Raw genomic sequence first — 71,349 nt, forward strand, 5'->3', positions numbered from 1 at the left:
AGTGATTCTGGAGCCCAAGAAAAGAAAATCTGTCACTGCTTCCACTTTCCCTCCTTGTATTTGCTGTGAAGTGATGGGACCAGATGCCATGATCTTAATATTTTGAATGTTGAGTTTCAAGCTAGCTTTTTTACTCTCCTCTTTCACCCTTATCAAGAGGCTCTTTAGTTCCTCTTCACTTTCTGCCATTAGAATGGTATCATCTGCATATCTGAGGCTGTCAACACTTCTCCCCCAATCTTGATTCCAGCTTGTGATTCATCCAACCCACCATTTCGCATGATGCACTCTGCATAGAAGTTAAATAAGCAGGGTGACAATACACAGCCTTGTTGTGCTCCTTTCCCAATTTACAACCAGTCAGTTCTTTCATGTCCAGTTCTAACTGTTGCTTCTTGATCCACATAGTTTTCTCAGGAGACAGGTAAGGTGGTCCGGTAGTCTCATCTCTTGAAGAATTTTCCACAGTTTACTGTGATCAACACAGTCAAAGTCTTTAGCATAGTCAGTGAAGCAGAAGTAGATGTTTTCCTGAAATTCTCTTGCTTTCTCCATGATCCAGTGAATGTTGGTAATTTGATCTCTGGTTCGTCTGCCCTTTCTAAATCTAGCTTGTACATCTGGAAGTTCTTGATTCAGGTACTGCTGAAGCCTGGCTTGAAGGAATTTGAGCATAACCTGGCTAGCAAGTGAAGTGAACACAATTATATGATAGTTTGAACATTCTTTGGCATTGTCCTTCTTTGGGATTGGAATGCAAACAGATCTTTTCCGGTCCTGTGACTACTGCTGAGTTTTCCAAATTTGCTGACATACTGAGTGCAGCACTTTAACAGCATCATCTTTTTAGGATTTTAAATAGCTCAGCTGGAATTCCATCACCTCCACTAGCTTCATTCGTAGTAATGCTTCCTAAGGCCCACTTGACGTCACACTCCAGGATGTCTGGCTCTAGGTGAGTGAGCACATCATCATGATTATCTGGGCCATTAAGACATTTTTTATATAGTTCTGTGTATTCTTGCCACTTTTTCTCAATCTCTTCTGCTTCTGTTAGGTCCCTATTGTTTCTGTCCTTTATCATGCCCAACCTTGCATGAAATATTCCCTTGATATCTCCAGTTTTATTGAACAGATCTTTAGTCTTTCCCATTCTATTGTTTTCCTCTATTTCTTTACCTTCTTGAATGGGTAAGGAAGGTGTGGTATATATACACAATGGAATATTACTCATCCATGAAAAGGAATATATTTGAGTCAGTTCTAATGAGGTGGATGAACCTAGAACCTATTATACAGAGTGAAGTGAGTCAGAAAGAGAAAGATTCTAACACATATATACGGAATCCAGGAAAATGGTACTGAAGAATGTATATACAGGGCAACAATGGAGAAACAGACATGGAGAATAGACTTATGGACATGGGAAGAGGGGAGGAGAGGGTGAGATGTATGGAAAGAGTAACATGGAAACTTATATTACCATATGTAAAATAGATAGCCAACAGGAATTTGCTGTATGGCTCAGGAAACTCAAACAGGGGCTTTGTATCAACCTAGAGGGGTGGGATGGGGAAGGAGATGGAAGGGAGTTTCAAAAGGGAGGGGATATATGTGTACCTATGGCTGATTCATGTTGAAGTTTGACAGAAAACAGCAAAATTCTGTAAAGCAATTACCCTTCAATAAAAAATAAATTAATTAAAAAAAAAGAGAAGGCCTTCTTATCTCTCCTTGCTATTCCCTGTAACTTTGCATTCAGTTGAGTATATCTTTCTTTCCCTTCTCATTTGCTTTTTGCTTCTCTTCTTTTCTATTATTTTTAAGGCCTCCTCAGACAACCATTTTGCCTTCTTGAATTTCTTTTTCTTTGGGATGGTTTTGGTCACTGCCTCTTGTACAATGTTAGGAACCTCGATCCATAGTTCTTCAGGCACTTTGTCTAACAGACTGAATCCCTTGAATCTATTTGTCACCTCCACTGTATAATCATAAAGGATTTTATTTAGATCATAGCTAAATGGCCTAGTGGCTTTCCCTACTTTCTTCAATTTAAGACTGAATTTTGCAATAAGTAGCTCACGATCTGAGTCACAGTCATCTCCAGGTCTCATTTTGCTGACTGTATAGAGTTTCTAAATCTTCAGCTGCAAAGAACATAGTTTGATTTCAGTATTTACCATTTGGTGATGTCCATGCATAAGGTCTTCTCTTGGATTGTTGGAAAAGGGTATTTGCTACAACCAGTTTGTTCTCTTGACAAAACTCTGTTAGCCTTTAAGGCCAAACTTGCCTGTTACTCTGAGTATCCCTTGACTACCTACTTTTGCATTCAAATCCCCTATAATGAAAAAGATATATATATACATATAGGAGTTAATTCTACAAGGTGTTATAGATCTTCATAGAACTGGTCAGTTTTAGCTTCTTCTGCATCAGTGGTTGGGGCATAGACTTGGATTACTGTGATGTTGAATGGTTAACCTTGGAAACAAACCGAGTTCATTTTGTCATTTTTGAGTCTGCATCCAAATACTGCATTTTGGACTCTTTTGTTGACTGTGAGATCTACTCCATTTCTTCTAAGGGATTCTTGCCCACAGTGCTAAGCTGCTGCTAAGTCACTTCAGTCGTGTCCGACTCTGTGCGGCCCCATAGAAAGCAGCCCACCAGGCTCCCTCATCCTTGGAATTCTCCAGGCAAGAACACTGGAGTGGGTTGCCATTTCCTTCTCCAATGTATGAAACTGAAAAGTGAAAGTGAAGTCACTCAGTCATGTCTGACCCTTAGCGACCCCACGGACTGCAGCCTTCCAGCCTCCTCTGTCCATGGGATTTTCCAGGCAAGAGTACTCGAGTGGAGTGCCATTGCCACCCCACTAATAGTTAATAGTCATCTGAATTAAATTCGCCCATTCTCATCCATTGTAGTTCACTGATTCCTAAGATACCAGTCTTCACTCTTGCCATCTCCTGCTTGACCATCTCCAGTTTACCTTGATTCATGGATCTAACATTCTAGATTCCTATGCAATATTGTTCTTTACAGCATTGGACTTTACTTTAACAACCAAACACATCCATAACTGAGTGTCATTTCCGATTTGGCCCAGCACTTCAGTCTTTCTGGAGCTATTCGTAGATGCCTTCTGCTTTCCCAGTAGCATATTGGACACCTTCTGATGCTGGGGGCTCATCTCCTGATGTCATATCTCTTTGCCTTTTCATACTGTTCATAGGGTTCTCATGGCAAGAATACTTGGGTGGTTTTCCATTCCTTGCACCAGGGGACCACGTTTTGTCAGAACTTTTCAGTATGACCTGTCGGTCTTGGGTGGCCCTGCACAGCATGGCTCATAGCTTCACTGAGTTATGCAAGGCCCTTCACCACGACAAGACTATGATCCATAAAAAATAAATGGATACAAATAAATAAAAACATTAAAATCTGATGTCCAAACCACATCCTAGAACAATTTTATCAGCACCTCTGATGGAGGCACCCAGGCATTAGCATTCACTTGGAGTCCTAGATCTCAGTGCACAGCCAGATTAAGAACCAGGGCTTCTCAACCTTGAAAATGATGCCTGGGAATCTTGTTCAAATGCAGACTGTGATTCAGCAGGTTACACTGGGGCCTGGGATCTGCATTTTCCAAAAAAGCTCCCAGGTGCTTCTGATGCTTCCTGTTCTCAGACCACAGGGCTCAGTCCTTTAGGAAGTCCCTTCAGGCTCAGATGATCTAATGAGCTCATTCCCTTCCTTCCAAGGACTGATTGTGAAACCTCACTCTCATGATGGGCCACCAGCCCACCAACCAGGCCCACCAGGTTTTTCCATCCCTCTGCACCTCCCCAGTGAAGTAGGTTATGCCAGCGTGTCCTCAGAGGCCCTGCATCACAGTGGGACAGACATGGGCTGAAAGGCCGAGTCTCCACCTCCCCCATGGCAGGGACCAGGCCAGGGCAGGGACCAGACAGGGCCAAGGGGAGGCTCGGCCAGCATTCATTCTCAGGCTGCTGTAATAATGTACTGCCACTGATGCGCTTCAACAATAGAAATTTGCTGTGCACAGTTCTGCAGATGAGAAGCCCAAAATCAGGTTTCAGCAGGGCTGGTTCCTTCCGGAGACTGTGAAGGGAGAAATCTGCTCCAGGTCTCTCTCTAGGGCTGGCAAATGGCCGTCCTCCCTGTGTCTCATCACATCATCTTCCCTCTGTGGGTGTTTGTGTCCAAATTTTCCCCTTTTATAAGAACACCAGTCATCCTGGATAAGGGTCCCCCCTAACGACCTCATTTTGACTTCAACATATGATTTTAGGGGAACATGATGTAACCCACAACAGCTTGTTATATAAGAAGTGAGCCCCAATTTACGAGATCATTTGAGTTTTCAAGAGGAGCCAGAAGTCTGGACTTACATGTGAAATCTTCTGATTTTTTTAATGTTAGCAATGTCTTCGATTTTAGAGCAAACTGTGGGGACCTCATGCTCTACATCTGTGCCTGGGCTGCTCACCTTCCCTCCCGTAGAAACTGTGCCCCAGAACAGGCTGCAGCACCCTCCAACACCTCCCTGCTGCCCTTGCGGTCTGCCTCCCAGCTCTCAGCTTGCCCTGCTTCCCCACCACAGCTACAAGATTCCCTCCTCTTACCCTCCTCTCCCTTCTTTTCCCTCCCTTAATGTTTCCCTGCCTTTCAAGCCACCAGATTTGTGCTCTTGCAGTTCCCTCTGTCTGAAATGCTCTCCCGGCAAACGAAGTTTTAAGCTTCAGCTCAGGGGTCATCATTTCTCTGAAGCCTTCCTGGACTGCCCCTGGCGCCATCCTTCCTTCCTGCTCCTGAACCTCTTAGAACTGCCCCACTTCTATCATTGTGCCAGCTTCAGGGTACTTATTAGACTTGCTTGCTGCTCTGTCTTCCCCTTTCTCCTCTATTCTGTGGCACCATGGGAGTTGGGAACCAGCCTCACTCATCAGCTCCTAGGAGGTTCAGGCAATCACAGATTCAATTTCTGGCTCTGCCTGGCTTCAGCGACCTGGAACAACTCACCCAACCTCTCACCCTCTGTTTTAAAATCTATAAAAAGGATATAACAAAACCCACAGCGTTATTTTGAGAATTTCAGAACCTGGTACATAACAGGTACTTTAATAAATATTTGTTAAATGAGTGAAACAATCACTCTAAGGAGAAGTCCTCAGAGCTCCCACTGCTGCTGCTAAGTCACTTCAGTCGTGTCTGACTCTGTGCGACCCCATAGATGGCAGCCCACCAGGCTCCCCCGTCCCTGGGATTCTCCAGGCAAGAACACTGGAGTGGGTTGCCATTTCCTTCTCCAATGCATGAAAGTAAAAAGTGAAAGTGAAGACACTCAGTCATATCCGACTTTTAGCAACCCCATGGACTGCAGCCTCCCAGGCTCCTCCGTCCATGAGATTTTCCAGGCAAAAGTACTGGAGTGGGGTGCCATTGCCTTCTCCGCAGAGCTCCCACTGGGGCTGATGAAATGCTAGGAGTGAGTTGAGTATAGATTCTAGCGGCCAACAACTGTTTCATCTTTTGTTTTCACATGGTTTCATCTTTTGAATTTCATATTAATTCATTTTCCATTTTTCAGCAGGCATGGTTGGTATTCTCACTGTCATTTTAGGAGGAGGAAACTGAGGTTCATAGCATTGTGTCACTCCATGTTGCACAGCCCCTCAGTGGCTAAAGCCCTGGTCGACAGACATACAGATCTACTGCACCTGTTTCTCCTGGTCCTGGTTTTAGGCAGAGTTGTTCTCATCAGCAGTCATGTGGTCAGACATCCCAGGCTGCAGAGAGTGCCACAAGCCCAAGACCCCTGGGGCTGGTGGGCCAGGACAAGGGCTGCAGCCTGCTCCACTGCTTGACCTGGGCCCAGGCACCCCTCTCTGGGCCTCTAGGTCCCCATCTGTGCAATAAACCAGCTAGCCCACCTGGGTTCACCTTTCACATCTATCTTAGCTAGCTCAGTGACCTTGAACATGGTGCTTCATCTCCTGTGCTTCAGTTCTCTCATCTATAAATCAGAACTTCTCACAGGACAGTGGCAAAAACATGAATGGCCATGAAGCACTTACTACAGTGCCTGGCCCATAGTAAACGCTCAGTAAATGTTAGCTACTTGTCTTTATTCTATTGTGGGTCTCCACGATCCCCAGCACCCCTTCAGCCCTGGCCCTGCCTGCTCTCTGACTCCCAGTCCACTGCTTCTTCCACTCCATTAACCTAGAAGAAACCCACCCAGCAGGGCAAGGGCAGCCCCACCCGCAGTCTTCCCCAAGAATCCAGCTCTTCTTTGTCCTGTTCTGCTGACTCCCAGATTGTCCTGGCTGAGCAGCCCCAGCCCCCACTAAGAACGCTGTCCTGAAGACCCCCACTGGGACCCTGTCAGAGTCCCCGGCTTTGGGGGACTGAACTCTGACCTCCATTCTTCCAGCATGAATTCAGCCTGCCTAAGGCCATGGGGCTGGGCCAGGAGGGCCCCTGGGAGGCTAAGGCTCTGGCATGACTCCAGGCAAAAGTAGCAAAGCTCAGCAGAAATATCCCGACAGGGATGCAGGTCAGTGGCCTGGGAGGAGCTGGCAATAAGGGGTCTGCAAAGGCAAGGGCTGCCAGCCAGAGAACAAAAGGGTCTTGGAGAGAAGGCCCAGGCTCCAGCCCCGGCCCCTGAGAAATCTACACCAGAGGGGAAAGGCCAGGAATTGGCCATAGAGCATAAGAAACTTCAGGCTGCTGCTGATGCCTACTTTTAACTTGGACCCTGGGATCCCTGGATTCTAAAGTGAGGCCATCTGCCTCTGAGGGAGAGAGACCTGTTTCCTTTTGGAGCTGTAAGGGGCTCAGAGCGCTGCTTGGCTCCAGCCCTTTGCCTCTGCTGTTTCTGCTGTCTTTCCCCCTTGTCTGCCTGTCCAAACCCCCTTCACCCTTCAGAGCCCTGCTTCAGCTTAATGCCACCTTCTCAGGGAAGTTCAGATGCCCTAGAAGTGAGATGTCCTCACCTGGGCTCCCAAAGTGCCTCCCCTCCCTGCTTCAGAGCACTTCCCACATTGTCTCAAACTTTCTTGGGTGCTTTTATCTTCCCTACCAGGCTGTGAGTTCTGGAACCATGTCTCTTCACCTCTGAACCCTGTGCCTGGTCCACAGTACTCTCTCCAGAAAGGCTGAGTGAATGAATCTACCAATGGGTCTTATGTTCCAAAAGAGTCTTTTTGCTCTAGAGATTCGAAGATCAAAACAAAAAGAGGCCCCTGACTGTAAACATGTGTGTGTGAGCATGCAACATTTACACAGGGCACCCTGGGAATTTGTTAGAATCACATAAATGAAGAATTGACCAGCAGGATGTAGCTGTGCTCAGCCAAGAAGCCACCGTTGTCTACCTGCCAGTGCCAATTGAATCTCCTTCAACTAAGAGTAAGGAGCCAGAGTTTGACCCCCTTTCTCGGCCACCCAGGCAGGGCACTGCCCGCTTCCTAGACCATCTGTCACCAGAATTCCATCCGGAATTCCAGGCCCCTGTCCCCTGGCCTCCCACTATCCCCAGCAGAGATGCCTGAAATTCAAATATTGTGATCCATCTTAACCCAGACCTTCATCTCTTGCCAGGCTGTCTCTCTACCCCAGAGCCCTCACACTATGGCAAACTGAATTCTTCATCCTAGAGGCCTTCCCAAATGCTCCCTCTTGTTGCTTTATGGAATTCCACTTCCTAACGGTTCCATCTGTGCATCCCCATGAACCTCAAAGCTTTTATATCATCCAAGGTGGAGGTCAACATCCTTCGCATGAAAATCATCGACCACAGTCTGGGTTGGGGCTCTCACCTTCCACGCCACCTCTAAGCTAAAAACCCCACACAGATGTATCCTTCTTCAGTCACCTGACCCTACTGATTTACCTTTCTAAATATTTCTCAATTTCCTCCCTTCTCAGGCTTGAGCCCTCTTTATCTCCTGCCTGGACAGTTATAGTAAACTCCTCATTGGCTTCCACGCATTAGCTCTCAATCTCCGTTGACTCATCCTCCATACAGGTCACCAGTGGGATCTGTTTAAAATGCAATCTGATCAAGTCACTTTTTCCTTAAAAATCTTCCATGGCTCCCATTGCTTTCAGTGGAATTGATCACAGTGGGTTTAGCACCACACCAGTCCTGCAGGATATTTCATAGACATAAGATTCAGGAAATGCTGTACACAATGCCCCTCTTTAAGATTCATAATGTACATTAGCATCTTACGGATGGCTACAGGACTTCCCACATGGTTAAGAATCCACCTGCCAATGCAGGGAACAAAGGTTCAATCCCTGTTCTGGGAAGATTCCACACGCCATGGAGCAACTAAGCCTGTGCACCACAGCTACGGAAGCCCTCATGCCCTAGAGCCCATGCTTCGCAATAAGAGAGTACCCCCACTCACCACAACTAGAGAAAGCCCACAAGCATCAACGAACACTCACTACAGCCAAAAATAAATAAAAATTTAAAAGATGGCTTCATCATCCTAAACTCCAGCATCTTGCTCTCTGACCATGGCCACTTTCTTGCTGTCCCCCAGTACACATGTTCTTCAGCTTCACAGGACATCCAGAACTCAAGCCCTTCCATTTCTCTCTGCCCCAGTCCTGTCAGACCTCACTGGAACCCTGCCTCGTGCCCAGCATCACTTTTGTGCAGCCTGAGTCACCTCTCCCATTTTCAGAAGGGGCTCTTCTAAGTTTGCAGAAGACCATCTCCTACTTATGGGGCAAGGAGAGAACTTAGGAACTCCCTTCATGTCTGGCTCCCTTTCCTCCTGCCTCCCCCTGAAGGCAGACATCTCCACCTACATTCTGCATCTAGTCCTCTCTCCCCTTTACCACCTGTATCTATCTTCTTTCTCCTATATCTCCTACCTTTGCTTTAGTCTCTACCTTCAGCCTATAAATATCAAACTCCTCCATCCAACATGCAAACGAACCCCCCCTCAGTAGTCCTTTGAATGCCGCCTCCTCTCATAACTGCTAAGCCCTCTCTCCCCTCCCCCATATAGCCTTGCTTTTCTAAAGAAGAGTCTACCTTCTCCACTTCCATTTCACTCTTTCCATTCCAGACTCAACCCTCTGCAGCCTTTCAGACTCCACCACCTTCTGAAACTGCTCTGGTCGCAGTCGCCTAGAGTTACCTGACTCATGCGTTCACTGCCTTGCCTTCACGATCCTCCCTGGAGCAGCTGGCACTGATGGGCCATGCCTTCTTTTGTACACAGCTGTGTCCTAGCTGGTAGGACATGAGCCCCTGATTTTCCTCCCGCTTGACTCTGCCCTGCTCACCTGCCCCCTGCACGCTGAGAGTCTCCAAGCTCCACCTTAGTAGTCTGCTCTTTTCTATGTGTGCCCTGTCCCTGGGCATCTCATCCACACTCATGTCTTCAACTGCCCCCCAGCATGCGACCACCCACAGCCCTGTCCTTATCTCAGACCTCTCTCTGGAACTCTGGGACCACACTGCCCACTGTCTGCTGGGTCCTAGATGCGCCAGACAACTCACAGCCAACACATCCTGAGGACTCATCTCCTGCTGCTCCCCCAGCAGCAAATGAGACCATCCAGTGCACAACCCAGACACTAGGGTCACCCTGGTCCCTTCCTTCCACTTCTCCTTCCCTCCCAGGCATAGCCAGTCATACAGTATGGCAGAGCCAACCTGACCGTACAGAGGAGAAAACTTGCCAAACACAGTTCCAGCGGCCCTACCCTGACTTACTGAATCCAAAGCTCCCAGGCTGGGCCTAGGAATCTGAGTTCCTAGAAAGCCCCTCCAGCCTGCTGGGATGCCTGGGTCAAGTCCCAAACTGGCATTTAGGAACCACTGTTCTCTGATTTGTCCCCTGCCAATCTCCACTGCCAAAAGCACCTCTGCTTGCCCCATCTGATCCATCTTCCATACTGAAGCTAAAATGCTACAGGACTACGGCTCACCTCTCCTAAAACCCTTCTATATGCCCCCTCCAAGAACCCCACTTCATAGCCATGCACATTTGGTGGAGTGACTTCTGCTCACCTCCTATATCACCTCTAGCCTCACTCCCCTCTCCTCAGATGATGCACTCCAGCTGCCCCAAAGGATAATTAGTCCTCAAACCCACAGCCCTGTTCTACAGCTCCTGGCTTTGCACACGTTGCTCTTTCTAATCAGACCTCCTCACTCCCTCAGCCCCTCTGGATTGACTCTAAAGGCTCAACACACGCTGGGCTAAAAGCCTGCCCCTTAGGCACTGTTAGCCCACACGGGACAACAGATTTCCTAGGATTTTCCCCCCAGGTAAATGGTGGGCCCTTAAGACAGAGCCTGGACTTTGATTGGTCACCATCCCCAGAGCTGAACTCAGCAAGATTAGTGGATGGAAGAGTAAAATAAGAGAAGGAATGGAGGAGAGCAGAGAGGCCCAGAGAAGTCGGGGTGATTCTGCCTATCTGTCCTTTGGCCCAGGCCACCAACTGACCTCTCCTTAGCAGGGACTCTGCTCTGGATTCTCAGGCTGGGTTCTCAGAAATACCACCCTCGTGGGGTTTGTGCTGCCCCCCAGGCTCTGACATTCCCCTAGTAGCCAGGTCAGAGAGGGAGCTGCATTCCCCCCTCTCCATGTGCCCTCTGATAAGGTTTGGGGCATCTAAGAAGTCTTAGCTCCTCCTGTCTGCCCTGGCCACCTCTGAACTTCATTAACAAGGACAGTGGGTTCACAGGACCCCGGGACCAGCTTGCACTCTGAACTAGCGGTCCCCTCCTCTTCCTGGACCCTCTCCCACCCTTGCTCAGTGCCTGGGCAATGCACCACGACTCCCCATCCTGTCTCTTTTCCTTTCCCCCTCTTTGCCCACTCAGTGCCTTTGCTGCAATACCTGCCAGTCACTTCAAGGCTTTCCCTTGGCTTTGACTCCCAACTTTACTTCCCTCCACTGTCCTGCTTCAACCCCTCCCCAGCCTGGTCTGAAGATTGAGGAGGCCATGTTGGGGAGGAGAGCTAGATGGGGGCAGAGGTCTGCGTTAGTTGACTGGCACCTCCACTTTGCCCCCTCACTGTGCAGACACCAGACCCTCCATAAAGTGGGCTTGATTCTGTGGCAGCCCTAGCCTTTGCCTCCCACACTCAGGATCAGGTACATAATTTGTGGATCCGGTGCAACATGAAAATACAGGACCCCTTGCCCAAAAGTGGTTAATAACTTCAAGATGGCAGTAGGAGAGCACTGAACCAAACGCCAGGCCCTCCTAAATGCATGGCTCTGTGGACTACACAGAGGCCCTTCCCACACCCTTTCCCAGCTGGGGACAGCCCCTCTCCCCTCTCCTGTCCTCAGCTGCTTTCTAGATCAGCTCCTCAGGGCCTGAGAGCAGGACCCCAGACCCAGGCACCCGCAGAGGTCCAGAGCCCTGTTCAGCAGGCACTCAATTCCTGCAGTCCCTCTGGGGATCTTCACCCCCACACTACCTCTGGGCTGCAGAGTACATACACCCTCCTCAGATCAATGCTTATTGACTGAGCCCCACCTGGCTAAGCCTGTGGAAGAGAGGACAAGTTGACAAAGGCTCAATCACTGCCCTCCAGGAGTTCAGTTTAATAGCAGGATTAAACCTTAAACAAGAGCAGGACCAAACACAGAACTCAGTGGGTTCAGAGAAAAATCATCATATTTGATTAGGAAGCTGAATTTCAAGAGAGATGGCATAAAGGTGGACTTCCGTGAGTGAGCAAGATTTTATTTACCCGAGGAGGAAAAGGGCTTTCCCCTACGGTTGCACAGCAGGCATGTTAGAGGTGGGAAGATGCCTGGCAGGTCCCAGAATCCTGGGTTGTGCAGTTTGCCGAGGCATACTGAGGGCAGAAGAGTGGGAAGAGACTGGAAGGGAATTATAGGGTCTGCGTGCAAAGCTCTAAGAGCTGTGGTGAAATGTTGGTACTTTCGTAGCGGAGGCACTGAGGGGGCGTTAGGTTTGGGCCATATTTCGGATTAAAGGGAGAAAAGAGGCGATTTCCTCCACTTGGCCCTCCCAGCCTGCCGGCAAGTGCAAAGTCTCACTTTTCTGCAAGACAGGCCGCTGATATCCACGGTTCTGGAGTTTATTCAGTCCACCCTTCTCTGAGCTACCCACAAGGGTGCAGCGGCCTGGGCTCCCTCCCGCCACACCAACGCTGGGGACCCACAATCTCGCGCGATTCTGGGTTCCGCGCAGCAGTGCGGGGCGGTTGTTGGAGTGGTTTGAGGCTTTTCTGCCACTTCCTTCCGTGGTCCTGCTCATGGTGGTGGTGGTGGTGCGGAAGTTAGGTGGGTTGGTGGTGGTTGCGGAATAGGATCCAGGACTGGGAGTGGAGGCGACCTACTGGGCGCATCTAGAAGGCATGCCTGGGAGTGGGGACAGGGTGGCTGTCATCCCCTGGTGGACCTGCTGCTGCTGCTGCTAAGTCGCTTCAGTCGTGTCCGACTCTGTGCGACCCCACAGACGGCAGCCCATCAGGCTCCACCGTCCCTGGGATTCTCCAGGCAAGAACACTGGAGTGGGTTGCCATTTCCTTCTCCAATGCAGGAAAGTGAAAAGTGAAAGGGAAGTCGCTAAGTCGTGTCCGACTCTTCGCGACCCCATGGACTGCAGCCCACCAGGCTCCTCCGTCCATGGGATTTTCCAAGCAAGAGTGCGGGAGTGCGGTGCCATTGCCTTCTCCGCCTGGTGGACCTACTACCCACTTATTTTAACTTTCTATTATGTATATTCTCAAACATATACGAAAGTAGAGAGAGTGGTATAATGATTTCGCCAAGCCCAACCGCCGAGCTTCAACGATTTTCTCCTCTTGGCCAATTTTGTTACATCTAACCCTCTCCCACCACCCACTTTAAAGAAGAATGTGGGTGGCCTGGGGGTGGCAGAGACTCCCCCCACCCAGAGCTGTAGGAGAGCTGGTACCAAGCTTGCACCCCTGGCGAATGGACCGCCAAGAGGCAGAGCGCGGGCACTGTAGGGCTGGGAGAGGGGCTCACGCTGGGTAGGGGCCGCGGGAGGTGGGGGCGGGGCTAGCGGGGCGGGGCTTGGAGCGGCGAGGGGGTTGGGGGCGCTCTCCCGGTGACTCAAGGCGCGTGGGGCTGAGCGCAGAGCTGCAGTCTCCGCCTTTGCAGCTTGGAGTGTGCCCGCTGTGCCGCAGCTGTCCGTGCCTGCCGCCGCCTTCCCGCCGCCGCCACCGCTGCCACCATGCCCAACTTCGCTGGCACCTGGAAGATGCGCAGCAGCGAGAATTTCGACGAGCTGCTCAAGGCGCTGGGTAAGCTGGCCCGGGCAGCGCGCCCCGACGAGAGTAGCGGCCGAAGGCGCCCAGGGGCCCGCGGGGAGTCGGCTTTAGGGACCAACACCAGGCAGGAGGGAGTCCTGGGTGCCTTAGATCGGGGCGAATTCCAAGGAGCATCTCATCTAGAAGTGGCGAGGAGAGCCCGGGATCCACTCATCCAGCGAACGTTTGCTGGATCCTTGGCGCTTTCCCCGACGGCTCGGTCTTTATCTCGCGCTAGATCATCGCGAGGAGAGATTATTACTGAAATCCTGGGAGGGTCAGGGACTTTAAATTTGGGGACTCATTTTGAGACCAGGCCCTACCACGTGCTACCGAAGGAAAGCCATTTACCCTCTCTGAGCCTCAGTTTCTCATCTTGAAAATCAGGGCGAGAGCCGGGGGAGGAATGGTTCATTTGTAAGTCCCCCTTCTATAGTCAGAGGGTTTGGGAAATGTCGGGCCAGTTCTGGGACAATGGGCGGGTGACGAGACCCCGTGACCCGAACCCGGGTCTTCCCCGTTCTTCCCGGGGCAGGTGTGAACGCCATGCTGAGGAAAGTGGCCGTGGCGGCTGCGTCCAAGCCGCACGTGGAGATCCGCCAGGACGGGGACCAGTTCTACATCAAGACGTCCACCACGGTGCGCACGACCGAGATCAACTTCAAGGTCGGAGAAGGCTTTGAGGAGGAGACCGTGGACGGACGCAAGTGCAGGGTGAGGTCCCAGAGTCTGGGCAGCCTTCCCAGATCCCTGCTCCCTACTCAGGAACCGTTGCAGCCAGATGAGACCCTCGTCTCCTTTTGCAGCCTGTGGCGCGCCTTCCTTGCAGGGCGTGTGCACCGGCTGTTTGCTCAGAGGATCTGTGCAACTCGTTGCCCTGGGCTCAGGAGAAAGTCCCACCCCAGCCCCTCCCAACCTCCTCCCTAAACTGCCTCCCGGGGTGCTAACCGCCGCGCTTAAAGCGCGGGCTTTGGGTTACACCGCGTTCCCTGCAGGCGTTTCTGCGGCATTTTGCAGCGATCCTCGCGCGAGCGCAGGCGGCTGGGGAGGAGGAGGAGGTGGCTGGGCCGCGTTGCCTGGCCGTGCGGCTGCCACGTTTCCTGTCGCAGGTGGAGCCGCAGCTCTTGCGTCCCGCCCTCCCAGGTCCCTGGGCCCTTGGGAATGCTCTGGATCCAGTTTCAGCAGTCTTGATGGCCCCGGTACCTCTCCTGCCCTCCCTCAGTTAGGTTCCTTAAAGGAAAAGACGAAACCTTTCCAAAAGCAAGGCAGATTCTGCCCGGAAAATGGACTGAGTGCCCTCTTTTAGTCCTCTGGGGCAAGAATTCTGTTTCTCTCCGTTTATCGGTCCCAGGGATGAATCGGTGGACTGAAGCAAGAGGTTGTAAATCCCTTTTTTAGATGGGCAAAGTCGCATTCGGTTGGTCTCTGGAATAGAATGGAAGGTTGGCTACCCATGTATTTTGAGGACAGATGGAAAAACAATCGCTGATGCTACCACTTATTTAAAAAGTGACAAAATGTCTCCCTCCTCTCCCCCAAGGTTTGAAAAAAGAAAAACTCATAGCATTCCAGAGAGTGAGAAATTGTTTTTCACCTTTCCGGAGCTGTGCCTGTCTGATCTAGAGTGAGACTCTCTGGGCACTGGGTTTGGGAGGACATAGAGACACAGCCCCCCAGAAGCATCCTGGCCCACGAAGCAATATTTGACCCCCAGAGTTGACACAGCCTGAAAATGATATCTGGGCTTGGAGCTGGCAAGATCCAAGCCCTCAGCCACTGCTCTGTTTGCAAAAACAAAAGAGCAGGACATCTCTTCAGCGTAGAGGGAAGGTCTGGGAGTCTAAGGTAAAAGGCCTGGCAATAGGCAGAACTCAGTTTGGGTACATCCAACAGTGAGTACTGCTGGAGACAGTAATTCTGATCAGAAATCAAATCAAAGGTTCACAGGACAGCCTGGGGAGCGGGGCTTTATCCATCCCCACCCTGCCTAGTGAACGTGTCCCGTGTGTTAGTTAAAAACCCAGTATGTGCGCATTCAGTACAGCCGCCTCGCCCAACTGTATAGCATTTTGCTTCATGCAGAAGCCAGGGAAAACTACAGGGGAATCCCTTCTTTGCCTCCTACCTCCGACAGCATGAAGACCCTTCAGATCTTAAAAAAAAATTTTTTTTTTTTCTAGAGACATGTAACCTGGGAAGTGGCAGTGTTTTTATTCTCAGAGTCAGAGAAACTCAGGATTATCAGAGCAGGCTGTGTACTGCATCTGCTGAGTGCAAACAGAAAGCGAGGCATTATCTCCAAATCCGTGCAAGGAACAGGTCCTGATTTGCTGACTAGATGTGGTCACAAATATGGTGTCTTAACCGTTCTAAAATTTTGTATTTCTGTTGTGAAGCTTTTTGCCTTCAACAGCCAAATTGCTTGAAGGGGGAGCCCATTTTGACATAAATGAATCATTTTATGCTCTCAATTTTATTCCTGAAGATGTAAGGCATGCCTGAGGCTTTGCTGCTTCTGTGTGTGTGTGTGTGTGTGTGTGTGTGTGTGTAATATAAGGTATATTTATACTCCCATAAAATCTGTGGTCAGCCCTCTGAATTTGGGCTTGATAAGGCACAGCAGAGAAGGTTCTGTGCGCTGCTGACAGGGACCATGTGTTGCTTCTCTGCACAGCAATTATTCTCCCGTGCTCATTGTTGTCTCTGCTCCCCGCTGCCAAGACTGTAATTAATGTCACTAATGGTTTTCCTGCCCGCAGAGCTTACCCACTTGGGAGAATGAGAACAAGATCCACTGCACACAAACTCTTCTGGAGGGGGACGGCCCCAAAACCTACTGGACCCGCGAGCTGGCCAACGACGAACTCATCCTGGTGAGTGAGACCCCCCACCCCCACCCCCACCCCCCAACCCTGAAAGGAGCTCGAAGGTTTCCAGCTGCTGCTCACAGCGGGGCCCCACCAACGTCGTCCTCACTCGCCCATTCAGGGAGAGACACTCTATGCCCTGGCTTAAAATGTAAGTAGAAAAGCTCGAGATGATAGTTTAGGCCAAAGGAAATCACTGTTCGATGGTTGGCAGGAGAGCGGAGTGTCTCAGAGGGCAGAGTAGGGGCTAGAGACATGCTGCGCTGCCGGCCACTATCCAAACCCACACATCCCGCGGTGACTAGCTGCCTTGCTTAAGCCAACCTCCCCTCCAGCTGGGTTCAGCGTGCGTGGGCTCTGCGAGGTCCCAGAGTTCACTCTGCAGAAGGGGTTTTCCCCACCTCACCATTCTCCACTTTGCTGCCTAGGAAAGATTTCAGAAATTTAAGTACGCCTGCACTGGAAGTCTTTTTATCGCCACCCCTCCACCCCCCCACCCCCGCCCCCGCCCCCGGACTTACAGACTCCAATGGCTTTCCGGGAGACAGACAAGAAATGCTAATTTAAGACAGTCTGAGGGTTAACTGGAGAGGGTAATCAGGGAATCAAATTGAAGTATTTTAAACATCTCTGACCATGCAAAATATACCTGCTGAGGCCAAGTTAGAAACCTCTGTAGTTAAATCACACACCTCCTTCCCCTTTACTTAGGGGAGCAAAGGAAGTGGAGGGGGGCAGGAGTGAAGGACAGCTCCCTGTTATGCTCCCTTTGTGTTTCAGAACAGACCAAGCTTTCCTGACAACAGCCTTCCCTGCCCGCCTCTTCACTCCCCCCAATCACCCCCACCCCACCCCCATGCCCACACTAGAAAAGGGGAAAGCTGTTGTGGGTAACCAGGAAATGATATCCTCTGTTCTCCATCAGGCCTGCTGTTAACATCTTCCCTCTAAGACTGCCTGCTTGCCCTGTCTTAATGAGCATCACCCTGAAAAGTCAGGGAAGGAGGTGGCAAGGAACGCTAGGACAGGACTCACTGTGACCCAGGCCTGGCCCTTCCCTCCCCAAGCTGTAAAATGAGGGTTTGGACTGAAGCCTGGTCCCCACCCCCCACCCAGGTCCCTCTTAGCCCTGAAATTACATGTTTATTCTGTAGGAAGACCCTCAATTGAGCTGTTTCTGTTACTTCAGCGGAGGCTGCTTGATCTCACTCTTGCCTTCTTGTTCTTCCCTGAGATGATTTCCCAGACTTCCTCCTTTCACAGAGAAAGGACTGGCTTCATTTGCAACCTGGTTAATGTTGTTTCCAGGGCAGGAATACATTGATGGGGTTGGGGGAGCAATTTGAGGCCGAGAGATGGAAATTTAAGAGAAAAAGGGACATATTCCTTGGGACCAGGGAAGCAAAGAGGGAGATGATTTTTAGAGTTCTTGAGGGTAGCTGAGGGTTAAGTAGGCTCAGTGTGCTTGGTGAGAAAGTGTGATTTTATTAATCTCTGTAGTATCTGAGCAGCCCGCACACTGGCTTGATTCTGTTAGGAGATTTCTCCCACTTCCAACTCCCCCACTACATCTCCACCCGTGCTTCTCTCCCTGGCTCAGCAGACATATACATACATACATACGAGCCTCAAAGGGAACATTAATTCTTGGCATTTGGGATCTAAAATACGGGCTTTTGTTCCAAGGGTTATTATCATTAATAAATCCAAATGTAGGGAGATGCTGTCTCTATAAACAAGAGGCAATTTATTCTGGTTAACTTGAAATAAGCTTTCCCAGCAACCCTGGGCTGTAACTTGCCTTCTTTTGAAAACTGAGCGAAGTCCCTTAAACCACTCTGGAACACTACGGAGAGTTTCTTTCAGGAACCTCTCATAATAGTCTGCGGGCTGAGAAGGACATTTTGAATGTGGTTGGAAATGTAGCCATTTCTTCTTGTTTCGTGAAGCCATTTGATGGCCTGGGTGAGGTGTCAATCAATCTAGCACAGATAAAGAGTCCAATCCCCAAACTTTGGCCTGCCATGGGATACTCCATGGCCAGAAAGCTGGAAGAGTTTTGGAAAACTGACATGGTTCTGAGAGGTCTGGACATTTGAGAGGTGAATTTCTATGAGGCAGGGGTTCTGCCTCACCCTCCCCCAGCACCCAGCATCATCTGCTAATCCCTCACTAATAAGGAGAGGGAGGAAGGCCAAGAAAGTGTCCAGAGCAGGCACAGCTGTGCCGGTATGATCAGCAGTTCCCTATTTAGGCTGGAGATGAGCGTTTGATTCCTTCATAATCACTAATGACTAGTATTTCCCTGAAACACACATTAGAATAATGTCCCAGCTCATGTTCTCTGAGAGCATCTCATGACCAACTGAGTGACCCAGGGGAAGCTACAAGTATGTTCAGGCTCTTGCGTGCATGTGTGCTAAGTTGCTTCAGTCATGTCCAACCATTTGTGACCCCATGGACTATGTAGCCTGCCAGGCTCCTCTGTTGATGGGATTCTCCAGGCAAGAATACTGGAGTGGGTTGCCATGCCCTCCTTCAGGGGATCTTCCCAACCCAGGGATGGAACCTATGTCTCCAGTGGATCCTGCAATGCAGGAGGATTTTTTTTACCACTGAGCCACCAGGGAAGCCCATTCACGCTCTTAGTTCAGGGTTTTTAACCTAAGGCCCTTTTGACATTTTGAAAGATAGGGACTCTCCCACAGAAAAATGTACGTCTGCAAACAAACATATCTATGTCAGTCGACAGACTGAGGACATCCTGTTTGTCTTAAATTTTTTTTTTTTAATATACATATTGCTTTTTCTGTCCCAGTTATCTGTGAGAGACCCAGGAGAGCAGGCCTGTGTGTAATTGCCAGTTTTTGGAAGAGTGGAGACAGCTTACTTACAGGGATATCTTTTCAGAGGCCAGAAGAAAATAGTCCTCCATTTGTGGAATGATTTGTGCCCTCTCCACAGCAAACAAACAAACAAAGGGTCATAAAATTGTAGCTGAAAGAATTGGGATCATCTTGTTCAATTGCTCTCCTGCCCTCAACTCCCTGCCGCTCCATCTCTGAATTGTCCAAAAGACCAGAGCGGTGCCCCAGCTCACCTGGCTGTGAATTGCAGGCCTAGCTTTGGAGGCCTATGCCATGCTCTTGCAGCCAAGACCACGTTTCTAGCTCACAGGTTCCTTGAGTATCAGTGACACCTGAGTATCTCAGGTGTCTCTCAGGATGGACAGCCACTTCCTAGAAGGCACCTCTATACCCTTTCCAAGGATATCCCACCTGACTGCTCATTATTGGATCCCAGGGCTCAGTGGCCAGGGCCCATTGCTCTCTTGAAATCACTTGAAAAGAGACAGAACCACTTCAGAAATGTTCAGTATGACATACCACCACCCCCACTTCAGTTTAATTTAAAAAACCAAAGCCAGGAAACTTGCATTTTTTATGTCAGCACTCCCAGGTTCCAGAAGCAAAGGAAAACTGCGCACAATATAATTCTATACCTTAGCTGCCTCTCTGCCAGTGCAGAGCTCAAGGGAGGGGAAAAAAAATCCTTAGCGCTGAGCATGAACACACAGCACAGGAAATTGAATGTCTGTTACAAAGAGTTTTTAACAGGGCAGTAAGTGGCCTTATTAGCGATATGCTTTAAACATTTTTGCACAGGCATCTGCACTGATTGGTTTTCCTTCCCTGCAGACGTTCGGCGCCGATGACGTGGTCTGCACGAGGATTTATGTTCGGGAATGAAGGCGGCCAGCTTGCTCCAGCTTTGGGGGTGGGATGCATGTTCCCCCAAGGAATGTCATAGCTCTGAGCCGCCAGTGGACCTCCTCTTCCCCGGTATTAACGTTAGGTGATCCCGATGTCCCCCCAGTAATGCTGTAGTGTTTTCCCCAAGGCTTTGTGCCTCTGTCTCCCTGGCGCTCCATAGTCTGGCATCTGTATGGTTTCATCAGTCATTAAACTGGGTGTACACACCTCAAGGCTTTCTCCTTCTTTGGACTGCCTCTTCAGTTTCCACAAAGGTCTTAGTGATCCTGCTGACCCAAGCTCTGCACTGGTCTGTGTAGGGGCTTTCGGCTTCCACCTGCTGCCCTGGTGCAGAGCTTGGAGCATACAGCAACGGTGGCAAGCTGGGCTTCCTCTGAAAGGATTCACACTGAAGATCCAGGTGTGCTTAGACCTCACTATGCTGGTGTTTTGATTGAATTAGTTGATATATTGGTGGTTCCCAGCAGGAAAGGGAGGGCACATTTGAAAGGGTTAATTGAGGAGAGCTCAGAATGAAGGGACTCTTTACACAGGCCTTGACATGGACGGGGTGAAGAGAACCAAGAAGGATGGTAAGGTACTCAGAGACCAGCAGTAGGGAGCTGGTATACTCCCCTAGAGAGACGGACAGAGGGGTCATCAGACCACAAGAGCCTGGAAGAGAGACCACTACGTACGAGAGTTGTGGAGTACACAGAAGAATGTGGTCGCTGCCAAAGCCCCAGGATGTGGGCAGAGGGGGCTTCAGAGGGTGGGGGAGAGTCTCTGGCTTGGAACAAGGGGGTTAAATATACTGACTACCCAACTTTCAATCTCTGATCTACTTATTCTGTCCACTGGCCAAACCCATCTGGAATCTAGAGGGCAAAAAAGTGGGCAGGTGCGGGGGGGAGGAGGGTACTGCCCACAAGAGTTACCCTCCTAGGACATAGCCAAGAGGAGAATGGATCCCAACATGCAAAAGGACAATAATCCACAGTCACCAACTCTAACATTCGAAAAATCAGGAGAATTCATATGAAAATCTGCATTTCTATTTCCTTAGAAAAATGGGAAAAATCTGGCATCTCTTACAGGGCAACATTTGGCTTAGCAACTTTCCCCCTTAAGTGGAACTTACAGTCTCTGCCTTCCCATGGGCTCCACCATTGCCTCTGCCCTCATTTGCATTGCTTGCCTGGCTTCTTGGGCATCTCTTCCTGACATCCTAGGCACAGGGATTCTTGGCAAAGCCAGGCCAGAGTTGGCTGGGTGGGCATGGGTGAGGCCCAATTTAGATGACTGGTTTAAGGTGACCCTAAAGAGCTCACCCTGGGTGGCTCAGATGGGAAAGAATCTGCCTGCAATGCAGGAGACCCTGGATTTGATCCCTGGGTGGGGAAGATCCCCTGGAGAAGGAAATGACAACCCACTCCAGTATTCTTGCCTGGAGAATTCCATGGAAAGAGGAGTCTGATAGGTTACAGTCCATGGGATTGCAAAGAGTCGGACATGACTGAACGACTTAATACTTTCACTTTCAAAGAGTTCACACCCTGATGGGCAGACACCTAAGGCCCAGGTGCCACCACCTGTATGTAAACGAGGACACCTTTACCTGACTCATCACACCTCCGCAGTCCAGAACCCTACTTTGCTGATGGGAACTTTGGCTCTTTCTCAAAGATTCTACTACTTACATGTAGAAGGAGTGGCCTAATGTTTTCTTGGAGGAAAGGGGCTGGAGTGGCACCTCTAAGGAAGGGGAGCACCAGGACTGTCTGGAGCACCACTTACTCAGAACAGAGGCTGTAGCCTGTTTCTTTTGAATCCTTTTCTTCTTCATTTTCCAGAGAAAAAGGCACAGTGTTGCTCACCTCTCTTGGAACACTGCTCACAGGACATTAGCATGGGACCCAATATGGGAGTTGCTGCTGTAATTTTCAACCTTTAAATATGTGTACGCACGTTGGTGGCTCAGATAGTAAAGAATCTGCCTACAACGTGGGAAACCAGCTGCCATCCCTGGGTCGGGAAGATCCCCTGGAGGAGGGCATGGCAACCCACTCCAGTATTCTTCCCTGGAGAAGTCCACAGACAGAGGAGCCTGGTGGGCTACAGTCCATGGGGTTGCAAAGAGTCGGACACGACTGAGCAACTCACAGACACATTACATATGATATATAATTTACACATACATGTAGGATGAACACCTACACAAAATACCACTGTCATCAGAATAACCTCACTATGACACTATTCTAAACATGTCACTTATCTGCTCAGCAAACCCACGGTCTGCGACAGAAAGGTCAAACTCTCCGGCGCCCTCCATGTCTTGGTCTCACCAGGCGAAACAAAGAATGAGGGCTTTGGCGTCTGTCACACCTGGCTTCAACTCCTGGCCACACCTTTGGTTTGCAAATACAAGAAACCCAACCCCAACCAGCCCCAGCATAAAGGAACATACTCTGCGACAACACAGCTGAACCTTGAAAACGCTATGCTAAGTACAAGAAGCCAGTAACGAAGGACCTCATAGTGAATGGTTCCATTTCTATGAAATGTCCAGAATGATAAATCCAAGACACAGGATGGATTGGTGGTTGCCTAAGGCTGGACATAAAGAGAGGAAATGGGAGTAAAAAGTTTCTTTGGGGTGGGGGGGCCTATGGTAATGAAAATGTTCTAAAATTGATGTGGTGGTAGTTGCACAACTCTACAAACATACAAAAAACCACTGAATTTGTGAAGAATGCTGGGGAAACTCTCAGGATTCAAGCAAAAGCCTCAGGAGCTGTGCCTTAGATAGAGCTCTACCCCTCCATCTCTGACTCCATTTTGACTTCCTAATAGAACTGATTCAGGTCATATGACCACCCCTGGACCAATCACAATTGAGGGAAACACAGTACAATGATTGGCCAGGCCTAAGACGTGTGACCTCTCCTGGGCTAGTGGGCAGAACCTTTTAGAAAAGGAAGAATAGGGGGAAGAGAACTGGGTAGAAAGGAACTGGAGAAGGCAATGGCACCCCACTCTGATACTCTTGCCTGGAGAATCCCGTGGATAGAGGAGCCTGGTGGGCTGCAGTCCATGGGGTCGCTAAGAGTCAGACGACTGAGCGACTTCACTTTCACTTTTCACTTTCATGCATTGGAGAAGGAAATGGCGGCCCACTCCAGTGTTCGTGCCTGGAGAATCCCAGGGATGGGGGAGCCTGATGGGCTCGACTGAAGCGACTTAGCAGCAGCAGCAGGAAGGAACTGATTAAGCCATCCTCCATGCTGGCTAGCAAACCTTGGACAAATTATTTAGTCCCTTGCTATGTAAAATGAGGGCAATAAAATCCATTTGGCCTGGTGTGGAGATTAGTGGAAGTAAGATTTGTAAAGTACTAAAAGCTTTATATTTATCTTCCCTGGTGGCTTCTGGTAGAGAATCTGCCTAATAATACAGGAGACATGGGAGACACAGGTTCCATCCCTGGGTGGGGACAATCCCCTGGAAAAGGAAATGGCAACCCTCTCCAGTATTCTTGCCTGAAAAACCCCATGGACAGAGAAGCCTGGTGGGCTACAGTCCATGGGGTCGCAATGTCAGACACAACTTAGCGACTGAACAACAAAAGAGCTTTTGCGATTTCTACACAATCCTGCCCTGTAGCCACATGGGTCCAGACCCTGATTCCCAGTCCTCTGAGTCTCTCAGATCTTTTATATTTTCAAGGCCCACATTCACCTCCTCTAGGGCATCTTCTCTCTACGTCTCTTGTGCCAACATCAGGCTCACAATTACAGGCTGCCTTGTGCTTGAAGGGCTTCTATTGTGGTCCTGTGTTGTCATTCCACATCTCCTAGGTTTCTGACATTTTCCGCCAACCAGCCTGTGTGGTCCCCGAGGCCAGGAATGGCTGCTTAACCATCTCTGCCTCCTCCCCGCACCACCCCCTACTACCCCACCTCAGGGCTTGGCAAATGGGGATAACTCTGTAAACATGTGCTGATTATCTGACTGATGAAGGGCCAACATTTTTTATAAGATCCAAACCTTCCTAAATGGATGTCTGCAAGGAAAAGCAGACATAAGGGCACAAACAGCAGTTCTCAACTCAAACACCATCCAACAATAAGAGAAATCCCTTAGGTAGGTAGGATATATAATACACATAGCGTATTATATCTCAGAGGCAGGGGGATAGCGATTGCAAGACTCATTTGAAATAAAAGTGTGAATAGTGCAGGAAACCCTGTTCAGGAGTAGGAAAACTTGGAAGAAGCAAACTTACTGATTGCTTGTCCCAGCACCCCTTCCATCCACCTCCCACAGTAGAGGCTGGGAAAGTCAATGCTTTTTTCCCCAGCCTGCATTGTAACTAGCATTGAGCATGTGACCCAATTCTGGCTAATAAAACATAAAGGTAAGTCTTCCAGAAGTCTTCCGGGAAAGACTTTTCCCTCCTGACAAGAGAGGAGAGCCTGAGAAGGTAACATCTTACTGCCTCTCAATATGGTATGTGATTGTGATGCCTGGAGCTGGTGCAACCATCTTATAACCATGAGGAAAAGAGATGTCAGCTCAGACTCATTGAGATAGTGCAACCCCTACCTCTCTTTGGATGTATTGCCATGTGATCTAAAAAAAAGGAAAAAGCCCTTGTGTGTTTAAGCCTGTTAATTCAGTGGTTTCCATACTTGCAAGTAAAAGCATTTCAAACTGATACACTGAGGTGATGGAAAGGACGGGGGCCCGTCTGGATTGCAGATTTCTAGGAAGTCTTGTCTTGATGATGACTACCAGTGCTATGGAACTGGACAATGTGCCATCTTGCTCAAAGGAAAAACTAATGTCAAAATATTCTGTGGCTGTTAAGATTCTGTGCATATTGTAACATTGTTCTTAATTCCCTTTTTTACTTTAAAAAATTTTAAATTTTATTTATTTATCTGGCTGCACTGGTCTTAGTTGCAATAGGTGGGATCTTCGATCCTCCTTGGGGCATGTGAACTCTTAGTTGTGGTATATGGGATCTGGTTCCGTGACCAGGGATTGAACCCAGGCCCTCTGCACTGGGACCACTGGAGTCTTAGCCACTGGACCACCAGGAAGTCCCTCAAATTCCCTTTTACTTCATCTTCTTCTCCTCATCATGGCAGCCAACATTTCCAAGTGAACAGCGGATGTTATCAAGAAAATGTAGGGCCACCAGCCTGCCAATGCAACCTTTTGAACCACCAGTCTAACCCCACCCACTGCTTTCAGAGCCATCTGTTGTCTGGCAGTATACTCCAGGGCTCTTCCCTCCTTTACTTTAAAGCTCATTTGTGTCTGTAAAGTCCTTGGATCTTCTCAAAAATGTCTCTTACACCTATATCTGCCCTCCCCAGTGTCCAGCAAACCATCTCCTCTAAGATAAAAGAAAAGCAGTATGTCACTGGGTGAAAAATTAATCTTTACAAAGTCCCCGATGGTCAGATAAATGTGGGTCAGAGTAGATTTGAAGTCTTCTCTGACTGAAAACCCTTAAATTAGTTGGACAGTTGTGCTTATCCCAACTCATCAGGGCTGCTTTGCTTGTAAGCGCTCTCAACCGTGAAGAGATGAAACTCAGACAGGAGAAATGATTTGCCCAGGGTCATCATTGTAGGTGCTTGTCAAGATCAGGAAGACTTCTTTCTCTGGATTGTGAGGTTTTTTTTTTTTTTTTAACTCTTTATTATTGAAAATCTCTAGCATACACAAAAATAGAATTGTATAATGATTCCCCATATACCCACCACCCAGCTTCAACAACCACTGTGTTCCATCTTGTTTCATCTATGCTCTCCTCTCCTGGATTATTTTGAAGCAGATTCCAGACATTTTAAGATTCTACTTACAAGCGTTTCAGTATATTGTCTCTAGATGTTATTAATTACCTTAAAAGTAACAATATCATCCTCACATTTTGGAAATTAAAAATAATTCCTAATATCATCAAATATCTTGTCAGTGTTCAGAGTTTCCTGTCTCATAATTTTTTTCTTCCTACTTGTTCAAATCAGGATTGAAATAGCCATACTTTGTGACTGATTGATACCTCTCTTAAGTCTCTTTGAATCTGTAAGTTCCCCTCTACCTCATCTTATTATTATTTTTTTTACAGTGTATTGTGGGAGAAACAGGTTGTTTGTCTTGAAATTTTCCTATAGTCTAAATTTCCATGGTGTTGTTTAACATGTTTTGTTTCTCCTATATTTCTTGAGAAGTGGTAGTTAGAGCAAACAAGCTCATTTAGATTCTGGTTTGATTTTCTTGGCAAGAATACTGCAGAGGTCATGGGTCTGCTGTCCACCCCTCAGTGGACTCGTGACGTCTGTTTCCCTCTCTGTGATATTGGCAGCCACTAGTGACCATTGCCTAGGGTCATGGTTTCACTAGAGGTTGAAACCTAGGGCTATTCTACTTCTATCATTGTTTCTTCACTTTTGAGCTGGAATATTCCATTGAAAGATAATTCCTCTCATCCACTATGTGGTTATCATGAGGTATAGTTTATATAGAAAGTGAAAGTCAGTCAGTCAAGTCTGACTGTTTGTGAACCCATGTACCGTAGCAAGCCAGGCTCCTCTGTCAATGGAACTCTCCAGGCCAGAATACTGGAGTGAGTACCCATTCCCTCCTCCAGGGGAATCTTCCCAAGTCAGGGATTGAAGGTCTACCACATTGCAGGTGGATTCTTTACTGTCTGAGCCACCAGGGAAGCCCTTATATAGGAAAGGCAGAATCAATGTTTGATTCTTTCCCTGTATTTACTAGTTTTCAAAGCAATGTATTGGTCCTCTTGACATCCTTTAAAAGAGAGCAATGTATTTTTGATGAGTTTTTTGTTTGTTTGTTTGTCTGTTGTTTGGTTGGTTTGGGTTTGTTTTTTTTTTTTTTTTGCCACACCATGCAACATGTGGAATCTCAGTTCCTAACCAGGGATCATACCGGTGCCCCCTGCATTCAAAGCATTCAAAGTGCCCCCTGGACCACCAGGGAAGTCCCTGTTTTTGCTTTCTTTTGGAAAGTCACTGTGAATTTGTAGATCTAAACATAGTTGATGTGTTTTAATTCATTGCAGTTGCTATCCTTATAGATGCTGAAAGTGGCCTATCTTTGGCCAGTGAGAGCCTTTTCAAATTGACTCTTGAGGCCTTCAGGAGGGCCCTGGTCATCTTTGGTAAATTCCTTGCTGTTTGGTATGACATGACGTTCCAGGCTCATTCGGTGTGTTTCCTGCTCCAGACCTGGAATCACCCATTTCTTCAAGAACTCCAGTCCTTCTGGAAGGCAATGGGATTTATCAATAGAAGCCACAGTTTAGGAGCCAGGGGAGGGGTCTAATTTGGAAACCAGAGTTCTAGGACCCAAGAGGCAAGTACTAGACAAAAGAGTTACTCTGTAGTCCTGTGTTCCTTTATCTTTTGCCCAGGACAGTGCTAAACAACATTCAGATGTTACCAACGCTGTCTGTGGTCAGTTTTCTGAGAAGGACATCTCTTCCTTTTTACTCAGAAATCTGAGTAGTTTCTGACCAACCCCTTTGTAGTAGAGGCAGTAGATTGGGAAACATCTGTATGCAATTCAGCACCAAGCTCTGAGGGCATCTGCTTTAAACAGCATGTGACTTGATCTGCAGTGGTCACTCCCAATCAAACCTCTCTTTACTCCATGGGAGGCAGGATTAATGTTCCATCCTTTTGTCTGAAAATTAAGCACAATTTCTGGGCAAAGGGCAAATTCTCACAAGGGTTCTGCAAATATTATGCATCATATTTGTTACAACTGGGTAATTTATCTTTCTGGGAAAGTTACCCACAGGACTTGGAGAAATTTACTTAATAAGAAAATAGATGACAGTCACAATTGTATAATTCCATTTGTTTCCAGGAGAGGAAAACTCATCAATTATGGTGAGTGAAGGGGAGGGCCTAGGGGTCCCTAAAGTGGAATTTTATCAGGGTCTCCAAGAATAGTCATACTCAGGGGAAGTGAGATTTGGGGATTGTAGCATTAAAAAAAGTTGGCTTTGCAAACAATGTGCAAGAAAAAATCATTGAATCATGGACTTTTACAGAGAACATAATGAAATGTGAAAACTCTGAGAAAGTTTGGGGGTAAACCCAATTCATACACACAACAAAATTAACACTGAGTTTGTTTTTTCTTTTTTCTCTTCCTATCAGGAATAGGTTCAGAAAAATATTAAGTTCCCTTGGTCATTAAAAAAAAAAAAATAACTGTAATGATATAGTTCAATGCAAAGAGCACATGCTGCTGCTGCTGCTGCTAAGTCGCTTCAGTCGTGTCTGATTCTATGAGACCCCATAGACGGCAGCCCACCAGGCTCCCCCGTCCTTGGGATTCTCCAGGCAAGAACACTGGAGTGGGTTGCCATTTCCTTCTCCAACGCATGAAAGTGAAAAGTGAAAGTGAAGTCGCTCAGTCATATCCGACTCTAAGCGACCCCATGGACTGCAGCCTACCAGGCTCCTCCGCCCATGGGTTTTTCCAGGCAAGAGTATTGGAGTGGGTTGCCATTGCCTTCTCCACATGAGAGGATCATAATTGTAAGCCTGGCTTTGCCACTAATTTGCTTTGTAAGTTGCTCTTGTTCTTGACATCCCCTCCCTGAGGCTCTCACTCCCCATCTGTGCAAACCAGAGGTTGCCAAATGTGAACAGAGGGAGGACTGGCTGCATATGAATCACCAGGGGGAATCCAAAATGTCCACCAACAGAGAAATGGTTAAACCAACTACAATAAACCACAGCATGGAATTCTCTGCAGCTGTCAAGGAGAATGAGGCATGTGCATGTGTACTGATGTGAAAAGATGTCCAAGCTATATCGTTTTTAAAAATGAGTGATGATCTTGTTTAATGGGAAAAATAAAAGCTACATGGTCAGCTCTTTTCAGGACAAATACAAAACCCTCGAGGACACACACCAAACTGCTAAATAGCAGTTCCCTCTGAGAATTGGCTGTTTTTAACTCTCATTATTTCTGTATTGCTGGAATTCATTTAGAAAGAGTATGTATTACTTTTGTAATTTAAAACATTTTCATTTTAAATTACAAGTAAGAAATACTGATTCTTGTCAAGAATCAGTAAGAAATAAGAGTAAGAAATACTGATTCTTGTCAAGGTTTGGGATAGAGCCTAGGAATCTGAATTTCTTTGTGTCTCCCCAAGTGATTTTTAATAGAAAAACTGAACCCATGATCACAAAGATCTCCTGGCTCCTAACACTATGATCCCATGAAGTTTTTTGACTCAAGACTTTGGGGAAAGGAAGAGAAGGACCAAAGAAGAGAAAAGAAGACAGCAAAAAGCCACAATATCGGAAGCAGAGATAACAATGACCAAGGTGTATGGCTGTGTCCAGTGTCCAGTACCGCTTCACACATGTATCCTTTGTGACATGCACAGCAATCCTGAGACGTAGGCAAGTCAGGTAATACCAGTGTCCCATTTTATAGGTGGGAGCACTGAGGTTTAGAAAGGTTAAGTCCTTGGAGTGAGTTACCCAGTTTGTAAATGGCAGAGCTGGGATTACAATCCTGGGCTGTCTGACCCCAGAGCCAATGCTTTTTCTATCACTGGTGACACGAGATGTTTCCCTTACTGTTATCACCAGAGATCGTGTTCATTTTTTTAGGTCCCAGACTTCTTTATGGAAGAACGTAGTGATGACTGATGTGGGGATTAAAATCAAGAGCATCACTGAACTTCACCTTCCCTTCAACCAGTTCCCCCAAACTCCCTGCCCCCAAGCCCTTTGTGTTCCCAGTTCCTCTCTTAGTGAATGAAGAACTTAATCCCCCACCCCCCAGTACAAACCCACAGGGTTCTCTCCCTAGCTCTCCTGTTCCTCTGCCCCCCATTCCTAGGAAGGGCAGGCTTTGCAGTTTGAATGCACAGGAGAGCCCAGAGCAGTGGCAGACTCCTGGGGGAAAGGCCTCACCTTCAGGGAATGGGACCAAGGAGTACAGACTAGTGAAGTGAGGGCCCCCATAGCCTGGGGTACCAAAATGGGGCCCCGCACCACAGGAAAAGGTATTGGTCTCCCTGAGAAAAGAGACCTCAAGGATTTTGCAGCAACCTCAAAATGCTCTCCTTGGGAATGAGCAGCCATTGCTTGATAGCCCTTCTGGCGATGGTTGCAGAACCACATCCTTCTCAAGCCCCAAATGCTGGGCCACTAGGCTGCTGCAGGGTGGGCTTTGGGCAGTGCAGGAAGCCTCTGTTCTGCCTGTTGCTGTCCAGGTTGCCTCTCACTCAGCTCTCCATACTCGCTTGCTTTCTCTTCCAGGCCTGCATGGGGGGTTTTGCCTTGCGTATCTCCTGCAGCTTCTCATTCTTGTCAGTTTCCTCTACCCACCTCTGCAGCAGGGGCCACAGCTTATACATGTCCTTGAAACTGAGCCTCAAAACCTCAAAACAGCAGATTGTAATTTAGCTGAACACCTTCCCAAAGAGAACCCCTAGGGTGAGCCCCACAGCAGCCTGAGTAGATTCCAGGGTGATCCTCTTCTGCTTTACGAGCTTGGCAGATTGTTCGGGGTTTTTCTGAAGAGCTTTGATGTCCTGGGACTCCTTGGGGTTCAGCTCCAGCTTCTTGTGCAGCTTCACGGCGCCAGCGGGGGTGGCGCAGGGTTCCGGAGAGGCTCCCTCAGAGCTGGGGTTGCTCTCCATCTCAGCTTCTGTCTCGCCCTCAGGGTGAGGGGTCTCTGGGCTACCTTGGGGCACCCGCTCCACTCTAACCTGAGGGGCACAGGCGGTTCCTCCACAGAGGTCATAGGGCAAGAGCACAGGGTAAGCCCCAACACCTGAGCACCAGGCCCAACCCCAAGCCCCATCTCCCACCCAAGGAAGCCCCTGGAAGCTCATCCAGGTTCCTAGCCTGGCTTCAGCCTTCTCAGCCTGTCGCCTGCCACCATGTGCCGGGGTGAGAAGGCAAAGTCAGAAGCCAGGTGTCCCGCTGTGGGGGAGGAATGTGCCCCAAGCCCAGGGCCTAGGAAAATGAGAGCTCTTCAAGGGACTACAAAATAGTGTTTGTAGTTTAATGATACCAAATGGCTTCTCATAGGGGAAAAAAAAAAGACAGTATAACAATAATTGGCATTTAATAAGGGTTTACTCTGTCCCAAGGCATCCCAGGTGGTCCTAGTGGTAAAGGATCCTCCCGCCAATGCAGGAGACTTGAGACTCGGGTTCGATCCTGAGTCTGGAAGATCCCGTGGAGAAGGAAATGGCAACCTACTCCAGTGTTCTTGCCTGGCGAATCCCATGGACAGAGGAGCCTGGTGGGCTACAGTCCATGGGGTCACAAAGAGTCGGACACGACTGAGCGACTGACAGGACACACGTTGTCCCAAGTTCTGTGCTAAGCACTTTTCAAGCAGTATCACTTTTAATCCTACAATAAACTAATCAAGTTGGTACAATTTTCAACCCCATTTTACAGATGATAAAACTGAGGCTCAGAGAGGTTAAATAACTCTACCCCAAATGGATGGTAGTGGGTTTATTTAATCTCAGAGAGGTTAAATAACTCTACCCCAAATGGATGGTAGTGGGTTTATTTAACCTCAGAGAGGTTAAAGAACTCTACCCCAAATGTTGGTAGTGGGTTTGAGCCCAGGCCTTCTGTCTGAAGAAGAAAAGCAGACAAAGAGAAGAAGCGGTAAGCAAGTGACAGAGCAGTGGGTGTGTTCCTCTTGTCTCCAGTTTCTTAGAGCTGTCATCACCTCACATAGCAAGGGCTCCTGGGGACCTTTCCGAAGGAAAGCTCAACCTGCTGCCCAGCCTGGGGCTGCTGGGCTGCTGGCCAGATTCCCTCCCTCCCACAGTATATTTCCTTTGCCTCCATCGATAGGTATCTAGTTTCACCAAAGGTTCCAAGCTCCTGGATCTGGTTTTAATCAGGAGCTAGAGCTGAACCCTGGAGCAGTGGCCTGGCAGTCCTCAGTGAGGCCCCGATGGAGCCCAGCCACCTTTTCTTCCTCAGAGGCCTCCTGGAGAAAGGTGCTAGATTTCTGGAGCCCCTGCTTTGGGTGGTGGCCCTTTGGACGCACCATTCAAGGCCCCTTCCTTTGGGCAAGGTTTCCAGGGGCTAGGAGAGGGGAGATGGAAGATGCACGGATTAGGCCAACAGTCATTTTATAACCAAAGTGCCAGACTTGCATTCCCCTGTAATTGGCTGCTGCAGCCACAGCTAGAAGAGAGACTAGGCAGCAAGGAGGATTGTTCTGGTCTCTTCCCATCCACTGAACAGATCCCACCTTTGCAGCCCTCCTGCCTGCCAGAGAGGGGAGCTCACACCCACTCCCTCTTTTCCTGGAGCCCGTCTTTGGCCAGGTGAGGAGATACAGGTGAGGAAAAAACTGTTCAACTGTATGACCCTGAACTGAGGCAGAAGCCATAATTCTGAGAGCCTGTGGGGAATTCAGGTTGGGAAGATCCCCTGGAGTAGGAAATGGCAGCCCACTCCAGTATTCTTGCCTATGGAATCCCATGGACAAAGGAGCCTGATGGGTTACAGTCCATGGGGTTGCAAAGAGTTGGACATGACTGAAGCAGCTTAGCACAAATGGAAAACTCATGATTCATCACAGTCAGTTCAGGGGGGAGAAGGCATTTGAACAAGGACATGAAGAAGAAGGAGGGATTTTCCAGGCAGTATTGAAACACTGGGAAATGCAGAGTGTGTGATCGACTTTGCAAAGCCTGGCAGTAGTCCACATGTCCACTTTTGTGTGAATTAGAGAAAGAAATGCTCTCTGGGCAAATACAGAAGGCACCCCATCCTCCCTTGCACAGTGCACAAACTGGGCAACTGTTCTAGTGGCCCTGGGACCATCGCAGCTAAATTTTGCCTGCCCTTCACATTTTCCTTTTCCATTCTAGTTAAAGAAACCTTATTTTTTGAAATGAAGTGATTCTATGTGGTTACTGCAGGGGTAACCCTTAACCCCTACTTAGCTTGATTCAGTCATAGCTAGTCAGAAGATGACATGTTCTTGGCTCCAGTGATTGGTTCTGGGACAGGGCATGTGATCAGAGCTGGGCCAATCAGAACCCTCTTTGGGAAGGAAGGGGCCCCAGGGAAGAGGAACCCTCTTTTGGCTGGGTTTTCTGGCTCTCAGAATTTATTAAGCCTAGAGCTTTCAAGCCAATGGTCATTACTTTTGTGGAGATGCTGCCTGAAAATGGTCAATACAGAAAATGTACAGTTAAGAAGCTTAGAGGAAGAGAGAGAATGCTGATACTGTTTAAACTCCACAGTTCACTTCTAGAACATTTTAGTTACAAGAACCAATATTTTCCCCTTTTTGTTTAATCTAGTCTGAGTTTTTATGCCCACAATCAAAAGGAATAACCATTATGGAAAGAATTGCTGGGATTCAAGCCAACAGACACAGAGCCTTCAGTGCTTTAAGAAACCAAACCAAGAAAGTTTTGGCTGAGCTGCAAGGGCTTCTAAATCAAGAGCTGAAGATGAGAACATGCGTGTGGGGAATGGCTAGACTGTATTCCAGCCTCTTCCAGGTGGCATCTCCCTGCGTGCTCACAATGGCCTGGGGAGCCAGGTGGGATCACTGGGATGTAGATATGCCATTTAAATCTCTAATTGAGATGAGCCCTCAGTTGGGGAGCTGGTGTCTGAACTCTGGGGCACAGTGGGCCCTGGCAGTCTGGGGAGGACCAGCAGAGAATAACCGCTTGGTGAGAGACAGGCAGGATATGTTGCTGAGCCCCTAGGAAATCTGATTTACTTCATGCAATACAACCTACTCTTGTGTCCCTGGGCCTTTGCATATGCTGATATCTCAGTCTGGGACACCCTCTCCACTTTGTCTGTCTGGCGAATTTCTACTCTGCCTTTAAAATTTAGCTCAAAGAGTGTCTCTTCCAGAAGACCTTCTTTTTTTTTTTTTCAGAAGACCTTCTGTAGCAGTTTGAAACACAGCTGCAAATTTTTTTTTTTTTTGCTTCTCCTCCCATGAAGAAATGGATTCTATGACCCATCTTATGACTGCTTGACCCATAGAAAAGTCGGGAGTAATACTGCATTCCTTTTGAGGCTAGGTCAAAAAGTCTATGAAGCTTCCACCTTGTTCACTGAGAACACTCACTCTGGAATCCCGGAGACACCATGTAAAAAACCCAACTTCCCTGAGACCACCAAGCTGGAGAAGCCGCAAGTAGGTGCTCTGGCCAACAGTCCCAGCTGAGCCCATTCTTCAGCCAGCCCAGCCCAGACACCCAATCTTCAGGTCACGTCCAGCCTTCAGAGTCACCCCAGCTGAAGCCCAATGTATCATCAGTTCAGTTCAGTCGCTCAGTCGTGTCCGACTCTTTGCGAACCCATGAATCGCAGCACACCAGGCCTCCCTGTCCATCACCAACTCCCGGAGTTCACTTAACGTCCATCGAGTCAGTGATGCCATCCAGCCATCTCATCCTCTGTCATCCCCTTCTCCTCCTGCCCCCAATCCCTCCCAGCATCAGAGTCTTTTCCAACGAGTCAACTCTTCGCATGAGGTGGCCAAAGTACTGGAGTTTCAGCTTTAGCATCATTCCTTCCAAAGAAATCCCAGGGCTGATCTCCTTCAGAATGGACTGGTTGGATCTCCTTGCAGTCCAAGGGACTCTCAAGAGTCTTCTCCAACACCACAGTTCAAAAGCATCAATTCTTCAGCGCTCAGCCTTCTTCACAGTCCAACTCTCACAGCCATACATGACGACAGGAAAAACCATAGCCTTGACTAGATGGACCTTTGTTGGCAAAGTAATGTCTCTGCTTTTGAATATGCTATCATAGAACAGGGAAGTGCTAGCCTCACAGCACCCTGTCCAAATTCCTGACCTCTATAATCTGTAATTGTGCATGGATTTTTGTGCCACTAAGTTTTAGAGTGGTTTGTTTTGGAGCAAGAAATAACTGGAACACCACCTTTGACTCCTCTGAGAGAACTTCAGTGCTTCTTCCCTTATTTGTTTTGTTTTTTTCCAGAGTTCCTCGTGCATTGCTCCAACAGAGCACTGGCCACCCTGGGCTGTAGCTGTCTCATTAATGCCTGTCTCTTCTGCTAGTCCTGGGGACTTAGGGGACCAGGGGCTGTATCTCCTTCATTTCCAAATCTCCATGCCCAGGAGCTGCACAGAGCAGACATTAGCAGATGAGAGAAAGAGAGAATGAGGATGGCTCAGGGAAGCTGACAGCCGGCCCAACTGTTACAGGCAACAAGGGAAGTCTAGCCAAGTGAGCAGCTGCAGGATGCTATGGGAGCTGACACAGTAGAGGTAGCACTCCAGGTGGGAGGTCACAGTGAGGCCCGTAGCAAGGAAGATCTGAAATTAAGCCCCCAGGTAAGTAGCAGCCTCGGGCTCCTTCCATTGGTACCAACCATTGACAACCTCAGTCTCAGAGGCTGGAGGGGGTGGAGCCCACGATGAGAGCAGGCTCCGTCATAAAGAAAGGAGACCCAGAGGGATGGTACAGGGAAGGAGGTGGGAGGGGGGTTCAGGTTGGAGAACACGTGTATACCCGTGGCGGATTCATGTTGATGTATGGCAAAACCAATACAATATTGTAAAGTAATTAGCCTCCAATTAAAATAAATAAATTTATATTTTAAAAAATGTCAGAAAATAGATAATAATAATAAAAATACTTAAGAAGAAAAAAAAAAAAGAAAGGAGAACTCTGGGGCCAGGAGCCAGGCCTGGGACATTCGCCAGAGAGACTTGTCTTAGAAGCACAGGTATAAGCCATTCCATTCAGTAATAGATCCGGTTGCTTATTTAGATCATCATGATGGGGGGTGGGGGTTGGGGAAGAGGGGCAGATATGGGGGAGCTGAGCAGAGTCCCAGATGTGCTAATGCAAGTCCATCTGCCAGAGAACCCACTTAGCCCTGCCTTTGAGGAGTCGGAGGCTCAAGATGACAGAGCATTTCATCTCTTTTTCTTTTTTTTGGAAAATTTTTCAGAATTTACTTGGGAACACAGTCCTGGAAATGTTAATAACAGGGAAAGTTAACCCAACTTTTGCACTCGCTGCCTTGAGTTAGGATGGCAAGCCAAGCAAATTTGGATCTGGGTTTCAGGGCAGAAGCATGCAGGATGCAGAGCCTAGCTCCCAGGCCTGCCCAGGGATTTTGGCAAAACCCGAGGTTTCTGGAGGGAGGGCAGTGTTCTTGTCTGAGCCTCAAGCCATCTGTGAGGTTTCAGGACAAGCTAAAAAGAAGGAAGAAGGGCACTCATATTTGTTGAGACATATGTGCCTGAAGCATTACTGTCTTCGGCAAACAATCCTCATCAAAACCTTTTAGATGTGTATTAGTGGTCCCATCTTATAGCCAAGAAAACTAAGATTCAGAGAGCTTTAGTGAGAAATTGCTACTGTCGTGCTGGAGAAGACTTTTGAGAGTCCCTTGGACTACAAGGAGATCAAACCCTGAATACTCATTAGAAGGATTGATGCTGAAGTTCCATCTGATGTAAAGAGCCAACTCATTAGAAAAGACCCTGATGCTGGAAGAGATTGAAGGAGAAAGGAGAAGAGGGCAGCAGAGGATGAGATGGTTGGATGGCATCACCAACTCAATGGACATGAACTTGGGCAAACTCCAGGAGACAGTGAAAGTCAGGGAAGCCTGGCATGTAACAGTCCATGGGGTCTGCAAAGAGTTGGACACAACTGAGCGACTGAACAACAAAAGGGTCAAGGGAGGCAGCAGAGAAGGGCACAGACCCTGGGCCGACATCTCTGTGAGTTCCCTGGTGGCCTTGGAGTTCCTGTCCTTCAGTGAGAGGGCTGGACTCATCGTCCCACCCAGAATCGGGTTGCATCCTGTCTCTGCCACACTCAAGCAGTGTGACCTCGGGAAAGTCACTTACACTTCGTGTGCTTCTGCTTTCCCGTCACAGAGTTCAACGAGGGTAAATTTTCAGAGAAGAAGGGGCCCCTCCCTTCTTCCATTGCCCTTCTTTATGGAGTATTGAATGTAGAATGTGACATCCATCAAGGGCAGAGCCCAAGAGCACAGGGACCTGTGCCATCCTCCCTGTAGGCATCTGGGGCTTTGGCGGCGGCAGCCAGTGTGTGCTGTTCCCCGGGGGAGGGTGAGAGCCCCACTCTGGAGCAGCCGCCACTGCCAGGAGGTGGTAAGCCCGGTGCTCTGGCAGGCAGGCGCAGCTCTAAGCCGTGAGCTGAGGTCTTCCGCTGGCAGTTTTCTAAGTGGCTACAGCTGTGGTGTGAGATCATGCAGCCGGCCAGCTGCTGATGAGAGGCAAAGATATTCCCCACATCTCTTCGCTCTCCCCACCGCTCTGCCTCCGCTCAGGGCCATGCTTCTTCCTCTCAGGGATGGGGCCGTGAAAGGAGGGATTGGAAGAGGACACTTGTAAGAAAGACCCACAGAATAAAGGCTGTGCTCTCTTGGCAGGAGGTGGGTGGTGTAATCACAGGAGATTTGGGGGGAGATTTTGCTGGCACTATTTTTCCTGGATGTTTTTCAATGAAAAAATTTAACAGCCTTGCCCTTTCTGATGTACAAAATATTCCCTGTGCCTCCAGGGAATGTCAGGCAGGCATCTTGTTTCAAAAAGGCAATGCGAGCACATGGACAAAATTGAAAAGTACCAGGGGAACTTAATGTAAAGTTTCCCTCCCAATCCCCAGCAACTAGAGGCCATGCTGTTACTACTTCTTATGTGCATTTTATAAGCACGTACTGCTGTGGCTCAGATGGTAAAGAATTCGCCTGCCATGCGGGAGACCCGGGTTTGACCCCTGGAGAAGGGAACGGCTACGCACTCCAGTATTCTTGCCTGGAGAATCCCGTGGACAGAGGAGCTTGGCAGGCTACAGTCCATGGGGTCACAAAGAGTTGGACATGATTGAGTGACTAACACTTTTGATTTTCATTATGCTCATCCATTGTTACGCCAGCCCACAAGTCCACATCCCGCCTACCCTGCTCTTCTCTGTAATGGAAGACGCTGTTCCTCACAGGCTACCGTTTCTAAGATCCTGGGTTGGCTGTCTTCAGGTGGAGCACAAGTCAAGGGCAGGCACCCAGCAGGAAATTAAGGGCAGACAGAGGAGAAAAAAGGTCCTCTGTTCCCCTCCTTCTCTGCTGTGTGTGGATTCTCAGCAGCAGCTGTGTCTCTTCCGTGGATGAGGGATGCATCTGCCAGGGTTCCAGACCCATTGGGACTCCAGCTCCTCCAGCCCAGGAACAGCCTCATCCCTTGGTCCTTCCAGGGGACAGGTGCAGCGGCTTCTTTGAGTTGGTAGTTTCTGAGCTGCCTTGCCTTCCCCTGTGTGGCTTCTCAGCTCTTACATCACTTGTCTAGTCAATTCCCTGACTTAAATTCTCTCTGTCTGAGAAACCTTTGGTGGTTTGTTTTTCTAACTGGACAGACTGATTCCCTCATTAAAATGAAAAACTCTTGGGCAACTGAGAACTCAGGCGTACGTGCTCAGCCGCTCAGTTGCGTCTGACTCTTTGCAACCCCAGGACTGTTGCCCACCAGGCTACTCTGTCCATGGAATTTTCCAGGCAAGAATACTGGAGTGGGTTGACATTTCCTCCTCCCCTCCAGGGGATATTCCCGACCCAGGGGTTGAACCCACCTCTCCTGCACTGGCAGGCGGACTCTTTACCACTGTGCCACTAGGGAAGCCTGAGAACTCATGGATCCACATAAATATTTCCCCTTTTTTCCCACCCCAAATTTGACATCATATATGGTTCTGCATCTTCCTTTTTATTATTATTTTTCATTTACTAATATGTCTTGTAGTGTTGTTGTTGGTTTTCTTCATATGTATACATATACAGAGCTACCTGTCTTTAAAATAGCAACATAGGATTCCTTTGTGTGCACTACATTTATTCAACCAGCCTCTATTGAACACTGAGGTTTTCCAGTTGTTTGTTACTATAAATAATTTCTTGGTGAATATCCTTTACATTTGTCACTTCACCCATGTGGAAATCTATCTGCAGGATAAATACCTAGAAGTAGATATGCTGAGTAGGTTCCTTTATAATTTTGATAATATTGCCAACTTGCCCTGCAGAGAAGTTGTGCCAGCTCAGTTCCCCATACAGCCTCCTGTACTGAGAGGTTTGTGAGACCCTGGACTATAAGCGTCCTGAGGGCAGACTGTGTCTCTTTTGCTCACTGATGGACCCCCAGGGCCCAGCGTAGTACAACTAGTAAATGGAAATTTGCCAATAGACTAGGCCAGATCAGCAGCCTCCTGGCCTTGAACAAGTCCCTTGGATGCCAGGATCTCAGAATCCAACCCTCCCTCCCCCCGCCACCACCCTTCCAGTTCTGGGATCAAGGACTTCCAAACTGTGTAGAGCATCAGAATCATTGGAAGAGCTTTAAAAATGACAGGTCCTGGGCTCCATGCGGGGATCCAGCTGCCGTGGGCCTGAGGTAGAGGCCCTGGCGGATTGTGAGCCATCACCAGGTCCCCTCAAGGATGGGTGGCTTCTGCTGGCAGGGAGCCCTCAGCTGCAGGCTCCCTTTGGAAAATGTCTTGGCTGTAAGAGCAGCCTTGCCCAAGATCTTATCCCTTTCCAGGAATGATTGTTTCTAATAAGTAGTCAACAGTTGGCTTGGCCCCGACACCCCAACAAATCTACAGAGTCGTCCCAGGCCCAGAACTGCACAAGGGGCGGGCCGAGACCTCCATGGAGACTACATTTTCTCCCTCTGCCCAGTCCCTCTTCCTCGCTCTCCCTTCCTCAGGTATGGATCCCAAAGGTACTTCCTTTTGAACTCTGAACTCTAAACCCCTTCTCAGAGTAAGATTCCCAGAGAACCCATCTTGTGAATCTGTATTCTAACCCCTCCACCTTGGTGATGTGATCTGCAACTTCTGTCCACTGTGGTTACTTTGGACGTATGAGGTCTTAATGCTTTTATTTTCTTGGTGCCATAGACCCCTTCTCAGCGTAATGTCTTTAAATACCTAAAATAAAATACATAGGATTGTAAATGAAAATCAATTATATTGGAATATGGTAAATCAAAATATTTTTTGATTCTGAGATGTCATGCATGTTTCTTTTTAAGCCATCCACTAGGACCTAGCAGTGCATCCAACAACTACCCTAATTTTGAAGTAGTGAAGAGCACAAACTGTATCTTAAGATACCTGTGACCACTGTAATATGATATGAAAATATGGGTGATTTCTGTGGGGACAGAATTCCAAGTGCTGCTAATATTATTGGGGTTTGTTGCTTGCATTCACCATAGGGTGAAATGCTGAATTACATTTAGAGGTTAGAGAAAACAAAGGTGTCATTTTTGTGTGTCTAAGTCTACAGACCCCCCTGAATTCTATCTGCAAGTCTGTGGTCCAGTGAGCAACCTGCTCCAGTGGGTCCCTTGTCTAATCATTGCAGCGGTTCCTAACCTTTTTGGCACCAAGGACTGGTTTTATGGAAGACAGTTTTTCCATGGACCAGGGGAGGAAGGGATGGTTTTGAGATAATTCAAGCACATTAAATTTATTGTGCACTTCATTTCTATTATTATTACATCAGTTCCACCTCGGACCATTGGGTTTCCCTGGTGGCTCAGTGGTAAAGAATCCACCTCCCAATGCAGGACACGGAGGTTTGATCCCTGGGTCTGGAAGATCCCCTGGAGGAGGTCATGGCAACCCACACCAGTATTCTTGCCTGGAGAATCCCATGGACAGAGGAGCCTGGCAAGCTACAGTCCATTGGTTCGCAAAGATCCGACACAACTGAAGTGACTGAGCCCCTAGCACCTCAGATCATCAGGTATTAGATTCTGGAGGTTGGGGACCCCTGGACAGGATTCCTTGGTCTGTTCTTACTACAAGTCTCCAGGTAGGATCTACTGCCAACCTGAGGGCAAAAGGTTTTTAAGCAAAGGGTGGCTGGGATGCCTCTCTAATCTCTGCCTTCATGAGGTGCAGGTAGAGAAAGCATCATTAAATCAGCATTGCTTAGCAAAGCGGGGGCACCCAGGCCTCCCAGTTTGAGAAGTTTCCAGTTATACTGAAACAAAGGACCAAGTTGTTTTCCAAGTCCTCCAACCTGGCTGCCTATTCCTCCTGTCAGTGCAGTTGAGCTTCATCTGCTTTTGGCCCTGATGCCCCATGAAAGGCCAGCCAGCTGCTGCCCTGATGGGACAGGCCTCAGTCTAGTTGTTGTCTATTGTTCAGCCACTCAGTTGTGTCCGACTCTTTGTGACCCCATGGACTGCAGCATGCCAGGCTTACCTGTCCTTCACTATCTCCTGGAGTTTGCGTAAACTCATGTCCAAACTCATGTCGGTGATGGCATCCAACCATCTCATCCTCTGTTTTCTGTCGTCCTCTTCTCCTCCTGCTCTCAATCTTTCCCAGCATCAGGGTCTCTTCCAATGAGTCATCTCTTTGCATCAGGTGGCCAAAGTATTGGAGCTTCAGTTTCAGCATCAGTCCTTCCAGTGAATATTCAGGGTTGATTTCCTTTAGGATTGACTGCTTTGATCTCCTTGAAATCCAGGGGACTTTCAGGAATCTTCTCCAGCGCCACAGTTGAAACCATCAATTCTTCAGTGCTCAGCCTTCTTTATGGTCCAACTCTCACATCTGCATGTAAAAAAACATATGCAGGAAAAACATAGCTGGAAAAAACATAGCTTTGATTATACAGACATTTTTTGGCCAAGTGATGTCTCTGCTCTTTAATACACTGTGTAGGTTTGTCATCGTTTTTCTTCCAAGGAGCAAATGTCTTTTAATTTTGTGCCTGCAGTCGCCACCCACAGTCATTTTGGAGCCCAGTAAAATAAAATTTCCCAGTGTTTCCACTTTCTTCCCATCTATTTGCAATGATGAGACCAGATGCCATGATCTTAGTTTTTTATTTATTTTATTTTATTTTTTTTTATAACTCGATCTTAGTTTTTTAAATGTTGAGTTTTAAGTCTGCTTTTTCACTCCTTTTACCCTCATCAAGAGGCTCTTTAGTTAGACCCACAGCAAATGTACTGGCTTCTTCAATTAAAGGCAAAATCCATTCAGAGCATGTTAATTCCCTTACTCCTTTGAGTAAGTAATTGTGATTTATCTGCCCTGAGGCCTGTAGTGTGGAAACTGATGTAATGATGGTTGGGGGCAGCAGGGAGTGTTTGCTGAGTGTCTTAGAGGTGTGATCCATCAGAAGTGGAAAAAGTGAGAATGCTGAGGAGGGCAGGGAGGGGTGGAGAATGTGGGTAGCTTCCTAAAAAGGAACCTCCTAAAGGCTGGGCCTCTGGTAGCAGGTGACAAGATGGAAACCTTGCCTGCTGAAATGCATGCCCCATTCCCTGCCCCAGGGCCCCCTTAGACTGAGTGATGTCACACAGGTGGCGCTTCTACATCCAGCAGCACGTACTCACCCACTGACATTGGCAAGTCATTCGTGTCTTTTAGCTTCAGTTTCCTTATCTCTAGAATGGGACGGTAGTACCAACATGGCCAATGTCTTAGGGTTGTTGTGAGGACTGAGTGAGAGGATGTGGGGGAAAGCTTTGAGAGTTTGTAAAGACTGAGCTTCTGTGAAATAAATTCACATATGGTGGGCGTAGGGGGAGATGGATGCAGCTGGGTGAGCAGGGCTGCTATGTCCGAATCTACATGTTGTTGACTCTTCAAGGGAGTCTCACCAGACATCCAGCGTCTTCTGCTTGCCGAGTCATTCACCCTGGCACAGGACCGTGAAGGGCATGCCTTTTCATGGTGCAGAGTGTCCCTGCCTACCCTTGCAAACCTAGGCCATGTCCAGCTAGAGGGAAGGAAATGAACCTCCTCCACCTTTTCTCTAATGGACTTTTGCGGAGCTCTTAGATTATAATTGTTTAATGGACACATAACAGCAACAATCTCAACTTGTGTCTATTATTATCTATAGAGATAATTAAAAAAAAAAAAAAGTAGATAGGTTTTAACAGCTTAATACACAGTAAACGCAGCTGCAGTCCAGGCAGCAGAGCGTCCAGTACTGAAGAGAGGTGGCCCTGACCTGGCTGTGTGGCAGGGAGATGTCACATTTGCTTTGTGGACAACCCACAGGCAACTTGAGCATCAGAGCTGCCTTAACTTCTCCCTCCTGACTTCCTGAGTCCCAAATATATTATAGTTTTCAGTATAAAAATCCTAGTTTGGGAGGTTTGCACAGCTTCCACTTGCCTTCTCTGACCCCCAACACAGAACAGACTCAGTCCCCCATGGTTATAGGGGTTGTGGTGGTTGGGGGAAACAGCAGCTGGTGCTCAGCAAGTGGTGATTCCTTGGGTCCCAGGGGCTCAGGGGGTTGGGAACTACAGTAGATTGAATGACGTTCCCCCCAGATATCCATATCCTAATCCCTGGAACCTGTGAATGTTACCTTTTATGGCAAAAGGAATTGGAAGATGTGATTACATTAAGGATTTTAAGATGGGAAAATCATCCAGTTTATTCAGATGGGCCTGATGTAATCCTATAGGAGGAAGAGGCAGGAGATCAGAATGAGTAGGTAAAAGGAAAAGGTCATATAAACGTGGAAGCAGAGATGGGAGGGATGAGGCCTTGAGCAAAGTAGTGCTGGAAGCCACCGGAATGGGAAGAGACAAGGAATGTATTCTCCCCTGGTCTGCAGGAAGAAATGGCCCTGGTGATTTTAGCCATGGAATTAAAAGATGCTTGCTTCTTGGAAGGAAAGCTATGACAAACCTAGACAATGTATTTAAAAGCAAAGACATCACTTTGCCGACAAAGATCCGTATAGTCCAAGCTTTAGATTTTCCAGTAGTCGTGTACGGATGTGAGAGTTGGACCATAAAGAAGGCTGACTGCCAAAGAATTGATGGTTTTGAATTGTGGTGCTGCAAAAAACTCTTGAGAGTCCCTTGGACTGCAAGGAGATCAAACCAGTTAATCCTAAAGGAAACCAATCCTGAATAGTCATTGGAAGGTCTGATGCTGAAGCTCCAATACTTTGACCAGATGCAAAAAGCTGACTCACTGGAAAAGACCCTGATGCTGGGAAGGATTAAGGGCAGGAGGAGAAGGGGGTGATAGAGGATGAGATGGCATCTCCTACTCTATGGACATGTGTTTGAACAAACTCTGGGAGACGGTGAAGGACAAGTAAGCCTGATGTGCTGCAGTCCATGGGGTCGCAAACACTTGGACTCAAGACTTAGCAACTGAACAAGGCTCATTCTAGACGTCTGAACTTCAGAACTGTAAGAGAATACATTTGTGCTGTTTTAAACCACTAAGTTTGTGATAATTCGTTACAGCTGCAATAAGAAACAAAAACACAGTGATAAACCTGGCTGCACATCATAATCTAAGAGGTCGGAGGTAGTATGACTTCAGGAACACCGATGGTGGCCCTATGGCAAACCTTCACTCACAGTGTCTAAAATTCGATTGTTAAGGCTACCAGAAATAATAGCTAACTTTAATAAGCACTTACTATGTGCCAGGCTTGTGGTTAAGTGCTTTAATTTAAAGCCTGTCTCCCTTTGGTAGTTCAGTTCAGTTCAGTCACTCAGTCACATCCGACTCTTTGCGACACCACGAACTGCAGCACACCAGGCCTCCCTGTCCATCACCAACTCCCGGAGTTCACTCAAACTCACATCCATCGAGTCAGTGATGTCATCCAGCCATCTCATCCTCTGTCGTCCCCTTCTCCTCCTCTCAATCTTTCCCAGCATCAGGGTCTTTTCAAATGAGTCAGCTCTCCTCATCAGATGGCCAAAGTATTGGAGTATAAGCTTCAACATCAGTCCCTCCAATGAACATCTGGGATTGGTCTCCTTTAGGATGGACTGGTTGGATCTCCTTGCTGTCCAAGGGACTCTCAAGAGTCTTCTCCAACACCACAGTTCAAAAGCATCAATTCTTTGGTGCTCAGCTTTCTATATAGTCCAACTCTCCATCCATACATGACCACTGGAAAAACCATAGCCTTGACTAGATGAAACTTTGTTGGCAAAGTAATGTCTCTGCTTTTTAATATACTGTCTAGGTTGGTCATAACTTTCCTTCCAAGGAGCAAGTGTCTTTAAATTTCATGGCTGCAATCCCATCCACAGTGATTTTGGAGCCCAGAAAAATAAAGTCAGCCACTGTTTCCACTGTTTCCCCATCTATTTGCCATGAAGAGATAAGACCAGATGCCATGATCCTCGTTTTCTGAATGTTGAGCTTTAAGCCAACTTTTTCACTCTCCTCTTTCACCTTCATCAAGAGGCTCTTTAGTTCTTCTTCACTTTTTGCCATAAGGGTAGTGTTATCTGCATATCTGAGGTTATTGATATTTCTCCCAGCAATCTTGATTCCAGTTTGTGCTTCGTCCAGCCCAGCGTTTCTCATAATGTACTCTGCATATATGTTAAATAAGCAGGGTGACAATATACAGCCTTGACTTACTCCTTTTCCTATTTGGAACCACCCTGTTGTTCCATGTCCAGTTCTGTTGCTTCCTGACCTGCATACAGATTTCTCAAGAGGCAGGTCAGGTGGTCTGGTATTCCCATCTCTTTCAGAATTTTCCACAGTTTATTGTGATTCACATAGTCAAAGGTTTTGGCATAGTCAATAAAGCAGAAATAGGTGTGTTTCTGGAACTTTCTTGCTTTTTTGATGATCCAGCAGATGTTGGCAATTTGATCTCTGGTTCCTCTGCCTCTTCTAAAACCAGCTTGAACATCTGGAAGTTCACAGTTCACATATTGCTGAAGCCTGGCTTGGAGAATTTTGAGCATTACTTTACTAGTGTGTGAGATGAGTGCAATTGTGTGGTAGTTTGAGCATTCTTTGGCATTGCCTTTCTTTGGGATTGGAATGAAAACTGACCTTTTCCAGTCCTGTGGCCACTGCTGAGTTTTCCAAATTTGCTGACATATTGAGTGCAGCACTTTCACAGCATCATCTTTCAGGATTTGAAATAGCTCAACTGGAATTCCATCACCTCCAATAGCTTTGTTTGTAGTGATGCTTCCTAAGGCCCACCTGACTTCACATTCCAGGATGTCCGGCTCTAAGTGAGTGTGAGTGATCACACCTTCATGATTATCTGGGTTGTGAAGATCTTTTTTGTACAGTTCTTCTGTGTATTCTTGCCACCTCTTCTTAATATCTTCTGCTTCTGTTAGGTCCACACAATTTCTGTCCTTTATTGAGCCCATCTTTGCATGAAATGATCCCTTGGTATCTCTAATTTTCTTGACAAGATCTCTAGTCTTTCCCATTCTGTTGTTTTCCTCTATTTCTTTGCACTGATCGCTGAGGAAGGCTTTCTGATCTCTCCTTGCTATTCTTTGGAACCCTGCATTCAAATGGGTATATCTTTCCTTTTCTCCTTTGCTTTTCGCTTCTCTTCTTTTCACAGCTATTTGTAAGGCCTCCTCAGACAGCCATTTTGCTTTTTTGCATTTCTTTTTCTTGGGGATGGTCTTGCTCCCTGTTTCCTGTACAATGTGATGAACCTCCATCCATAGTTCATCAGGCACTCTATCAGATCTAGTCCCTTAAATCTATTTCTCACTTCTATTGTATAGTCATAAGGGATTTGATTTAGGTCATACCTGAATGGGAGAAGGCAATGGCACCCCACTCCAGTACTTTTGCCTAGAAAATCCTATGGATGGAGGAGCCTGGTAGGCTGTAGTCCATGGGGTTGCTAGAGTCAGACACGACTGAGCAACTTCACTTTCACTTTTCACTTTCAAGCATTGGAGAAGGAAATGGCAACCCACTCCAGTGTTCTTGCCTGGAGAATCCCGGGGATGGGGAAGCCCGGTGGGCTGCCGTCTATGGGGTCACAGAGTCGGACACGACTGAAGTGACTTAGCAGCAGCAGCAGCATACCTGAATGGTCTAGTGGTTTTCCCTAGTTTCTTCAATTTAAGTCTGAATTTGGCAATAAGGAGTTCATGATCTGAGCCACAGTCTGCTCCCGGTCTTGTTTTTGCTGACTGTATAGAGGTTCTCTATCTTTGGCTGCAAAGAATGTAATCAATCTGATTTCGGTGTTGACCATCTGGTCAACACCCTTTGGCAGAGAGGTCCTCAACTCTGAATATTAATTAGAAGTCCCTTAGAGTGTCAAAAGAATAGATAGACATGAGCACCTCACCCAAGACTTTCTGAATCGGAATACAGAGGTGCAGCCTGGATATCTAAAAGTTTTAATTGCCCCCACAGATCATTCTAATATGCCCCCAAGGTTGAGTCAATGTACACAAAACTTATAACAAAAATCTATAACACAGAGCTTTCATACAAACATGTAATGGACATATGTCAAAGATTTGTTGAATTCATGAATGAGGGCAATGGGGGAAGAATTGAACCCAGCAGAATGGCAAAGCTGGTTCAAAGGAAGGCACTAGACACGGGGGTATATATAGTTACTGAAAGAAAGAAAGCTGCAATAAGGTGGCTAAATTAGATACAAAACTGCTTCATGTCCCACAGGACAGTCAAATCATAGCCTGTAGGGCTGGTTTTTTTTTTTTTCTGAATGTCTGGAAATCCTTTGTAGCTTATCAATTTTCTATAGTTAACATCAGTGTTTATAAAATCTGGGCCCTGACTAATGATAAATAGTAATTCAAATGAGGTTACATCCCTAGAGTCAGTAACCCTTAGGCAATCCTTAAAAAATGCTTTTTTCCCTTATTTTTTTTTAATTGAAGGACAATTACAATATTGTGTTGGTTTCTGTCCTATATCAACATGCATCGGCCATAGGTCTATATATGTCCCCTCCCTCTTGAGCTTCCCTCCTACCTCCCACCTCCCACCCCATCCCACCCCTGTAGGTTGTCACAGAGCCCAGTTTGAGTCCCCTGAGTCATACAGCAAATCCCCACTGGCTGTCTACTTTACATGTGGTAGTGTGTATGTTTCCATACTAACCTCTCCATTCACCCCACCCTCTCCTTCCTACCCCCTCCCCCCCCCCCCCACATCCATAAATCTGTTCTCTGTGTCTGTGTCTCCATCGCTGCTTTGCAAATGGGTTCATCAGTACCATCTTTCTAGACCTGCTGCTGCTGTTGCTAAGTCGCTTCAGTCGTGTCCGATTCTGTGTGACCCCAGAGACGGCAGCCCACCAGGCTCCCCCATCCCTGGGATTCTCCAGGCAAGAACACTGGAGTGGGTTGCCATTTCCTTCTCCAATGCATGAAAGTGAAAAGTGAAAGGGAAGTCGCTCAGTCGTGTCTGACTCTTAGTGACCCCATGGACTGCAGCCTACCAGGCTCCTCCATCCATGGGATTTTCCAGGCAAGAGTATTGGAGTGGGGTGCCATTGCCTTCTCTGTTTCTAGATCTAGGAGGATTTTTAAAGGGCACATTTTTGTCTTAATTCTAGGTTTTGGATAATTTCTCTAATTTAGGGTAAGTGGTGATCTCTATTAAGATGCAAATACCCCTGGACCAGAAATACTTCTGACTGATTTTAGAAGACCATTCATGCCTTTATTTGGCCAGTATGCATTCATCGAGCACTTGCTGTGTGCATGGCCCTCGAGGGTAGGCAGATGGATAAGACCCTTGCACATACACTGTCCAGAAAGAGAAGGCCACACACAGAGATAATCTACACTTGAGGCAGTGAGTTAAGGGTCCTAAGAAAGTCAGAGAAAAATAGCCCTTCAAGATCCCCTGGAGAAGGAAATGGCAACCCACTCCAGCATTCTTGCCTGGAAAATCCCATGGACAGAGGAGCCTGGCAGGCTCCATGGGGTCACAAAGAGTCGGATAAACTGAGCAACTAAACAATAACAACAACAGGTTTGAGAGCTGAAGGAAAAATCCATGAAAGGAGGTGGTGCCAATAAAACTGGACTTTGAAAAGAGGGTAAGATTTCCATAGGAGAAGATGGGAATGGAGGGCATTCCAGGCAGAGGGAATAGTGTGGACAAAGGCTCAGAGATAGAAAGGCAGCAGGAAGGTTTAGAGGCATAGTAAGCAGTGTAATTTTGCAAAGAGCTTGTTTAAGAGACTGGGGAGAGAGATGAGGTAGGACAGATAGTCAAGGATGGGGCCAAAGAGCACCGTGAATGCCAGAGTAAGATATCTGGGCTAGTTGACAGCCAACAACCATTGCTAGTCTGGGGCCAGAAGTGGGCCTGTTTAGCTTGTTAAGAAGGAATTGGATGGAAGCAAAGCACATAGAAGAAGAGCCCCCATAGCCCCTGACAAAGGTCTCAAATGTCATGGTTTTGGGGTGTCAGCTCAGGCCATGACCTGACTTCTCCTTTAGAATCTATCTTTTCTGCACCCAAATGAAGTCCTTTAGGATAACCCCCTAAAAATCCGCTCCAGTTTTAAGACCATCAGAGGCCAGAGTGAAGAAAGGCCTGCACCTGTGCAGTTAGTATTTCAGAAAGGGAGGCCTTGTCTCCTGGGTTCTAAGTGTTACCTCCTCCCAACTCTGCCCCCAAGGGCCAGGGGTCAGGGGCCAGGGGCCATGTCCTCGAGGGGCCATCACCCTGCTGGGCCTTTTTGCCTCACACAGGACACACTGCTCAGCCAACTCCACCCCTCAGGCACTCCTTTCCAAACCATCCTGGTGCAGGACGTGGTTTCTGAGAATATCAATCATCGGGGCAGATAAATCAGGATTCAAATTCTCTCTTTAGGTCTCTCTCACCAGCTTCGGTTGTCTGAGTCTCCAGTTCCTCAGCTGTAAAATGGTAACAAAAGTGCCTCCCTCTGGGCTCACGTGGGATTATGTGAGTAGATATATGAAGACACCCAGCACCAAGCTGGCACGCAGCATGTGCTCAGACATGGTGGGCAGCGTTAGTAGCAGACCCCACCTGCTCCTGAAGCCTTCTCCTTTATAGAGTTTGGAGAGGAAACCATCTTGCATTTGAAGGAAAGGATATCTGGGTTTTAGTCTTTTGGTGGGGAGAGGCCACTACTTCTCCTTGAGCAAGCCTCTGCTCCATGGGGGACTTCAGCTTCTTTGTTTGGGACACATGTGGGTGGTACAGGTCAGGCCAAATGACCCCTGGGTCTTTCCAGGCATGAGGGTTTGTTTCATTCATGCCTGTAAACCTCTGTCCCTTTGACAAGTGGTTATTGAGCAGTACAAGTGATTCAGCAGTACATGAACTGAGAATTTCCAGATGCACAAGCTGGGTTTCAAAGAGGCAGAGGAACCCCAGATCAAATTGCCAACATTCATCAGATCATGGAAAAAGCAAGAGAATTCCAGAAAAAAAATCTACCTCTGCCTCATTGACTATGCTAAAGCCTTTGAATGTTTTGGATCACAACCAACTGGAAAATTCTTAAAGAGATGGGCGTATCAGGCCACTTTACCATGGGAAACCTATATGCAGGTCAAGAAGCAACAATTAGAACTGGACACGAAACAATGGACTAGTTCAAAATTAGGAAAGGAGTACAACAAGGCTGTATATTGTCACCTTGCTTTTTTAACTTCTATGCAGAGTACATCATGCAAAATGCCAGGCTGGATGAATCACAAGCTGGAATCAAGATTGCCAGGAGAAATAGCAATAACCTCAGATACATAGATGATACCACTCTAATGGCAGAAAGTGAAGAGGGACTAAAGAGCCTCTTGATGAAGGTGAAAGAGGAGAGTGAAAAAGCTGACTTGAAATTCAACATAAAAAAACGCTAAGATCATGGCATCTGCTCACATCACTTCATGGCAAATAGAAGGGGAAAAAGTGGAAGCAGTGACAGATTTTCTTTCCCTGAGCTCCAAAATCACTGCAGATGGTGACTGCAGCCATGAAATTAAAAGACACTTGCTCCTTGGAAAGAAAGCTATGACAAACCTAGATGTGTGTGCATGCTCAGTCATGTCCAACTCTTTACAGTCTATGGACTGTAGACTGCCAGGCTCTTCTGTCCATGGGATTCTCTAGGCAAGAATACTAAAGTGGGTTGCCATTGCTTCCTCCCAAGGATCTTCCTGACCCAGGGATCAAACTCACATCTCCTGTGGCTCCTGCATTGGCAGATGGATTCTTTACCACTGAGCCACCTGGAAAGCCCATGACAAACCTAGACAGTGTATTAAAAAACATACATCACTTTGCTGACGATGGTCTGTACAGTCAGAGTCATGGTTTTTCCAATGGTCATGTATGGATGTAAGAGCTGGTGCATAAAGAAGACTGAGCGCCGAAGAATTGATGCTTTCAAATTATGGTGCTGGAGAAGACTCTTGAGAGTCCCTTGGACAGCAAGGAGATCAAACCAGTCAATCCTAAAGAAGATCAACCCTAAGTCACTGGAAGGATTGTTGCTGAAGCTGAAGTTTAATACTTTGGCTACCAGATGTGAAGAGCTGACTCATTGGAAAAGATCCTGATGCTGGGAAAGATTGAAGGCAAAAGGAGAAGGGGGTGGCAGAGGCTGAGATGATTAGATAGCATCAGTGACTCAATGGACATGAATTTGAACAGACTCTGGGAGGTAGTGAAGGACAGAGGAGCCTGGCGTGCTGCAGTCCATGGGGTTGCAAAGAGCAGGACGTGACTTAGTGACTGAACAATAGCTATGGTCAGGCCCTGTACTGGGCAATGGGATGTGGCAGACAACAAGGCGGTGTGATCTACCTATAGGGTGCAGACCTGAGGCCCCCTCCAAGGTGCTAATACTCTCTTCTTCCCAGAGTCACTGGGCAGCCTGGCTGTGGGCAGCTAACGCAGGTTCCCAGGAAGTCGGGATTCAAGTCTGGGCCAGGCCCAGTACCAGGTGTTTAGGCTGCTCAAGTAGGAGGCAGGGCCCCTGTCCTTGAGATGGCTCACAGTTGAGGCTGGGGTAGGGACACATATACAAGGCTGCACGGTGATAGGGAACCCAGAGGAGAGCATCGGGCTTCCATGCAAATGGGCTGTGGAAGGTTCACAGAGCTGAGCCCCTGAAGGCTGGGAGTTTCCCAGTTGGACAGGGAAAGGGAGTTCCAGGCAGACAGGACACAAAGGCTTGGAGGCGTTCCTCGCAGGGGAGGATCTGGAGAGCGGTAAATAAAATCTCAGCAGATGGTGACTGTAGCCATGAAATTAAAATTGCTCCTTGAAAGAAAAGTTATGACCAATCTAGACAGCCTATTAAAAAGCAGAGACATTACTTTGCCAACAAAGGTCCATCTAGTCAAAGCTATGGTTTTTCCAGTAGTCATGTATGGATCCCATGGACGGAGGAGCCTGGTAGGCTGCAGTCCATGGGGTCGCTAAAGTCGGACATGACTGAGCGACTTCACTTTAACTTTTTACTTTCATGCATTGGAGAAGGAAATGGCAACCCACTCCAGTGTTCTTGCCTGGAGAATCCCAGGGACGGGGAAGCCTGGTGGGCTGCCATCTATGGGGTCGCACAGAGTGGGACACGACTGAAGCGACTTAGCAGCAGCAGCAGCAGCAGCCGCAGCATGTATGGATGTGAGAGTTGGACTATAAAGAAGGCTGAGTGCCAAAGAATTGATGCTTTTGAACTTTGGTGTTGGTGAAGACTCTTGAGAGTCCCTTGGACTGCAAGGAGATACAATCAGTCTATCCTAAAGGAAGTCAGTCCTGAATATTCATTGGAAGGACTGATGCTGAAGCTGAGACTCCAATACTTTGGCCATCTGATGCAAAGAACTGACTCATTGGAAAAGACCCTGATGCTGGGAAAGATTAAAGGTGGGAAGAGAAGGGGACGAAAGAGGATGAGATGGTTGGATGGCATCACCAACTTAATGGACATGAGTTTGAGTAAGCTCCAGGAGTTGGTGATGGACAGGGAAGACTGGCATGCTGTAGTCCAAGGGGTCGCAAAGAGTCAGACATGACTGAGAGACTGAACTGGACTGAACTAGAGAGGAGATGGAGGTGGAGAACCCTGAATAGCCCTGGGGTGAAATTTGGAGTTTATCCTGTGGGCTGTGAGGATCAGAGAAATTGAAGAAGGGGTGTCAGGTGGCCACATTTACACGTTGGGCTGATCACTCTGGCTGAAGTGTGGAGGAGGGGTTGGCTAAGGCAGGAGTATATGCAGAGGCAGCTGAGGCAGACACCAGGAGAAGGAATGAGACGGTGGGGAGGAGAGGGTGCCCTAGACCAAGGGTGGCAGTGGGGAGGGGAGGGCGGGTGTGAGGTGGATGTCAGGGCATGGTGGTGTGTTGGATGCGCTGGGAGGAGTCCAGGAGTATTCCAGGTTCGACCACAGGGTGGAGGGTGAGAATAGTCACTGAGGCGGAGAAGAGGAAAAGGAGCAGGTGGGGGTGGGGTGGAAGGGATGGAGACGATGGGTATGTTTGAAACATGGAGCCTGGGAACATGAGATTTCAAGAGCAGAGACCCGGCTGAGTTACATGGTGCTGATAGCAGGCAGGTACAAGTGGAAACCCAGGTCCGAAGGGCTCGGCACGGGAAGGGAACCTTGTAATGAGAATAGAGGACTGAGAATGCCAAGGGCCCCCACCGTTTTAAAAAACCCTCCATTATCTTCTGATGGTAAGCGTAATACATGCTCCTTTTAACAAACGTGTCCAGTGTTTTGGCATCTCTCCTTGTTGGTGAGGGGCTTCCCCGGTGTCTCAGATGGTAAAGCATCTGTCTGCAATGCAGGAGACCTGCGTTCGATCCTTGGGCTGGGAAGATTCCCCGGAGAAGGAAATGACAACCCATTCCAATATTCTTGCTTGGAAAATCCCACGGACAGAGGAGCCCGGGGTCACAAAGTGTCGGATGCGACTAAGCGACTGAACTCTGACTTTCTTTCACTTGTTGGTGAAGAGATAGTCCATTCATTCAACAATTATTTATTGCGGACCTGCTATGTGCCAAGCATTATCTTGTCATTCTTTTTGTTTTCAGTTTTATGGAAGTATAATTTTCATACCATGACATTCACCCATTTCAAGTATACAATTCAATGATATTTAGTAGATTTAGTGAGTTGTGTAACTATCAACGTCATCCGGTCTTAGAACATTTTCATCACCCCCAATAAGATCTCATTTACAGTTAATCTCTGGCCCCACCTCTAGCCCCAGACCACCACTAAGCTATTCTGTCTCTGTAGATTAAGCTTCATTCTGATCTCTTTCTTCAAAGTCACAGTTTGGGTTGTACCTCATAATGGCAGCCCTTCTTGTTGTCCCTCAGCTATTCTTGCCCCTTTAACACCCCAGTGCCAACACCTCTTTGCCCACACGCCATCACCACCAAGCTAGCACCAGTATCCAAAGCCAGCTTTCCCAGATCCACACATCCATCCCATTACCAATATGTTCCACTGCCCCATCACCAACAGTTCTTCCAGGAACTAGCTGGTCCTTTGCCGCCAGCTGCTCTTCTAAATGCCTGGTAATCCCAGCTCTATGACATTCATGTGTTTCGATGGCACCCCACTTTCTGACAATGCCTTCCCACCAAAAAGTATCCAATGTGCCAAAAGAGCACAGATGAAAGACTTTTCTGCCAAAGAAGAATCAAAGCAGGCCTCCAAATGCAGAGAGACGCAAATAAAGTCATTCCACTTCCTTGCTCCAGACACACCCTCCCCTCAACTATTTCACTCTAGTTTTACGACCCCAGACTTCAAGTGGGTGCTCAGTACTGCCGAGCAAAACTGTCACTGTTTTCCTCGGAATTTACTTTTCCACTCCCTAGAATAACCATTTCATACATTCTCCTTGACCCTCCAGTATCTTCTGTCACACCCCCCATCACCCTTAACTGACATTTAAGTCTCACCATCCTCCCATCTATTCATCATCCCACTGTGCTTAAACCTACACCCCCACCTTCCTTCCTGTTCCATGAAATGAACTGTCAGTCTCAGGCCAGCTCCCACTTTCAAAGCTCGTCTCCTCGCTGTGGCCTCTTTAAGGATCCTGCCCTTGCAGCCATCCCCTCCCCTTCCTGTCTTACCCATTTCCCACTTGTGAGCTTGACCACGCTCACCAATGTATAAACATCCTTTAAAGAAACCTTTCCTTGACCCCACAACGACCCATTTTTCTCTTCCTTTTTGCAGCAAAATATCTCCCAAGTGTCATTTATATTTGATATCCCCACTCGTTTTACTGCCCATTCTTTCCTCAATCTGCTGGGGCATTTTGAATAGGTGCTTATAACAAGGGTATAAAACACACAAAGTGATATCTAGTGAAAAAGCAGGCAGTCCCCTTTCCCTTCTCCCAACAACCCAGTTTCCCTCCCTAGAGGCAACTGATAGGCCTCTCTTCTTATTCCTTGTAGAAGTAAATATTAATACCTCAATTCACTCTAAATCTACTTTTATGTCCACCCATAACAGTGACCTCTCTCAGGCCAGAGTCAAAGACCAGCTCTGTCTCCATCTTACTCAAGTTTTCAGCAGCATTTGATGTGGTCTACTATTTCCACTATCTTTTCTCCCTTTTTCTCTCTGGCCATTTTTTTCCCAGTCTCCTTTGTGGGCTCCTCCATCTCATTTAGATTTCTAGGTGGTGGTGTCCCTCTAGGCTCAGTCTTTAATCTTATCCCTCCCTAGGCATTCTTTGTTTTCTGGTAGTCCTGTAGCTCCCAATCTTTTCTATATTCTGACTGCGACCACATTTTAAAAATCTCAAGAACTTGCACACCAGACTCCTAAATGTTAATCCACCTGGATATCCTAATGGCATCTCAGATTTAGAGAAACACTGATTTCCTCTTCCAAACATTTTCCTTTCCGGAGGTGATGGCATCATTCACCCGTTTATTCAGGCACCTGAGCTTGACCTTCCCACACGCATCCAGGTCACAGGAAGACCTGTCTGCCCCTCTTTCAGGATATATCTTAAATCCAGCCTCTTCTTATACCTCCACTATGAACCCTCAACCCAGTCTCCATCCTCTGTCATCTGGAACACAACAGCCTCTTCCCTGTTCTCCTTGCTGCTGCTCTTCCCCCCAAAGTTATAGTCCTGTCTCTATATGGCAACCACAGTAAGCGTAGGAAATACCACTCCTCTTCTTAAGACATGGCCTTCTAATGGTTTCCCATTTCGCTTAGAATAAAATCCCACCACTCTGGCCTGGCATGATTCACTCCATCCCCCCGACCCCCACTCCTATCCTCCTTGAAGTGCCTTTCCCTCACACCTTCAGGGACTGCCTTCTTCTCACTACCTCTAAGGATATAATGCAAATGTCACGTCCTCCATGAAGCCCTCTTGGACTGCTGTCATGCCTCTCTACTAATTTTATCCTCCTGACAACCCTTCTCAGTTCCTGAAATTACTTGTGTACATGTCTGTGTCCCACTCAGAGGCAGACTCATTGAGGACAGGGCTTCTCTGATTTGTTTCACACTGTTTAATCCCCTACCACCTAGAATAGTGCCTGGCACATGGAAGGAGCTCAATTCTTGTTTGCTGATAGACTCCTGGAATGAAAGAGCAAGCTTATCAGTGAAGGATGGGGTCTGTGAGGGCTGGGAGCCCTTTCTAGCATTGTCTGATCATCTGTGGTCTCTTTAGAGTTAAAATTTCTCCAGTGCGACCCTCCCCATGAGTCCTTCTGGAGACTTGGCTGAGGTCAGAAAGGTAAGTCCTATTTAACTACTTCCCTCAATGTCCTCACACCCACAAACCCAGTAGAATCTGCATCTGGCTGCATCATACCACAGGCTTGTAAATATAGAGCCTCCTCTCCCCCGACCTTCCACCTCCCTCCGACTCATATTTCCCCTGTGATGTCAAGGGGGAACAAGCTGGCTTCACATCAGACCCAGGGAAAGTGGGAAAGACTTGTAGACTAGCTTATCTCCCCTCAGGGAGACGTAAAACTTGCCCATAAATAAAAGATTTTATTATTTAGCTTGAACATTAAATTTCATCAGTCTACGGCATGTGTTTCATTACAGCAGACACTAACATGCACTTAAAAATGAGATTCTGAAATGCTGCCCTGGCTTGCAGAATTCAAGCTGAGAGACTCCAGTGTGGTCTTAGGGAGATGGTCCAGACCTCACCTTCCCAAATGGCTCTGGTTATCGTGATCCTTATATTCACAGACACTTTATGCTGATTAAACAAGTGGCATTAGAGACGGCAAAGATGCTCCCATGGTGCCTCTACTGCTGCTTCCAATCTACTGCAGACTGGGAAAAAAAAAAAAAAAATCCCACAGCCAGTGCTGTGAGAATGGACTCCAAAGTAAGCATCAATACCCCCCAGATAAATGCTGTGTGAAAGATACAAAGATTTGATGATAGTTGTTCTTTCTGTCCACTAGCTTTATTCCTTGCTTTCTGTTTTCTCACCTCCTTTGTTCTTGACTGTGCTCCAGAGAAACCCTTCTCAATTGCTAATATGCTTCACCTGGGATCCTGTGACAATGCTCAGTCTGATTCAACAGATCTGGGGTGGGGCTTAGTTCTAATAAGCTCTCAGGTGATGCTGATGTTGCTAGTCATTAGAACCACCCTCTCCAATATGATAGCCCCTAGCCATGTGTGGCTATTTAAATTCAAACTAATTAAAATTAGTTGAAATTCAAGACATAGTGTAAACTAGCCACATTTCAAGTGCTCAGGGGCCACATGTGACCAGGGCCTTCCATCCTAAGAGGACACAGATATTGAACATTTTCTTCCTCGAAGAAGTCCTATTGGATAGCCCTGCTCTTCAGACAGGAAGGTGTTGGAAATACAATTACCCCCCCCTGCCCCCCTGCAATGTGTGATATGTGACATTCCCTGACACCCCTGGAGTGGCCACGGACAGATAAAAATCTACTTGAGATCAAATGCATAAGCATTAAGTATCGTTCTTGTCCAGATGAAGTCCTTGGTCTGACATTGCAGGTTTCTCTTCCTCATGGCCAGGCCCACTACTGTGGATGCACCTTGGTCATGACCATGGCCGTCACGTCTGGGAGACATGGAGCAGGGATTCAGTGCAAAGATTTGCAACCTGCCCCCCCAACCCCAGTCTCTTCCCTCACCCTCTCTATTTGCTAGGAGGTCTGCAATGTGCAGGGGAGCTTTACCGCAGTGGTCCCAACCTTTTTAGCACCAGGGACCAGATTTGTGGAAGACAATTTTTCCACAGACCAGGGTAGCAGGGGATGGTTTCAGGATGATTCAAGTGTATTACATTTATTGTGCACTTTGCTTGTATTATGATTACATCAGCCTCACCTCATATCATCAGGCATTAGATCCTGGAGGTTGGGGACCCCTGCTTTACAGGACAAACTGCAAAGAAACTGAGGCTCTTTGTCTACGGCTTCCACTTCTCTGAGCATCTTCATTCCACGAAGAGGCTGGGAGGAAAGATTGCCAGAGGACTGAGTTGATTCCGCACACATTGGAGCAATAAAGCAACGAGAAAGCCCAGCCCCCTCTACTCAAACCCATCCGGACTGCCAATTGCTGCAATAACTCACAGCACAAAATTCTCCAGCAGGGGAAGGAGGGAGGGGAGAGAGATTTTTCAAGAATGCCTTTCATGTGGACCCAGAGCTGTCATTTTCCCGGCAATTCTGTGAACCAGGACCTGGAGCAATTGACCAAAGTGCAGTTGGTGAACATGTGGCCAGCTGTAGCCATCACCCCCGAGAGGCGTATAACCCGGGGCCCCGGAAATGCCTCCCTCACCGCCCACAGAGTTCATGGCCCAGCAGGGCAGGAAAGGACCAGAGAACGGGGCTGTCTGGCTGGGGAACTGCTGTCTCCAGCCAAGCAGGGAAAGGCTGGCCTGGAGCTGAACCCAAGCAGCCTCCTTCCTTGGGCAAAACCTCTGCTAATTTGCATTGGAACCGCAGCCTTTCCTCTATAGCTTCACATGCAAGATTGATGCCGTCCATCCCAAGTAGTCAGGTCAGTCCTTCAGCCAACCCATAGAGAGGCAGCAGAAAGAATGCTGGTACCTGGGTCAGAAAAACTGGATTCAAAGCCTGCCTCTGGCCCTTACAAAGCATGGAACTTTGAGCAATTCTTCTTTCCTCTCTGGGCCTCAGTTTGCTTCTCTGCAAAGGGAGGGTAATACCCATTGGGGGGGGTTATTCAGCATTTGGTACATAGGACCAGGTGCTCAGTGAAGGCTGACCAATACATTCCATACTTACCAAGTGCCAGGAGCTAGGCAGGACAGTGGGGGAGATGGTGGTAAGTCCTCCTAGACTTGGCAAAGTGGAGAGGGAGACAGACCTTCATCAAAGAGACACGTGAAAAAGCATAAAATGACAACCGTGGCAGATTCAACAAGGAAGGTGACAGCCTGGAATGAGAATCTGTCTTGCAGAAACTGGCCTAATTAGGGAGGCTGACTTCTCTGCAGATGTGATGTCTGAGCTGAGAGCTCAGAAGTTACAGAGGTTAACTAGGTAAGTAAGGGAGGGAGGACACGCCAGGCTTAAGGAAGGTATGTGCAAAGGTCCTGTGGCAGAAGAGTGGCAGTCCAAGGATGGTTGAGGCAGAGGATACATGGAGGGATGAGAGGCTGGAAGGGGTGTTGAGATAAAACTCTGCATCTGCCTCCTAGGGGCCTGTGCTAGGTCTGGGAGGTCAAACCAATCATAAACATGTCTGCCCTCAAGGAGCTTACAATCTACTAAAACATGATAACTGTTAAATGTTTCCTTTGTGTTCTTTGGTGTGTGAAATACATCATTGCATCTTGGCACATGGCTTGTGAGAAATTAAGATGATGTGAAACTCACACACTTGGAATTTCTAAAACTCCTGACCTTTTATACACACACATAGCTCATCTGCAGGGAACCAAGAATGGATCAGACCCTGCTTCCCAAAGAAGTCCAGAGATGGTTGCGGGAGAATGAACCCAGGCTGACCAGAAATGTCCCTTTTTTCTGCAAAATGCCCTGCCTTCACTTTATTGACAGCAGGCCTCTTAAAAAAGAAGCTGGAAAGTCCGTGTGAATCACGTCCCATTTTCCTTCTGACTACACAAATGGTTTGCATTAGACGACCATAGTGCTTTGCTGCCTTCATTCTTTCCAGATGAGGGTAGAACTGCAGGCATAATTGGATGAGTGAGTGGGGTGATTGATGGCTCCAGCCAATCAGAGAGCGCTTTCTGCTGGAGTCAAGAGAAATGCCCCAACCCGACCCACTTGGAATGGCTCAACCTAAAAATCAGAAACCCTTGACCAAGGAAGAGGAAGCCACATCCCCAGTAGTAGGTATATCTTTGTTCTCACCCTAGGTGAGGTGGCACCCTTTCCTGCTCCTCGGCAGGTGGCCTGATGGTGGTGACAGTGCAGGAGAAGCAGCAATAGCAGGGAGAGGCACTCCGGTCCTAGGAGGTTATCGTAATGAGGGTGAACTTAGTCCATAACTGACAGTGGTCTGTAACTGAACTAAGTTTCACTGATGAGCCCTCTTCTATCGGGTGGTAGAAATTTAATCGCAGTCAATTTGGAATTTTCCCTCCCTGTTTTATCTGAACGGTGCCTAAGCTCTGGGGAGGTTTATGGAGAACCAGTGGTGGTGAGGGGAGTGGGGAGGGGGTTGGTATGGAATCTGATCCTCAGTGTGGTCAAGGATCCACGTGGGCATCATCCAGCAAGGCGGCCTGATCTTAGCAATATAGTGGAGTGGTTATTAAGGGAACAGATTCCAGAGCCAAACTACCTGTTCAAAACCTAGCCATGTCTCTGACTGGCGGTGGGACCTTCTTTAACCTCTCAGTTTCCTCATCTATGAGATGGGGATGATTAAGTGCCTACCTTACTGAATTGTTCTGAGGACTAAATGAGTTAATGCTTTAGAATAAATGCTATATACAATAAATACCTACTCCTCTTTATATGGTGGAGAAGGCAATGGCACCCCACTCCAGTACTCTTGCCTGGAGAGTCCCATGGATGGAGGAGTCTGGTAGGCTGCAGTCCATGGGGTCACTGGACATGGCTGGGCGACTTCGCTTTCACTTTTCACTTTCATGCATTGGAGAAGGAAATGGCAACCCACTCCAGTGTTCTTGCCTGGAGAATCCCAGGGACGGGGAGCCTGGTGGGCTGCTGTCTATGGGGTCGCACAGAGTTGGACATGACTGAAGCGACTTAGCAGCAGCAGCAGCCTCTTTATATGGAAGTTTGACATTGATGTGTTCCCACCATTCCTGGTGGGTCTTTCTGGTTTCCATGACCCCACCCAGGCCATTTTTAATCACACGGGGCTAAATGTGGTACCAGCATCAAGCTGGACCCAGAGAGCTTGGGGAAGACTCTCCTGAACCCCGTTTGGCCTGGACATACCCCACAGTCACCCCTTCTGCCCCCATTCCACACTGGGCACTTGATCTAGAGGAGGGCAGAACACAGACCCCTTTCAATGGCCCCTCCCCCTCCCCGTATCCAATCTTCATTTTCCTCTCCCTGCCCTCCCACCTCCCAACCATGAACTTACTTCTCCTCCTCCATCCTCATGCCGTAGTCCCATAAATATCTCCAGGACCTCAGTAGCTATGTCAGTGGTTTTCCTCCCAACCTGTTGTCGCCTTACTGGAGATTGCACTCAGGGCTAGTGTCTGGTTGTGGAGATAGCACTGTTTGTGCTGGAGGCCTGCTGCTGCGGGACCACGCTGTACCCCTGATACACTCCAGATAAAGCTTCAGAGCCCTTTAGACCAAAGACAGGAGCACTTGAGAATCCCTGCAGTTGGTGTGTCAGGAAGCATGCTCTCAGCACAGCCAATTGGTCCAGCTGATTGCCGCCAGGTGCCCTGGGCACTCTGCCAGCTGCTGGTGCTAGCATTGCGAGTGCTTCCTGCTAACAAGCCCTATCAAGCTGATTCTGATTACACAATGGTACTTAGCCATCCATTCCTTTCTCGGGAAGAAAGACTGTCCTCCTTCCTGGGCCTCGAGCACACCAAGCTTGCAACCACCCCAGGGCCTTTGCACTAGCTGTTTCTTCTGTTCTATAGCTCTTTCCCCAGGTATCCACATGGCTGGGTCCTTCAGATCTTGGACCAATTGTTATCTTACCACTGTTTTTCCTTAATTATCTTATTTCAATTTGTTATCCAATCCCCTATTCTCCATTCCCTTCCCTAATTTATTATTCTCCAAGGCATTTAGTACCATCTGTCCTATTTGTTTATTCTCTTTCTCCCCACCCCATGAGGGCAGGGATTTTGTCAGTCTTATTCACTGCTTTAGGAAAGAAAGATGAGATGAAAAGGCCTCACAGCAGCTCTCTGCCTTTTCTGTGTTGTGTACACAAAGCTGTCAAGCCCAGAGAGGTTAGGGGACTTGTCCAAGACCACACAGCCATTAAAAGAAAGGGAATCTCCCCTAGTTAATTTCCAGTGAACTTGTTCCCTGAGTATCTCCTGCTTTTTCCAGCCTTCCCATGGGTTTCTCACACACTGCCAGTACCCTTAATCCCGCCCTTTCCATCTCTAGCTGTGGAAACCCTTCATCTTTCCAGGCCCAGCTCATGGCCTTCTCCAGGGAGGCTTTCTGGGAGCTCTAGTTGGGTGTGGCCCTTTCCTCCTGGGAACTCCTGGTTCTCTTTCTCTGCCTCATGAAGGCTCTGATAGGAGTCAGCCTTGTATTGTAGCTCTTCCTGTACTTACTAGGCCTTGTGCAACCCCAGGCAGGGGCTGTGCTTCCCATCTCAGTGTCTCCTGTCTGCACCAGCCCCCAGGAAAGGAGTGGAAGTAGGAAAACAGCCTCTCTTCAGCTTCAGAATTTCCACATCCACCCCCAAACTTATCCATTTCCACCTGAGGCTCGAGGGGAGGAAAGGGCCTTGGTGGCTAATTACTCACCCAGAACACAAAAGAATGAATGGAGGAACGACTCTCTCTGACCTCTCTCTAGATTGTTCTTTCCTTACAGGCAAGATCTGTGCGTGGTAATTCTTCCCCCATCCCAGTACTTGCCTCTGGGTTTGTGAGAGTCTTTTCACCCTCTTTATGTAAAGGAAAAATGGAAGAAATGGTAGAAAGGGTTGCAGACCCATTTCAAGTTCAATTCTAGGATTGTGAACACACTGTCAAATAGCTCTTGGCTGATGAATCCCCTGTTCTGCCCTGCAGCCCCCACCTCCCAATGGGAAGGTCAAGCCCAAGTCAAATACTCCACCCTCACCCACACACATCCCCCCCAAACCCCCGAGCCCAGCGGGGCTGGCAGGCCCCCATAGCAGGTGCACCCAGGGGGTGGGACCACCGCTCTGGGGGAGACTCCAGTGGGGCCAACATCAACAGGGAGAGCATGAGGGAGGGGGTTGCAAACAGACCTTCCTGAGCCTCAGTCCTCCTTTCTCGACCCTGGAATAATTGTAAACAATTCAAGCACCCGCTGACAGCTGAGATGGGAGAGGCAAACCCCGGCTGGGGTGTCCAGCTTAGATTTCACATAATGAGCCTCTGGAATCCGGGAAGTGATTACCAGCCCACTGGGGAGGGACCACCTACAGGCCCTGAAACCTTTCACCGCTGTCCTACATGTGGCTCGAAAGATGTTGGGCTCACCAGGAAGCTGCACTTAGAGGAGAAAGATGCAAAACACAGATTCCATCACAGCACAGTTCAGCAGGGCGGGGCTTGAGAATTCTGTGATGGGGATGGGGACCCTGAAGGGTGAGCCCAGGGGAAGAGAGATCAGGTCTTAGTTTTCAGCATTCTCCAAGAGGTGAGGCTTGAGAAGGGCCCAGAGTCCACCCTAGCAACCCCACATCTCTTGCAAGGCCCATCTCCCCGCCTGAATGTGTTTATTGAGTTTACCTATTTTAAAATCATGGAGCTGGTCGAGCTGCCTCATTTACAGGTGAGAGCATGAAAGAGAGGGAGGAGGTGGGTTACCTGACATCATACAGGCTGGGAGGGGCTCAGCCAGGCCTGGGTCTCAGGCCCTCTGTCCTGGTGGTGGTAGCCCACCCAGCCATCCTCAGCCGGTTTAGTGCCAAGAGGGAACCAAGCCAGCCTGGAATTGCACCCACTCATTCCTTGTCTGAAGAACTGAGCCACTGGAAGCCTAGACCTCGATGGGGGCTAGGGCTGGGTTGTGGGGACCAGTGACAACCCTGTCTGCTGGTCACTGTGCCCGTCCTTCACCACATCCTCTCCCTAGACTGCCCCCAGAGGCGGTGGGAATCGTGTTCTTTAGTTTACAGACAAGGCAGCTGCGGCTCAAAGAAGTCACTTGCTCAAAGTCACACAGCTGAAAAGCAGTGAAGAAGTGATTTGAACCCAGGCCAATCTGACACCGAGCCTTTGCCCTTCCAGTGTGCTGGGCTCAGGAAAGATAGCCTGCTACAGTTGAGGCAGAAGCTGTCACACAAGGTTAGGAAGAACTTTGGGAACTATAGCAAGGAAGAGAGAGAAGATTGCATCCTGGAGGCCAAAGACTCTTAATCACAGAGATATGGCTACCAGACCCCCAGACAGCCATGTAGCCTCTCTGGGCAGTTTTTTCCTGCTCTGACTACAAACACAGAAACGGATTCTCTAGACAAGAAAGGACAGCTCATAAAACAGAAAGCTCCACAGAGTCAGGGCTTCAGGGAAAGGTCAGAGGCATTGTCCTTGGATTCCTCCGGGGAGGCAAAGGAGTTCAGGGATGCTGGCAACAAGATAATGCCAGCCTGGTATACAGGGGGCAATGGCCAGGGTCTGGAAGTTCCAGGGAGCAGGAAGGGCTGGGGACATGGATGCCTGCCAGAGTCCAGCTTAGCCTTGGGCCGGGCCCAGAAACCAGTCCTGTTAAACAAAGGATTGCACAACCACCTCGTAAATGACATCAACTGAGAAGGTTGAACTAACTCGTTCCAGCTCTGTGAGGCTCTGGTCAGAGGGGGCAGGAGAGGGCAGGCTCCTGAGTTCCGGGGCAGTATGTCCATGCTGGTTTAATTAACAACATGATTTCTGCTTTCCTTGGGCACAGCCTCACATGCCAGGCCCCTGGCAGCTGCCTGGTGTCCTTAAAGGAACCAGGAAAGGAGAAGGGGTACCCTAAGGCAGTGAGTGGGTGCAGACAGGAGAGCATTGCTTGCCCAGGGCAGCCAAGGCAGGAGGTCTAGGCGTGGCAGAGCAGTGATACAAAGACCGAGGCTGGAGCTGCTGTTGTCAAAAGGACCAGGAGAGGCTGTCAGGAAATGAGGCCAGCAAACTTGCAGAGTGTAAGGCAAGTCGAAGCAACCAGTTCAAGGCAGAGTCGTAACGAACGCAAGGGCATCACTGGCCAAGTCTGGGGCATTGCCAGCTATGCATATGACAGACTAGTACCATTACATTGTCACAAGCAGGTAGGACTACAGACTAACAGAACTCAAAAGACACCAATAAAAGTAATGAAAAGATTGGGAGACTTTGGTTCTCAAAGTGCATTGCCTATATTTGCAGCATTAGGTTCTCTTGAGAAATTCTTAGACATGCAAAGTATTAGGTCCCACCCTAGATCTGCTTCTGCTGCTGCTAAGTCGCTTCAGTCGTGTCCGACTCTGTGCGACCCCAGAGACGGCAGCCCACCAGGCTCCCCTGTCCCTGGGATTCTCCAGGCAAGAACACTGGAGTGGGTTGCCATTTCCTTCTCCACACCCTAGGTCTACAGAAACAGAAAATCTGGGAGTGGGGCCCAGTAGTGTGTGTTTTACACCAGCTTACAGGTGATTTGGATGCATGCTAAAGTTTGAGATCCATTGGCTACTCAAAGTGTGGTCCATGGACCAGCATCATTGGGTCACCTGTAAGCTTGTTAGAAATGCAAAAATCTCAGGCTTGACCCCAGACCTGCTGAACCAGACTGCAGTTTAACAAGATCCCCAGGAGGTTCACTTGTACCTTGCAGTTTGACTGCTGAGCTCCAACCCTTTGATTCTGCAGTCTGAGTGTGCACAGGTATGTAGGACAAATAGATGCAGATGACAAGTGGGCCACACAGTTCCCATCATAAACAAGGACTGTCCTTATCTCTTCATGAATCCATGCTTCTCCCAGAAAATGTCACTGAGAAAAACAATGGCTTCACCAAGCCTGCAAACATGCCCCATCTAGACATTGTGCAGAAAGCAGATTGCAAAGGTGACGAGACAAATAGCCCGACAGGCACTATTCATAGTCCACAGCAGACAGCTGGAGCCCCTGAGATGCAGGCAGGCTCCCAACCCTCTGCGATGCAGAGATGATTTAAGGAGAAGCAGCTGAGGGTGGCTGCAAGTAAGTGAAAGACCCGCAGAGACACTCCTGGGAAGACAAAGCTGCTGAGACAGGAGGCTGGATCCGTGACCTGTCATCCCATCTGCCCAGGGTGACCTGGGCTCTCATTCTTTCCAGGGAAACCAGCAGGGCAGCAGTGGTGATGAAGTACAGGAGAGAAACTCGCCTCCGATGGTTCTAAACCAGAATACAAATAGCTTTATCCTCATGACACCAGAAAGAATGGCTTTCTCCCCCATCTTCCTGCTGGCTTCCCAGTGCCTGATTCTACCAGACTAGCCTTTCCGTGTTGTTGTTGTTTAGTCTTTCCATACCCATTAATAACATCTGCTAATTATTATTTAGTGAGGGTTTACTACATGCCAGGCTCTGGATTAAGTACTATGTACCTACTGTTTTCACTTAATCCTTTTTAACAATTCCATTAAGTAGATAGCACTATTTGGGGTTTTCAATAATAACTAGGCATTTATTAAATCCTATTAGGTATTTGCTACTCATTTATTGTTGTTCAGTTGCTAAATCTCTGTGACCCCATGGACTGTAACACATCAGGCTCCTCTGTCCTTCACTACCTCCCAGAGTTTGCTCAAATTCAAGTCCATTCAGTTGGTGATGCCATCCAACCACCTCATCCTCTGCTGCCCTCTTCTTTTGCCTTCAATCTTTCCCAGCATCAGGGGTCTTTTCCAGTGAGTCAGCTCTTTGTAGTTACTACAACTACTCAGATGGGGAAACTAACACGAGGAGCAAGTAAGTAGCTTTCCAAAAGTCAGCTGGATAGAAAAGTGGGCAGCCATCCTGACCCCAGAGTCTCCACCAAACCACTGTCTGTCACTCAGAGTGTGGTCCTTGGGCCAGCAGCTTCAGCATCCATTTGGAAGCTCATTATGTATGACCCAGACTTACCAACTCAGACTCGGCATTTTAACGAGACCCCCCTGGATTGGTCTGCACATTATAGTTTGAGAAACATGTCTGGTTATAAGTGCTGCATTCCCTTGCAATGATGCAAATCCCCTTCGAAGGAGGAAGACAGCTGACATCAGTCAGAGACACTCCAACAGGAGTGAGTTTTAGATTGTTTTGGGGGACAGGATGTTAGGAACCCAGGGAGGGCACCAGGTTCTAAAGGGACCATGAAGGAGGGGAAGAGAGGAAGCAGTGTGTGCCTTCCTTAGAAACACACTGGCCTAGAAATTCACCTTCTCAGGGTGAAGTTCTGCCTGCCTTGTCTCCTGCATGTTGCAGAGTCTGGAGAACTGACGGCTCCCACAGACTCCAGTGAGAAAAAGCCGCAAGAAAACATGTCTGAAATTCACTTTCCTTGGGCCTCAGCAGCCTTCTCTGATGAGGGTCATAATCCTGCCCACCTCCCCTGCAGGTGTGATTTAAGGCCTGCCAGGATTTGCAGGATTCCGAGCAGACCACAAGTCTAGGCACAGTCCTTATTATGAGGTCGACCAGGTGTCTGATCTCTCTACCCTGCAAGACTGCAATATGAAATCTGCTGAAAGATCATATCTGGACCCCTCTCAGAGCTCTCCCAACTTCGGTCCCCTCTTCTCTTCACACTCACTCAAAGACATTCCTGAAGCAGCTTCCTCTCTTCTGATACTTGCACTAAAATAGCCTCTGCCCGTTTATGATTCTGCTCTTTCTCATGGAAAGCAGTCCCTTCAAGGCCACTGATGACCTTGCCTATGTCCTTCATAGTCACTGCATCATAAATCTGATTCCAAAGATCAGGGGTATGTGGTTAAGCGTTCAGGATCATCAGGGCTTAAGTCCCAGCTTCCCTATTTATTAGATGTATGATCCTGAGTGAGTTTTTTTAAATTAATTTATTTTTAATTGAAGGATAATTGCTTTACGATATTGTGTTGGTTTCTGCCATGTACCAACAGGAATCAGCCATAGGTATACATGTCTCCTCCCTCCCACCCCATCCCAACCCTCTGGGTTGTCACAGAGCCCTAATTTGAGTTCCCTGAGTCATACAGCAAATTCCCACAGGCCATCTATTTTGCATACGGTAGTGCATATGTTTCCTCTACTCTCTCCATTCATCTCACCCTCTCCTCCGCACTGACCCCATGTCCTTAGGTCTGTTCTCTGTGTCTGCGTCTCCAATGTTGCCCTGCAGATAGGTTCAGCAGTGCCATCTTTCTAGATTCCATATACATGTTAACATAATATATTTGTTTTTCTCTTTCTGATTTTGAGTTTCTTAATTGCTCTGTGATTCAGTTCCCTCATTTGCAAAGTGGGAATAATAATAGTCCCGAATTTACAGGATTACTGGGAACATTAAATCAATTCTACATGTTAAGTACTTAACGAGTGCCAACATTTAGTTGCTACCCAATAGCTATTATTTATTAAACCATATTTCAAAGTCTCTCAAAATGCATCAATTGTGAGACACATCTGTAATTTCAGAGATGTTAAAAAAGCTTTATTCATTCAACAGGAAAAGTGTTCCAAAACCAAAGATGTTTGGGAAATGTCATGTTTCTTTCCTGCCAGATATCTCCAAACCTTCAAATGCTACCTTCTAATGTGATTACCTTGGAGAAGGAAATGGCAACCCACTCCAGTGTTCTTGCCTGGAGAATCCCAGGGACGGGGGAGCCTGGTGGGCTGACATCTATGGGGTCTCACAGAGTCAGACACGACTGAAGCGACTTAGCATACTATAATAAATACTATTCTATAAGTTCATATCGGAGAAGGCAATGGCACCCCAGTCCAGTACTCTTGCCTGGAAAATCCCATGGACGGAGGAGCCTGGTGGGCTGCAGTCCATGGAGTCGTGAAGAGTCAGACACGACTGAGCGACTTCACTTTCACTTTTCACCTTCATGCACTGGAGAAGGAAATGGCAACCCACTCCAGTGTTCTTGCCTGGAGAATCCCAGGGACGGGGGAGGCTGGTGGGCTGCCGTCTATGGTGTCGCACAGAGTCGGACACGACTGAAGCGATTTAGCAGCAGCAGTAGCAATGTGATTACCAGGGTAGTTATGGCATTCAGTGTTCCCCAGACTTAGTAGACAATGGAATCCCTTTTCCATGGAGCATGTGGAACATTGGGTGGAATACAGTTTCAGAAGTGCTGATCTGACCCAATGCAGTAATGTCACAGATGGGCAAACGGAGGCCCAGAGAACAGAGGAGGCTTCCTGAAGTTACTCAGCTGGTTAAGTGATGAAGCCTAGGCTGCTGAACAGCCCAACTGGAGCCTCCTCTGCTAAACCAAGTACTCCCCACTTCACCTGTCACCAGTGGTACTCCTCACACTAACCCTGAGAAGTCCCCAGGAAAGGGACCCTCCCCATTGAACAGATGTAGTTCCCTGGTCACTGGGTGATGGGCAGAGTAGAGCCCAGATTGGATTCCTTGGCTTCCTGCTGAATTTTATCTACACCCTGAAGACTGTGACTCTAGAGGGGTGGAGGTACGTGACCAGGAGGGAACAGGTGAGCAAGGAAGGTCTGAAAGGCCTGGGGGAGGGGGGTCTCAGTACAGACAAGCTCCCACCCTGGCAAACCTCCCTTTCTGAAGCAGCCTTGCTGGGCCAGTCCTGGCCTCTCCGCTGGTGGGCTGACTGGCAGGCCATCAACCGTCTGCCCACCAATCTTGGTCAAGCAGTGGGGGATGCGGGAGGAGTATCCCAGAGGAACTGCCAAGGCCCCTCATCTCACACCTGCCCACATGCAGAGCCGCATGGAATGCAGGGTGGACCTCCAGGCTCAGTGTGATTCCATTGCCAAGGCACAGCCACAGGGACCCACTGCACAGACTTCAGACCGAATTTATGAAGTCCACCGGGAAGTTCTTTCAGCACAGCAGTTAATTTGATGACTGCTTTGTTTTAAGAGCAGTTTGTGTTTCACTGGCTAAGGTGAATTACTCTGAGGAGCTGTTAGGCAATTCATCAACTTTTGAACCTCGGTATGATGTTTGTGGTCAAACACGACTATTCTCACAGACCGAGTGACTCCCAACCTTTTCCCCTTTGAGACACACATGATGGATGTTGTTTATCCACATGCTGGACCCACCCGCAATGGGAATAGACTCCCTCGGATCAGCAAAAATGGTAAAAAAAAAAAAAATGGCTGCACCAAGTGTTGATGGGAAAGGTTAACTTTTATACATTGCAAGTGAGAGTATCCCTGCCTAGAGAATCCCCGTGGACAGAAGGAGCCTGGCCAGCTACAGTCCATGGGGTCGCAAAGAGGTGGACACAACTGAGCAGCTAAGCACAGCACGGCACAGTGAGAGGATAAATTTATAAAAATATTTATTTTTATTTATGTACTTATTTGGCTATAATGGGTCTTAGTTGCAGCAGGATCTTTAGTTGTGGCATGTGGGATCTAGAGTTCCCTGAGCAGGGATCAAACCTGGGCCTCCTGCATTGGGAATGTGGAATCTTAGCCACTGGGCCACCAGGGAAATCCCCAAGAGTATAAACTGATATAAACCCAATAGAGAACAATTTGGCTGCACCTGATGAAATGGAACATGTATTTCCTATAAGCCTGCAATTTCCTATAAGCCTGCAATTCCATCTTGAAGGATGTGCCAGAGAGGAGTTCAGCATGTACACAGGAAATACCTCCAAGGAGATTCAGTACAGGATGTTGGTATTCATGTCAAACTGGAAACAACTCAATTGTCCATCAGTAGGAGAGAGACTAAGCAAAATATAGTATATTCACATAATGGAATAGTCCGCAGCAGTTAAAAGGAACGGATTAAATCTATATGTGTCATTTTGAATAGATTTCCAAAATATATTGTTGAATTAAAACAAAAATTGATATTTGGTATAAATTTTAAATTGTAATTATATAAATTCTCAAATAGAAAAATCAGTATTATGTATTTATCACAGATGTATATAAATGTTAAAAGCAAAACAAACAAACTGAAAGGAGCATGCCACATTCGTGACAGAGGTTGTCCTTAAGAAGGCGGAAAAGGAGTGAGGAGGGGTTTCAAGGACAAAGAGAACTTCATTTTCTCCGGAAGTGAGGCTGTCATGTCAGTTGCATCTGATGCATCTCTGAGACTCTCTTGACTTTCTGGTCCCAAACTCTTAACACTTGCTCTGCCATTGGCACTACACAGCAATCCACCCTCCACAGATCCACAGTTCTACCTGAGGCTGACCGGT

The 71,349-nt window shown here is 47.9% G+C and overlaps 1 protein-coding gene and 1 pseudogene across 1 annotated transcript; one reads left to right on the top strand and one right to left on the bottom strand.

The window, feature by feature from the left end:
• Positions 1–13,114: 13,114 nt before the first annotated feature.
• Positions 13,115–20,183, top strand: CRABP1 (cellular retinoic acid binding protein 1). The gene is made up of 4 exons (XM_061394693.1): positions 13,115–13,325; positions 13,867–14,045; positions 16,091–16,204; positions 19,897–20,183. The coding sequence occupies exons 1-4, from the start codon at positions 13,256–13,258 to the stop codon at positions 19,945–19,947; spliced, it is 414 nt and encodes a 137-aa protein (XP_061250677.1). The 5' UTR covers positions 13,115–13,255; the 3' UTR covers positions 19,948–20,183.
• A 9,681-nt stretch (positions 20,184–29,864) lies between these two features.
• LOC133234007 (POU domain, class 5, transcription factor 1-like) lies at positions 29,865–30,837 on the bottom strand (annotated as a pseudogene).
• Between the last annotated feature and the right edge of the window lie 40,512 nt (positions 30,838–71,349).

Source organism: Bos javanicus, chromosome 21, assembly GCF_032452875.1.
Source record: "Bos javanicus breed banteng chromosome 21, ARS-OSU_banteng_1.0, whole genome shotgun sequence".
Classification (NCBI taxonomy): domain Eukaryota; kingdom Metazoa; phylum Chordata; class Mammalia; order Artiodactyla; family Bovidae; genus Bos; species Bos javanicus.

What these genes read in the sequence shown, in the direction of transcription:
- CRABP1 (XM_061394693.1), top strand. Translation starts at nt 13,256, where the DNA reads ATGCCCAACTTCGCTGGCACCTGGAAGATGCGCAGCAGCGAGAATTTC. An exon ending in CGAGCTGCTCAAGGCGCTGG is followed by an intron (nt 13,326 to 13,866) that starts GTAAGCTGGCCC and finishes TTCCCGGGGCAG; the next exon opens with GTGTGAACGCCATGCTGAGG. An exon ending in TGGACGGACGCAAGTGCAGG is followed by an intron (nt 14,046 to 16,090) that starts GTGAGGTCCCAG and finishes TCCTGCCCGCAG; the next exon opens with AGCTTACCCACTTGGGAGAA.